Source organism: Lampetra planeri, chromosome 63 (genome assembly GCF_965212315.1).
Source record: "Lampetra planeri chromosome 63, kcLamPlan1.2.h2, whole genome shotgun sequence".
In the NCBI taxonomy this organism is placed as follows: domain Eukaryota; kingdom Metazoa; phylum Chordata; class Hyperoartia; order Petromyzontiformes; family Petromyzontidae; genus Lampetra; species Lampetra planeri.
In genome coordinates this window covers 4702298-4773357 of record NC_136169.1, presented here as the reverse complement: position 1 = coordinate 4773357, position 71060 = coordinate 4702298, and the positions used below count along the sequence as shown (strand labels likewise).

At 50.0% G+C, this 71060-nt stretch overlaps 3 protein-coding genes across 3 annotated transcripts in view; 1 reads left to right on the top strand and 2 right to left on the bottom strand.

Moving 5' to 3' along the window:
* Window positions 1-8952, top strand: part of LOC144736802 (G1/S-specific cyclin-E1-like) — a 14824-nt gene extending 5872 nt beyond the window's left edge. Inside the window, exons 6-12 of the mRNA XM_078619446.1 lie at window positions 974-1109; window positions 1878-2024; window positions 3061-3156; window positions 4158-4292; window positions 5220-5331; window positions 7565-7722; window positions 8595-8952. Coding sequence (XP_078475572.1) covers window positions 974-1109; window positions 1878-2024; window positions 3061-3156; window positions 4158-4292; window positions 5220-5331; window positions 7565-7722; window positions 8595-8693 — 883 coding nt within the window. The 3' untranslated portion in view covers window positions 8694-8952. The remainder of the gene's footprint in view (window positions 1-973; window positions 1110-1877; window positions 2025-3060; window positions 3157-4157; window positions 4293-5219; window positions 5332-7564; window positions 7723-8594) is intronic.
* An 8159-nt stretch (window positions 8953-17111) lies between these two features.
* Window positions 17112-38253, bottom strand: DPY19L3 (dpy-19 like C-mannosyltransferase 3). The gene is made up of 19 exons (XM_078619426.1): window positions 38133-38253; window positions 35966-36127; window positions 34634-34767; window positions 33850-33940; window positions 32923-33044; window positions 31627-31772; window positions 30157-30280; window positions 28905-29039; window positions 27420-27551; window positions 26318-26419; window positions 24963-25036; window positions 24219-24377; window positions 22969-23091; window positions 22292-22400; window positions 21730-21786; window positions 20825-20907; window positions 20092-20224; window positions 18818-18976; window positions 17112-17555 (listed from the first exon to the last, which is right to left on the bottom strand). The coding sequence occupies exons 2-19, from the start codon at window positions 36069-36071 to the stop codon at window positions 17289-17291; spliced, it is 2256 nt and encodes a 751-aa protein (XP_078475552.1). The 5' UTR covers window positions 36072-36127; window positions 38133-38253; the 3' UTR covers window positions 17112-17288.
* A 9081-nt stretch (window positions 38254-47334) lies between these two features.
* LOC144736771 (dipeptidase 1-like) lies at window positions 47335-63593 on the bottom strand. The gene is made up of 10 exons (XM_078619387.1): window positions 63393-63593; window positions 62368-62497; window positions 61545-61677; window positions 56439-56589; window positions 52452-52524; window positions 51444-51620; window positions 50595-50679; window positions 49989-50064; window positions 49366-49501; window positions 47335-47647 (listed from the first exon to the last, which is right to left on the bottom strand). The coding sequence occupies exons 1-10, from the start codon at window positions 63524-63526 to the stop codon at window positions 47453-47455; spliced, it is 1290 nt and encodes a 429-aa protein (XP_078475513.1). The 5' UTR covers window positions 63527-63593; the 3' UTR covers window positions 47335-47452.
* Window positions 63594-71060: the final 7467 nt, after the last annotated feature.

Genomic DNA, 71060 nt, shown 5'->3' with positions numbered 1-71060 from the left:
TTGATCCCAAAAAAAGCAAGAATGGGCGAGATGTTGATTATCTCGACTGGTATACAGGAGCTCGTGGGTTCGATCCCGACCCTGATGCATGCTGTATATTTGGTGTTTGCATGTTCTCCCCGTGGTCACGTGAAATTTTCTCCGGGTCCTCCGGTTTTTCCTTCCGCATTTAGAAACATGTATGTTGAACTTCTTTTGCACCGTACGTAGCCAACAGTGCTAATCTGAGGCACGAAGGAAGGACAACAAACACGAAAAACAGTTGGAAAGAAATGTTTTTCAATATAGATTATTTAAAAGTTCATAGCTTCAGTGGCTTCCTAACATCAGAAGGAAGAGCGTTCCAGATGGCCGCAGAAGCGCATCTGAAAGCGTGCGATGCAGTGACCGTCTTTGTTCGATGGCTATCCAAAAGCAGCTGTGTGGATTGACCGGAGTTCTCATGATGGTTTATGATTCTTGACAAAACATGTGTTTAGAGTATTTCGCTGCTAAAAATGTCCACATGATAAGCCACTTTGTTGAACTATCAGTTGTGGCTAGGTCGCTTTTCATGAGCATGGTTGGCTATGTATGTCGCGAAATGAGTCCAACATACATTCTCCTGAAAAATAGATATACCATACCTGGTAAAATAAAAATAGTTTTAATATTAAGTTATTTTTTCGAAGTGACCTAGCCATAAGTGATAGCTCAACGAATTGGCTTATGTGGAAATGTTCAGCAGCCATATATTCTAAACGCATGTTGTTTCTAAATTTGGAGGGAAAAACCGGAGTACCTGGAGAAAAATCCACGCGACCACGGATAGGGAGAACATGCAAACTCCAAATATGCAGGCATTGTCAGCGTCAGGATCAAACCCACGAAGCATCTGTGTACGAGGCGAGGTAGTTAACATCTCGCCACCGCGGCACCCCAGTACTCGCTTGCACTAACCGTTGGCTGCTACGGTGGCGCCGTTGCATTGCAGCTGGGCCTGCCCCGAGGAGGTGTGGTCGAACCTGCTGCAGAAGGAGCAGTCGCACGAGCGGGACCGCCACTTCCTTGACCGCCACCCGGCCCTGACGGCCAGGATGCGCGCCGTGCTGCTCGACTGGCTCATGGAGGTGAGGGGAATCATCGGAATCGAAATCTTTATTTTGGTCGGGGGGTGGAATCCGATGAACTCTGAAGCTCTTTTTTCAAAGATGTCCAGGATTGGGCTGGTCAGCAAGTTACAATGGCAAACGATACAAAAACACAATAGGAGTACAAAATAGAGAACACGGTAAGCTAGTCACTAAATAGAAATAAATAATAAATACACTCATTATAAAAGTCCCAATTTATAAAGATTGGGAAAGACAGCAAAAACAACAACAAAACAGTCCCAGGCCACACCAAGGCAACACAGTTTCTCGATAAAATGGCACATTGTTTTTATATTTAACTATTGATATTACACAGGTTAAGTTACAATGCAAATGTGACTGCTGTATCCAGCACTGATCTGCTTCAGAAGTCGCCATTGTCGCCACCACGTGGCCACGGGTCGTGGAGGGCTGATGGGGAAAAGGTGAACCTCGTACATAGGATGGAACCTGCGACCGAATCATCCGTGATGTGCCCCATCCCCGTGAGATCTTGGGAGTGAACTCGGGTTGACCCTAGACCAGTGTTCTTCTTTGCAAAGGCCCCGAGCGCGGCCCATGGTGGCCTTTAGTGCGGCCCCAGATGCCCCCCATCATGCTGCTGTCAACCCCAATGGTTTCAAACGTGTGGCGGCCCTCACACTGATGATGTCCTATCGGCGAAAGCGGCCCCCCTCTGAAATTTAGTCAAGAACACTGCGCGAACCGCTCATTGCCCTGCGTTCCTCCACCCGTCCCCCCCAGGTGTGCGAGGTGTACCGCCTGCACCGGGAGACCTTGTACCTGGCGCTGGATTACTTCGACAGGTTCCTTGCGACCCAGACGGATGTCTGCAAGTCTCAGTTGCAGCTCATCGGCATCACCGCACTCTTCATCGCAGCCAAGACGGAGGTGCGTATTTTTATCCAAATAGTTTTGTTTGTTTTTAACACCATTTGCCGAGCACAGGCCCTAAAGGCCCGAACAAAATGTCTGAACTTCCAGCGACAAATAGGATAATCAAAGTTGCAATAATTAAGAGTTAAAACGTTTATTTAATTTTAGCAAGACTATAAGAGCTTGGGAATCGTGATGATGGGAGGGAATTCCAAAGTCTAGCAATGCTGTGGAAGTAATGGAACGTGGTGTTGTGAGCTGCAGTGTGATGGTTCAACACAGCATGGATGAGATGAAACCGTTGCTGGTAGACCGTGTTCAACATGGGTGGAGGAATCATTTAGTGTGGTGTTGTTGTGACCTTCATTATGGTGGCTGAACGAGTAAGTTGTGGTGACCTGCATTATGGTGGGTGAACACTGTACTCGGTTAACTCTTAGTCCTCAGTATGGGGGGGGGTCAACGAGTGAAGTGTACAGGAACAATAGCCATGGTAGCAGTAGCAATAGAAGAGTGATAAGGTGGGAGACTGGCTGCTGGTGAGCGAGTGACTTGGCGTGAATCAGTCGGTAGTCATCCAGACTGTGTTACGTTGAATTCTATAAAATACAGTGAAGTAGGAGCTGGGTGCTTGGCAAGAGTATTCCAACCTCGTCCGAATTTGTGCTTTGGTGTCGGCTCGGACGAGATATGATTCTTCAGATCGCCCACACAATATACAGGGTGGTCCAGATGTCTTGGGACCCCCATTTAATTCTCTAAAACTTAATATTTTTTAAGGCGGGTTTATTTAAAACAGATATGAAAAGGAAAAAAACTAATTTGGGTCAATTAATTGGGGGGTCACAAGACATCTGGACCACCCAGTATTTGATAACCATGATGATGGCGAACAGCACTTGCTCCAGCGGTCTTGTACAGGCTACGTGGGGGTGGGGGCGGATCGCTGCCTTTGTTAGCGACGTCCCTTGTGGTGTCCGATTAGTACGGTTGGCTATGTACGGTGCTCACGAAGTTCAACATACATATGTACATACATACGTGACTGCAGGAGATCTACCCGCCCAAGCTGACGGAATTTGCCTACGTGACGGACGGAGCTTGTACGGAGGAGGACATCGTCGTCATGGAACTCAACATGCTGCAGGTATTGAGACCATGCTCCACATTCTGGCTTACATGACCTCAGTCCCTCATGAGCGTCTGTGATGATGCTATGTGCTCGCAATTGCGCCCAGGGTGGTTAAAGTGCTAAAATAGAATTTTAAAAGTCAAAGTGATTTTCCTGTAAAAAAATTGCATTGGGGAAGGGTAATTTCCCATTTATAGCCCTGTGTGTTGAAATTTTTTCATACCATACGTAGCCAACCGTGCTAATCGGAGGTACGAGGAAGGACACCACACTAAACTCTCCAGGACAACCACTGTTGACTTCACAGCAAAGTAGCTCTCATTTTCTGAGATTATTAAAATATATATTAATCTGTCATGCGATTAATTTCACTCTCGGTAGCAGAGCGAGTCTCAAAGTACTTGCAGACACTAGAGGTCACTTGAAGGAATTGCGGAGGGTTGTTGCAATGCTTTGCGAGAGTTACGCATAGATTATTCAACTTGTGACATGATATAAATAGCACACTCGGGATTACATTTTGGTAGTAAGTGGTAGATGCATTCCTGAAGAATTCCACGTTAAGCGAAAGAGGCGTAAAGCGAAAACAATTTCCCCCAAAATAATGTAATAATAAAGTTTGGCAAGATATGATGTACTATGCACACGCAGTGAGATGGCAGGGAAAATAACTGCGGGTATGCTGCCGTGTTATTATATCATTCCGTGTACTCTATCACTGTACCGCTCAGCCACGCAGCACAAGAAAGTAGTTTGACGTCGACCGCTCAGAAGCCTCGTGATGACGGTGCACGTTCCGCATTATAACGATGCGCGTTCCGCGTTATGACGGAGCGCGTTCCGTTTTATAAAAGGGTATGCCTTTCGTGTTATAACAGACACGTGCGAAGTGTTCCTGAATGGAAGAACCACGCTATATCGCAAACGCGTTATAGTATGAACACCGCGCGTATATATCGAGCACGTAGACAGACGTGTGATTACCTGGCTGCGGCGCGTGCGTGTCCCCCTCGCAGTCGCTCAAGTGGGCCCTGTGCCCCGTGAGCATCATCTCCTGGCTCGGCCTGTACCTGCAGATCGCCTGCCTCAAGAATACTTCCCAAATGTTGCTCCCGCAATACAGCCAGGACACCTTCCTGCAGATCTCCCAGGTGAGAGCGCGCAACACTCTCGCCGTGACGCGTGCTTGAGGTCACAGCGCTGAGCTCTGTTTAGAGGCCCGGGCTTGAATCTGGGGTTCAGCGGTCGCCTGTGACTTGAAGCAAGTTCTTCGGTGTCGTGAACTGGTGGCTCTCAGCCTAGTCATCAAATTTGGGTTTTTACTTAACTTGGATTAATTCCTGCTCCTAGAATTAAGAGATTGCTATTGCCAGCTTGATGTTCAGGTTGTTTTGGCTTTGCAAATTTTAATTGTGGGCTGCCCCACAAAACAACGGTGCAGTGTTCATTGGGGCACAATTCTTGGGTTTCTACCCTGTACACGGACGCCATTTGTAAATACATCTGACCAGTTGCAGTGGTCCTGCATGGTCTGTCCTCTGCTCAATGAAGGCCCCTCTCCTAGCTGTCGCCATATCTCACGGTCCTGCGGTGTAACAATCCCGCTAGTACTAGCACACCAGCCGATTTCATCTCATTCTCCAACATCATCAGACATGTTTTCTTCTCCATCGTTCGTCTCGACCAGTGGCCTTTCATCCCTTCTACCGATGTGCAATATCTACCAGTAACCGCCGGGGTGCTGGCAAGGTCTAAGAAACTAACTCGCCTGGTATACAGGAGTTTGTGGGTTCGATCTTGACCTTGCGCCTGTATATTTGGCGTTTGCGTGTTCCCCCCCCGTGGTCACGTGTGACTTCACCGGGTCCTCTTATTTTTACCTCCACATTTATAAACATGTGTAGAGAATTTGACTGCTAAACAATGTTCACATAAGCCACTTCGTTATGCTATCATTTGTGACCAGGTTGCTTCTGATAAAGAGCTATGTAGCTAAGTGGGCCTCACCTGGTAAAATATTTTTTTTTAAGTTTAAGTACTCATTATTACATTTCCGTGCGTGTATCCGTCCACTACAGCTGCTGGACCTGTGCGTGCTGGACATGGGTTGCCTGGATTTCACATACAGCACCATCGCCGCCTCCGCCCTCTACCACTTCACCTCCCTGGAGCTCGTGTACAGAGTCTCGGGTAAGTGTGGGTCATGGTGCTTCCCCTTGTGAGGAATTCCCTTCCCGTAGACTCCCTGTCCCTGTTCAATGCCTGCCTCAAGACCTTTTTTTTTCTGCATTTGACTGCTTATATACAGGCGACCCCAGCACCTACGACCTAATTGGTTCCTGGACAACGGTCGCAAGTCGAGCCGTTGTAAGTCAAACCCTTATTTCCCATGGGCGCATGTTTTAAATTGGGGTTCCGTTCCTGGAAACCCAGTGCATACTAATACCAAAATTTACTTGAAAATAAATTAAAATAACCCTAAGAAATGTATTGTAACTTAACATAACTTTAAAAAGCATTTTTTCAGTAAAAACAAACACTTATATTTGAACATCCTTAAGTCATTTTCTGCATGTGTGTAGCAAAAGGTGAAAACATTTAAAAATTTGAAAAAACATTACAAAAAAGTGAAGAGCTGCCGGTTAAAGTCCGTATTGAATTCAAGGTCCTCCTTCACATTAAAGGCCCTGAATGATCTCGCATCTCCGTGTATCCGGGAGTTGCTGTGCCCCCCACGTTCCAACAAGAACGGCAGACTGAGATCGACAGACTTAGATCTTCTCTGCATCCCCAGAACGAAGCCCAAGTGCATGGACGATCGGGCCTTGGCTTCAGTGGCACCTGAACTATGCCGAGGGCTGTCACGGAGTTCCGTTTGGTTGGAATCTTCAAGTCTCGCCTAAAAACTCTTTGAGAAGGCATTTAATATTTTAACTTTGCCACGGTGGCGAGATGTGTTCTTCATTGCCTGGGATGCAGGAGGTCGGGGTTTTGATCCTGACCCTGATTTCTGTATATATTCCGAGTTTGCATGTTTTCCCTGTGGTCGCGTGGATTTTTTCTCCAGATCCTCTGGTCTTTTCCTCCCTATTTATAATCATGCGTTTAGATTATTTAGCTGCTGTAAATTTCCACTTGATAAGCCACTGTGTTGAGCTATAATTTGTGGCCAGGTGGCTTCTGAAGAAGCTAAAAGCTCAGTGGGCTTTACCTAGTAAAATATTTTTTATGTGATTTGGGCAGTTTGCCTCCACGAGAAGGAGTTACATTTCCTATGCTTTGCACTCCTATCGTGTTTTTGTATTGTTTGTTTTTGTAACGTTCTGGCCCGCCCCTACAGGACATCTGTGACAAAGAGCTTTATAGCCCATTGGATTCCTCCTGCAATATCAATACTGATTATCCATCCCCCTCCCATTGTCATTGACGTAAAGCACCTGGAGATTTGTAAGCTGTCACATTTAGATGCCACGTAAATGTCCGTGGTATTGTATGGACTCGCATAGACCCTAAAATTCACAGGCCCTCTTTCCACTCCAGGCTCAAAACATTCCTGTCTTCCTCTGCCCAGGACTGAGTGCCTCCTTTTCTTGCTTCAAAATGAAAACAGCTGTTTCTTCTACGATTGATTGTCCTTCACTTATTATTTATTTTTACTTACTATCTACCGTTTTTTGGTTTTTGGTGAGCATGGTTGCACTTAATTTTGGGCGCGGTTGCAAATTTAATCCTCCGATTAGCACAGTTGGCTACATAAGGTGCGAAAGAATTTCAACATACATACACATTTGTACTTTGTTAGCTGTGATGGATTTCTTTTCTCATTTCTGTTGCCCTGTACCCCCTTTGCCAATCCGCTGTAATGCGCACCGATACCCACTTTATTGAGCGTGATATTGGCACGTAAAATCAAGATCGATTGATTGAGCATCAGGACGTGCAGTCCGTGGTGTAGACGCTACGTCAACCCCCGCACTGCGTTGTGTATTTGGACTTGCTGGCGGAACACCGGTGTAGCATAACACACACCGGTCCTCATAAAACAGTCTGAGGATGTCGCTGTTGCCCTCGAGTGAGCTGCACTCTCCATCAAAAGTTGCCTTAGATTTCGCATTTGAACGTGTGACACCATAATCTTTTGATGCCACAGTCCGCCAAGAACTTATCCAGGAAATAAATCGAGGAACCGTCCGGCCTTGGGTACAAGTGAGCCAATCGTCATCAGGCTGGGTGCTATACGGCAACAAACTCGAGCTTCGTGTTGAACCGCTTATAACAACATTTGTCTTCTTACCGTACCACTCCACAAGATTTTCTGACTGCAGTTGGGAATCGTGGGTAAATAAATTTTGTGAAAATGTAGCTTTTTTTTTTTTACCGCTCACCGTTGTACCGCCAATACGTTGATTGATCGTTTGTGCAGGGCTACGATGGGAGCACCTGAGCGAGTGCGTGCGGTGGATGGTCCCCTTCGCCATGGCAGTGCGCGAGGCCGGGCGGGCCCAGCCACGCAGTTTCACGCACATCCCCTCCGATAACTGGCACAACATCCAGACGCACACCAGCGCACTGGCAAACCTGGTGAGTTCCCCCCACCCCTCACCCTTACCCCCCCCTCTCCCCCCACTGCGCTCTCTCCCGGAGCAGATGTGCAGCAAAGTGACGGAATGTTTGAGATGATATGTGATGTATGTTGAACTTCTTTCACACCGTACGTAGCCAACAGTGCTAATCGGAGGGGTGGGGGAATGACATCAAACTCAACAAAAAAAGAAATACAATTATGGAAAATACTTTCTGATGCTAAGAAATTGAAGCGCCTTACAAATGCAAATATTTATCCTTAAATCCGTAACTCTACTTACCAGCAGCAGGTCATCTCACCAGCACCATCTCCATTCCCCTTACCAGCTTCAAGATCATCTCCCCACCAGCCAAAATTCTGATATCATTTGCGACTGATGTTAGTAGCCGTGGCTGGGAGTCGAACTCAGATCCTGGTGCAGAACACTAATCGCTGTTCTGCCACTTGCAAAATCTGACCATACACAGATAAATATTCCCTGTATAGCTTTTACCAAGTTGTTAGGACAAGTGCTGAGGGAGCACCTATAAAGGCTGGCACGGCACATGAGCAGTTGGGTGGCCAGCACCATGCCTGGCCCCCTTTGTATCTCTATTTGTGATATTTAAACATACCTCACCAGGTACTCATTTAAGGCTGAGTTGACCTCGTGGAGGCCCAGGACCGGTTCAGATTATGGTAACTGGTGGTGGCCGTGAGCAGGAATCGAACTCGGGTAGCCGGGTTCGTAGCACAATAACCACGACACTACCACTACACTACCACACCCCTCTTTAGATACACGCACGCACCCATCAACCACTCATCCTCTGCCTGGTGTCATGTTCGACCCTTAACCCCCCCTCCCTGGCGCTGTCCTGTGCTCCAGGACCGGGCCCAGACCCTGCAGGCGGAGCTCCTGCGGCAGAGTCAGGAGTCACCAGTGCCTGCTGGCACCCTGACCCCACCGCACAGCGGGCAGAAGTAAAGGTGGGGGGGTGGGGGATGGGGGGGGAGAGCCCACAATGGCAAGTCACGTGCAGTGCCGTCGACCCTCCGGTGTCGTCACGGATGTCTTGGGTTCTCTACCTCGTGGATATTTTTTCGGGAATCGCTCCTGGATGACAACCGCTGCCGGCAAGACGGCCGCGGATGAGACCAGCAAAGAGAAGTCGAGGGATGGCCGGCCTGCGCTCACCAACTCGGCTGCATCTACGGTGGCCTGCGTGCTTGCGTGAAGTGTGATGCGGGAGGTGGGGGGAGTCGGCAGCGGGGGGGGGTGGTGGGGCACGTCGAAGCGGCTCGAGTAGAAGTGCTGAGTTGCTCATCGCGTTGCCGGAGGAAGTGGCCACCGTGAGGCTTTGCTCAACGCTGAACTGATGCCGATGTTGCTGGCCGCTACCTCCCCCTGCGATTTTACTGAGAATTCAGCTTTTTTTTGGTCAATGGCTTTAACAATGGACTGGGGTACGTATATACGTTGAACTTCTTTTGGGAATGGTGGCATTTGTGGTTTTAAGTAAATTCGAGGACGGAGGAGGAGGGAGAACAAACCCAACTTGCGTGGTGGTGTTAGTGCGACGAGCTCAACTGCAGTGGCTGGTGACCACATTAGAGGTGGCAGCAGCTGCTCTCACTCAACCAGCCCCGACAGGACGGCTCGTAATCATCCCATCTCCTCAAAGAGACATTGCCTGCGGTTGGCTTAATGTTAACTACCTCGCCTGGTATACAGGAGGTTGGTTCGATCCCAACCCTTGACGCCTACTGTATATTTGGAGTTTGAACGTTTCTCTCTCCCCATGGTCGCGTGGCTTTTTCTCCGGGTCCTCTGGTTTTTCCCTCCGCTTTTAGAATTAACACGCGTCGAGAGCAGTGTTCTTAACTAAGTTTCAGAAGGGGGCCACTTTCGCCCATAAGACATCGTCAGTGCGAGGGCCGCCACACATTTTAAACCATTGGGGTTTGACAGCACAATCGGGTGTTTTCACATTTGTGTATTGTCAGGGGCCGCACTAAAGGCCACCAGGGGCCCACAGGCCTTGCAATGAAGAACACTGCTTTAGGATTTGACTGCTATAAATTTTCACGTGCTAAGCCACTTTGTTGGGCTATCATTTTTGGTCAGGTCACTTCTGAAACAGAGCTACATAGCTCTGGGACTTATCTGGTAAAATAAAAAGTTAATATTTCAGTTTTATAAAATTGGAGGGGTGGTGGAGGACGGAGTGACCAACACTAACCCGGGGGCTTCGAACTCAACCGCACAAATGTGAACCCTTTGCAGGAGTTTCCAAATGCATTGCAGTATTGGGGTAGAGACACCCGCTTGAATTAAATGCCTCAATGTTACATACATTGAGAGAACCTAGGGGGACGGTGTGTGTGTGTGCGTGCGTGCGTGCGCACTTGTGTGCTTTTAAATAGATCTACCTAACAGGCCCATTGTGTCTGCCGAGGTGATACAGGATTCCCTCGTTATTCGCGACGAAGGATACGTTCTGTAGACACTCGCGAACAGCAAATTTCTCGGATAATATTGCCCGACGAAAACCTATATTTTTAATGAATTTCCTTAAATACATAAATAAGCTTTTAAAAACATGAAATTAATCATAACACAACAATAAAAATTGGTTATTACAAACATAAAGGAGGTAAATATTAATACTTTATAAACGAACTTACCTTAAATTATGATGATGCCACACATCATCACTTCCCATACTCTCTTATCACTTTACCTCGTCACGTCACTTTCTCTCTCGATGCAGTCGAGTTCCAGACGCGATTCGTGGAAAGCCAAAATCGCAGATAGCAATTTCGTAAATACCGAGGGGATACTCTAATTGACTTTAATCAGCTATTGCCTTTCCTTTGTTGAATTGTTTGCAGTTTGCTTAATGCCACTCCGAGGGTGGACACATGTGCCTTAACATTGTGTATATTTTTTCTGATATATTATAAACGGCTAACATGAGTAATGTTATAAAAGGGTGTGGAGTGGTGGTGCAATCTGGTGAACCTGAGACCTTTCCCTGGCCACTGCTAACGCCAGTGGCAAGTGACATGTGAACTGCTACTGACGTGCCAACTGACTTCAACCCACACTGACTAGTATGGTGAAGTATGGTCACACAACCCCCACGACCGACACGGCGTGGAGTTCTTCATCCGGCAGTGATTGAACCATAACCGTAATAAACGCAAGATATTAAAATAGGTGAACAAATCGTGTACCAAAGTGGCCTTGTCTTTCTGAACCTTGCCACCCACACTAACTGAAAGCAATACTTCATTGCCACAACTCTGGTGTAACCACATCTGTTTAGTATAAATCATCAGCCACGTGCCTTAGAACAGCAATTCCATAGCCAAGCCGCATATGCAAAGTAGTCGACGCACAAATGTGCACTTGAGCTCCTGCTGTGAAGACGGTGAGGTGTTACGTGAAAAGCCAATTGTGTATATGTATGTCTTTTTTTACATTCGTAAAGAATGGTGCAACTGACCGCGCCTTAATTTGCGACCATCTGCGTTCTTGCACAAGTAAAGTATTTCAGATGTGGAAGGACAGCATTAGTTACTTCGTGGGGCATGCTTCACTACAAATGGGGCGAGCGGGTGTGCGGCGTTCCAGGGCTGGCCTCGGTGGGAGGGTGGCGGGGGGGGGGTCACTAGTACATGCCCAGCCTTGTCACACCATCGTCATAACAATATTTGGATGAAGCCAGAATTCACATTGCTCAGTTTGTTTCGGGTTGCTTCTCTATATTTCTGGTTTAAAGGGAGGGAAACACGCGGTCCACGTCTGTTTAAAACTAAACCAGCGACCGTCGACGGGTCGAGGTTTGCATAATCTGCCCAGTGGGTTTTTAATGAGCAGTGTCGCAAAAAAAAACTCCCCCTCGTGGCCACAATTTAAATATCTCCCGTCATAATACATCGGTGGGTGAAATACTAAAGCTTTTATTGTATGGCAGGAGGGAAAAGCAACCGCTTTGAAAAGTGTTAGAGTTGAATTATACGTGTTTTTCCCCAACCAATTCAAGGAAGCAGTAGGACGCTGCATGTTTGCAGCGACACCAGGATGTACAGCTGAGTTTTAGGAAACTTGGTTTCTTTATGGAGAAAGTCAGTGGTGCGATACTTTGTGCACGCAACTGAGTGCACCAAAATGCCATTCCAGTATGGATAAAAAAGTAGGTTCGTCCGAGGGTATTATTTTATTAGCATCTCTCCTTTAGTAAAAGGCGGGCATGATTTCTATCCAAATTGCAGCCGTAAATGGCTGACGCACTCTGCCTAAGTGAAAGCCACTTCATGATTACACACTAATGATGACCCATATATTTAACGTTTCTGAAATGTATGTCCAAAATCGCGGCACTGCTCGGAGATTATTTGAATCACGGAGACTACCACTGGAAGGGAGGCTGTTTGGCTGTGTCGCGAAATACCAATGGATCACCTAACTTATTAAATCTGAAATGTGTGGTTTGTTTTGTGGTTGTTCATTTTAACATGAGGTTTTTGTGCGAGAGATTCCATTCCAGAGCATTGTCGGCTGTTTTATATTTAATTCAATGAAATGCTTTTTTGTGTCAATATATATTTTTTATAGTTCGTGGTGCCGTTGCGAACAACCAACTGGCAAAACGCCTTGCGGCGATTGTGAACTTGAAATGAAGCATGGTGCTAAGTTATATCGGAGTTTGGCTCCTGAGTTTTGCCGATGTACAAACGTGTTCCGTGGAATAGGATTAAAGTTTTTTTTGAACAGGTATGTCAACTTGTACAATTGTTTCCCGCAAAGTGTGTAACGTTCAAAAATAAATGTAAGATGCGTCAAGGCTGGTCTTGATTTTCTTGAGTTACCCCATTCTCTTCATACCGTGGAACCAACCAGTTTATCGCTGGTGTACAGAGCTTTCATTTACTTAGGATTTTATTCGTGTTGTCGTTTATTTCATTCCAGTTGTGCTACCGGTGTCATGTCTTGATAGTGATAATATAATCCACTCAAACTCGAGCAGAACCACTGCTGTGGGCTCAGCAAGTGACCTATTCACACTACACAGTACTCTCCCATGTGCCATGCGAAAAAGAAGTGTAACTTTCTGACCAGTGCCAACTGGACATCTATGAAAATGATCTTCATAGCTCATCGGATTCTTGCAGTCTAAATAAAGATAATGGAGCGCCCCGCTGGAGGGCACCGCAAACCCTTTCCCATCGCGGGGGTTGAGTTCTTGAAAATAGCTGCAATTGGCAAATCTACGATCCGCAGACTTGTCGGATGTAATGTAAATTAATGATACTACAGTGTTCTCCGGTAACGCTGCGTGTTGTTTTCATAACGCGAATTAGTTATACAATGCGATGAATATATTAGGGAACACTTTTGTACAACGAGGATGCGAAGTCAATCTCGCGCGACTGAGTGAACGACACGACGTCGCGCGAGTCGGAATAGGCGGCGTACGGCTGCCTCGGCGTTGCATCGCACCACAAGGCGATGGGATGCTGCTGGATGCTTTTAGACGCTCCTCAGTCTTCGTATGGCCTGCGTTTCGAACCTCCCGTGTTATCGCGGGCTGCTTTAGCCCATATTATAACGCGATTTTTCCATAATGCTGTGTTCTTCAAGAACGCAACTCGCCACATTATAGGGGAACAGGTTTAAACTAAAACGTTGAACTGAACTGTGAACACCAGCAAAGCAGCACGCGTGTGGCACGATATAAAAAAAAAGCAGCACCCCCCACCACCACCAAGGGACTTTTGTCACGGTCACGCTTTATGAAGGACAGTTGACGTAAACAAAATGATGAATTCACCCCTTTTTAAACGTGAATCGCAAATGTAACGGACGTCGTCACGAATGGTCCACGAGAACGCCTCGTGGACGAACAATTAACGAGCAACACTTGGCACATTCTCTCGGGTAAATACACGACGTGCTTGTGTGCGCGTGTGTGTGCGCCTGTGTGTGCGCGCGTGTGTGTGCCTGTGTGTGCGCGCGTGTGTGTGTGCCTGTGTGTGTGCCTGTGTGTGTGTGCCTGTGTGTGTGTGCCTGTGTGTGTGCCTGTGTGTGTGCCTGTGTGTGTGCGCGTGTGTGTGCCTGTGTGTGTGTGCCTGTGTGTGTGCGCGTGTGTGTGTGTGCCTGTGTGTGTGCGCGTGTGTGTGTGCGCGTGTGTGTGTGTGTGCCTGTGTGTGTGTGCCTGTGTGTGTGTGCCTGTGTGTGTGCGCAGCGCGGTCAGCGCGCTGCGTTACGAACCCGGCGACCCGAGTTGGATTCCCTCTAACGGCCAACCGGTGACGAATATTTGAAGTGGTCCTGGGCCTCCCCTAAGTTGACTGTGGTGTGTAAACATTGCCACTTGGGAGAGAAAGGCGGTCTGGCGTGGTGCTGGCCACCCACTCTGGCTCGCTAACAGCACTTGACAGGCTGTTAAGGCTATACGGGGGATCTTTGTTCAATGAAAACAATTACTTGAACATATAATTCGAAGTGCACTTTCAGTTCCTCTTGGATCCTCGGGATTAAGTCGACTGCCAAATAATCATGGAACTCGTTTGACGATTCACATCAAGTGCATATCGTCTCAACACAACACGTGCACTGCACGTACACAAACTCCGCATCGTACATTGTGCAAAAAACACCAGTTCCTGTAGAACCACGTTGTCATCAACTTGTCTCAAGTAACCATTTCTTTTGAAGGACCATTACCTGAAACGCCACCAATTATATACTCTTCCTTTTAAGGGCCATAGTCTTATTGACGACTGTGAGTGTTGTTTTCTGTGCCTGCGCACCGCTGCCAATGCAGCAGTGTCACCAAACCAATTGACAATGGAGCAATTGTGACCGATCCACCATTAGACTGGCCGCAAGCCTTTGCACGTTCAGTGCACATTTCTCCGTGTTGTTGAAACTATAGAATGTTTTCTGGCTTGCAGTAAGTTTTCTGTAATGATGAGGCTTTGTAATCATTTACAGATGTGAGCTAAAATTAAACATTATTTTATCAGGTAAGGCGCACAGCAACCTGGCCATAAATGAAAGCTCAACCAAGTGGCTTACCACGTGGAAATGTATTGCAGCCAAATACTCTAAACGCATGTTTCTAAGTGTGGAGAGAAAATCCGGTGGACCCGGACAAAAATCCCCACGACCACAGGGAGAACATGCAATTATACAGGCGTCAGGGTCGGGGTTGAACCCACAACCTCCTGCATACCAGCCGAGGTAGTTAACATCTCGTCACTGTGGCACCCCACATGTGAAATGCGTGCATGGTTACACTTGTAACCGGTGACAGCCTCTGCTTTCCCTCTATCAGCTTTAGCGTCACAATCCATGGCAGCTGCCTTACTTCATCAAATGATGGGGAATGTTTTTTGTAAGCACTCAGCATGAGACTTGCGAGAAAGGTTTAACTTTTGGCTGAGACTGCCTTATGAGTGAAGCCATGGGACCGTTTAACACGAGGCTTAGAATAATATAGACATTAGCCTGATGCTGCTCTAAGAGAGATATCAACCCCTGGAATGGCGAAATATATTCGGAGGTGTATCTGTGCCAAATTTCAGCTTTCTTTCCTTCATAGAACAAAATTTGATTACTTTAGTCACTCCGGCGAGCAGCTAGAAATCGGAAGGTTGCCCAGTTCAAATCCTGGTTGGGGGTTGACTCAACCCATCATCCTTATGGGGTCGATCAAATCAGTACCACTTTGTAGTGGTAAGTCGTGGTGTCCTATGGATAAAACTCACCCCTGCCTTTGAAATGTGGAATTTCCGCCACTGGTGCAGAGCAGTAAACGGGAAGATAAGCGCCACCTGAATGCTCATTCTTATATGAGCAGACAATCGCTGACTTTATTGCATCACTGAAAGTCACAATTGTGCATGTGTATTCGAAGAGCCATTATTAAAGCCTTGACCTTGGCCGCCCAAATATTGACGGGTGACATCCGATGGTGGCCACTTCTGGGCGGCCAGCTCATCTGCCTGACGTCGGCACAATCCCCAGGACTTCATTTCAGCCAATTCAACAATAAAATATATCACCGCGTGAATGGTAAGCAGGCTACTGACATGCAAACTCCAGTGTAGCGCTAACAACTCGAGCATCACGGAAAATGGACAGTAGCGATTGCGCGTGACATTCGTGCAGATGGTGGGACACCTGCGACTGCTGAACAAATGTGAAAAGAGCTTCATAGCTCATCGGATTTCTCCAGGATAAATAAAGATTCTAATTCTGCGAGGCGTCGGTGAGTCCCAACTTTAAGACAGCGGAAGGGTTTGGGGGATTAAGGGCGGAGGTCTGAAAAGGAGCCCGATTTACAATTGATTCTTATGCTCATACGGCACCGATTTGTGCATTTAAGAATTCAATGGCATAATGAATGCAAGTTACATGCAGAAGGTGGCTATGCGGTAGGCAGAATAGGGGAGTATAGTAATAGGTATTGTTTTACATGAAAAGGTCGCGCTCATCACATAAAGTGCTGGCCACAAATGAACCACGATACCTTGCTGATCTCGTCAAGGAATATAAACCATCATCATCACCATCATCATCCTCGCAGCAGCGGCTGTTGGCTCACCATCGAACAAAGATGGTCACCGCATTGCGCGCTTTCAGATACACTTATGCGGCCGTCTGGAACGCTCTTCCATTATTAGGGAGCCACTGGAACTACGTCCTTTTAAATCTAGATTTAAAACTTCTTTAGAACTGCTTTCTGTGTGTAGTTTGTTGTTATTCCTTCCGCACCTCCGATTTGCACGGTTGGCTACGTACAGTGCGAACGAAACTCAACATACAGTACATACATTCACAGTACTTTTTACTATAATTCACACCTTCACGATGACACACTGACCATCATGGTAAAGTATGGTAATATATAGATGTATAGCTATAATCTATATATAGGTATAGTCTACATGACCTGTATGGTGTGGAAAGGCCTTCATCCAGCAGTGCATTGACAAAGGGCTGTAACATTACACACGCAAACAAAACAACAAAACACTCTTACCTCAAATGGAATGTACGAGACGACAAGAGACGAGCCATGATGGACCGTACAAAAGACAGGACCTCGAATTGTGGAAATGCATTCATCTGTGAGGTGAGTTATTTAAACGTACACTGCCTCATAAACCAGTCACGTTCCCAACTTACCCTGCAGACGCACGGGGTGACGGTGTTGCAAGAGCCAGACGCTCCCTCCCTCCGTGCCTCAAGAAACACAACTCCAGCAGGGCAAATACTCAGCGGGACACGGCCACCGGTGTATTTAACAACCACAACCATGACCGCGGCTGCCACTTCCTAAGACTCGGTCCGGCACGGCTCAACAGATCAACGGGTCCGGCACGGTTCAATAGTTCAACAGTTTAATGGGCCCGGTGCAATCGATCGTTGAACGAGCACGGTTAAACCGTTTAATCAGCGCGGCATGGTTTAGCAGGCACAGGACGATGAAATGGTTTAAGTGTGTCGCACTGAGGCCTGCTTTAACAGTTAAATGGTCGAGTGGGGTCTGGCATGGACGTGTGGTTAGCCGGGAGTCCTGGTCGGGCTCCCGGCGCGATCTGTACGAGCTCCAGTCCCGTCCGGTTGCTCGGCTCGCGAGTCCACGGAGTCCGCTTGGTCTGGCCCCGGCTCCGCAGGGTGCAGAATGCGGTAGACGTGGAAGGTGTTGTTGGAGAAGACGGCGCGGAATTGGCGTGCAAAGGCCGGCGACTGTGCCTTGATCTCGTGGCAGAAGCGGCCGTGCGTCGGCACGGTGAGATCGGCGTCATTGGGGCCTTCTCCCTCCATCACCTGCACGGTCATCCAAGCCCCCCGCCCCGCCACAGATGATACTTCCGGTGACTATCTGGGCTGGCTGGGCCAAAGCGCTAACTGGCCAGTGACAGTTGTAAATATCAGAGCAAATAAAAATGTATGTACATAGCACAATTCGTGCAAAGTGCTTTACAGGACTAAATGTAGGGACTGACACACGGTAAACAATAAGAATGATACATAAAAAAATAACATCACAGTATAATGAACTAAAAGTGTAATTAAACACATAATAAAAGCATCCTAATTAAAATCCAATCTATGTATGTTGAACTTCTTTTGCACCGTACGTAGCCAACCGTGCTAATCTTACTTAATCCAATGATAGGAAATGTTTTTTGTAACTGCTCAGCATGAGACTTAGAGAAATATGTTGAACTTAAAACAATTACTCACTAATTACTCAATTGGGATTATACACAGCAATCATCACCCACGACTGTGAAAATTCGGCAGGACCCTCTTGAAAAACCAGTCATGACGTTCAGGGAGGGGCTCTCGGGGAAACAAGTGGAATCAAAATAACTGTTTTTGACATTTAGTTTGATACAATTTTTAATGATGCAGTGTAGAAGTAGCTGAGACCTTGGGGTCAAATCCGTGCTTTAGCCGAGACACGAGGCGAGTGAGTGCATGCAGATCAGTGTTAGTGTATGCGTCTGGATGTTAGTGCGTACCTGTTAGTGTGTGTGTGCTCGTACACGTGCGTGAGGGTGAGCGGTAGTGGAGTGGTTAGCTCACGGTCAACACTGGTGACAATTATCTAAACCAGTTCTGGGCCACCCCTAGGTCGACTCTGCCTCAAGTGAGTACCTGATGCACTGTGAAAACATCGCCACTGAAAAGGCAAAGCCGGCGCAGGCATGGTGTTGGTCACCCACCCACTCGTGTGGCATGTTGGCCTTCATAGGTGCTCGCTAACAGCACTGGCCCCAAAATCTGTTAAGATTATAGGGGGGACGTTTGCCTCTGTGTGTGTGGGTACGCAGGACGGGAGGGTGGCACCGGTTGTGGCACCAGTGTGGCACCGGCGTAGAACCAGTGTGGCATGGATGTGGCACAGGTGTGACGCGGGCACGGCACCGGCACAGTACCGGCACGGCACCGGGGCGGCACCGGCGTGGCACCGGGGCGGCACCGGGGCGGCACCGGGGCGGCACCGGGGCGGCACCGGGGCGGCACCGGGGCGGCACTGACATAGCAGCAGCGGCGCGAGCGGGCGGCTGGCGCTTGCTCACCTGGCCGTTGGCGACGTCCAGCAGGTCGCGCAAGCGGCAGCCGCGGCCGTGCCGCCGCTCGTAGCAGACGCTGTCCTCCAGCACGACGTAGTGGGCGCCCAGCGAGAGCAGCACCGCGTGCACCTCCGCGGGAGACCTGCGCGCGTACACCTGGTACACCTGGACCTCGGTCGCACACGCAGGACGACAACGGCCGTCGGTCGATACGCTGGGGGCGGGGGCGGTGATGGCACATGTCGCGAAACTCCTTTCCCGTGGGCGTCGAGGAGGCGAAATAGCGGAGCAGAGAGTGGACTTCAATGGGTGACGGAGCGTTCTGGAGTCAGGCGCCTCGTTTGTGGAAGGCCTTGCCCCAGAGCATTAGGGATGCTCCATCAGTCGAGGTTTTTAGGGCTTGTCTGAGAATATATTTTCTGTTGTGTATCCATTTGTGTACGGTTGTTTGCCTCTTAGTTTTAATGTAAAGTTTTATGTCCAGCAGCAAGCCATTTCCGGTACAAACCAAGACATATAAACCGTCATAGTTTTAAGTAAAATGTTTAAGCGACACTTCGTCACACACCTGGGCACACGCTTGACGGTAAACCGGATTGCTGTTGGGCTCAAGCAGGACGAGTCGGCGAGCCGGTGGGTGCGAGTGAGTAAATCTGTATTCTCCCGTTCTGCTCACTGGTAAAAACTGGCTCCACCCCACCAGCTTCTGATTTGTCAATCGTTACACATTCCCACCGCCCCTCCCTGTAGTTCAATGAGCATGTCAGGGTTCATTTCGTGAAGAGAAGTAGTTGCGCAAATATTATTTTCCAAATAGTTTGTCTAAACTAAACGACTAAACAATTTTTTATGTTACCATGTAAGGCCCACTGAGCTATATCTCTCTGTTTTACAATCTACTTGGTCAAAGATGACAGCTCAACAAAGCGGATTATCATCACGTGGAAATTTAGAGCAGCCCAATGACTCTAAACGATGGCCGAACGGACACAAATCACGAAGCAAGGCGATGACTCTGACTGCCGCCCACCAGTGGGGGCAGGTGCATGGTGGGGGGGTCACTGGCGATAGCGCACGAGAGCCACCGTCTCTCCACCGCTGGATAAAGGCCTCCCAATGCTTCCGCCCATCTCCGACGATCCTCCTACGACTCCTGGATGTAATCGCCCCATCTCACGGCCGCACAAGAGCCCATGTAATCCGCTCCATCCCACGTTGCGGTACGTGGCAGGACGTGGGAGGGGGGCGGTGAGAGGAGGCGAGAGGAGGTCTTGGCGCACCTGCCGTGTCCTCTCCCGCAGCGTCTTGTCCTCGTAGTGCGGGTGGTTGGTGAGCACCCGCCCCGTGCACAGCTTCACGCCGGCCATCAGCTGCATGGTGCCCGCAAACACCGCGTCCGGGGGTGTGGCCTGCCTGGTGCCCACACGCACCACCACAGACAAAGAGTACCCGCATAGCCTTCAACACGGTTGTTAAGCAAAGTGCTGCTGTTTACATACCGCACCGGTTACTCATTTAATGCTGAGTTGACCTAGGGAAAGCCCAAGACCGGTTCAGATATTCATCCGTGTTTTTGGTCGTGAACTGGAACCGAACTCGCCACCGACGTTAGCCGTGGCCGGGAACGCGAGCTCAGGTCGCCGCCGGGTTCATAGCGCAGCGTGCTAACCACTGCGCCACCGCTCCCCGCACACATGCATGCGCGTGGAGAGAAAGATCATGAATCATTCGCTCGTTTATTGTTCTTGATGAAAGCCAGCTCGCCCTGGCAAGAGACGTGATGTTGTTTGATGTGTTTTAATCGGTTGATGTCGTATCCTAGTTAAGTAAAAGATACGACTAAATCGATGGGGTCACGCAGCTCTGAACCAGTAATGTCACCATTCCGATGATCGTGTGGCATTCATCAGTTAATTATTAAACGTTTTGACTTCGACAATCCATGTCGATGAAATATCTCAGCGACGATGTCAAGGGTGTCAACATAACAAAGCTTCCCAGCTTCCCACTCACTTGATCCAGTTCATGAGGTCCACGGTGTCGGGGTCGTAAAACTCCCGCAGCTCCCCCATCTCCGTCCTTACCCGGGGCGCCGCCTGCTCTCGCACAGTCGGGCGGCGGGGGGTGGTGGGAGGGAAAGATTCGCCCATGAGAATCGACGATTCGAGTCGCCTACAAACGAAGCCCCATCCTTGTACGTATTCTGACTCAGATGTATGTGCACAGGATGAATGCGATGAGCTATGAAGCTGATTTTTTTACAGATGTACAGTAGGGGCACGGGGTCAGAATGTTATAACAAACACAAAAACACGATAGGAGTGCTAAGTGTAGGAAAGGTGAACAAATAACAAAAAAATATACGAATAAAACTAAACTATTTTTAATCCAAATGCGATCCACCAACCCTTACGCCTTCAAGAGCGCCAGATCACAAGTCGGCTACGCCCGGCTCAGCTCGTTCGTGTGGCTTTCATTGACTTATTTTATATACAGAAACAATTTACGTTCCAACAATAAACACACTGCCCGCGATGTCACCGGTCCTACAGAGCTCATTGTTGGAATTTCAGCGGATTGATCATCTACGTACGTATGTTGGACTTCTTCCGCACCGTACGTAACCAACCGTGCTCATCGGAGGTGCGGGGGAAGGACAACAAACTAAACACAAAAATAAGTTCTGAAGGAATGAGTTTTCAATTCAGATATAAAAGATGTACAGCATTGTGGGATGCTGTTGGCATGAACGATGCGATATAAAATGAAAGTATTATTATTAAAGTACATCGCTCCAGTGGCTTCCTAATATCGGAAGGGAGAGCATTCCAGACGACCACAGAAGCGCGTCTCAATGCGGTAACGATCTTTGTTCGACGGTTATCAAAAAGTCGCCACTGCTGCGCGGATGAACCCACCTGCACAACTGTGTAGAGCAGCAGCAGGGCGGGCACCACGTATCGAGCTTTGCTCAGCTGCTCCGGGACACAGAAGAGTCGACGGTTAGACACCATACCCTCACCTCTGATTAGCGCGGTTGGCTACGTACGGTGCGAAAGAAGTTCAACGTACATACGTCTTGTGCGTTGTGTAAACATCAGCACTGGTGAGACAAAGGAAGCCAGGCACGGTGTTATCCACACCAACCGCCTTGCATGCCATACCAGCCTTCATAGGTGCTCGTTAACAGCACTTGCCTCAGAAACTTGTGTAGGCTACATGGGAGATCTTTGTCTTTGTACACGTGTGTGTGTAAGAACTGGGCGGCGCAGCAAGTTGGCACAGTAGGGGGCACAGCTGGTGCATCTGCCAGTCATCTCAGTCAACCCATGTCACCTGGGTTTGTCCCGTGACCTGTCAGCGAGCCTTCGACACTTCACGAGGCCTCGAAGTAAACGTGGCCTGGCACAGGCGCCGTGAGGTCACCAGCACTTTGTGGCGAATGTCGGGTGTGTTGTTGTTGTTGTTAGAACTGGGCACCTTCTCGGGCGCTTTGCCCAGTGCCTGCGCAGTCGCCGCCCAAAGTCCACCGTCGCTCACGGCGAACGCCGCAAAGACGCACATGTGCGACGTCCAGAGGTACTTCATCCTGCGGCGGGCACAGCGTCCGCCTCGTTAGAACACGGCAGGCGCCGTCGCAGGACCGCGAGAGATGACGATGGCTCAGTGGTGGGGGGGGGGGGGGGGTGCCTTCATCCAGCAGTGGATTGGTCATGGCCAGGGGCTGACAACCTGCGGCTCCAGAGCCACATGCGGCTCATTAAGGGAATGCTTCGTGACGTTACCGACGTGCATTGCGGCCCTTGAAATATCGAGTTCATGTTTCGTTGGTTGCCAACCCCTGGTCATGGCTAATTCTGATCATTGTGAAAGAATGCATCCGATATATTTGTTGTCCTTCCTCCGCACCTCCGATTAGCACGGTTGGTTACGTACAGCACGAAAGAAGTTCTACGTGCGTACACACAACTGTCACCGCCCAGTTCATGCTTTTGCCCGGCCAACCCAGATAGTCGGTGGCAGCGGGATGGAGCCGTGCTCGAAACGGCTACGGCTGCTTTTCCACGAAGCAACGGTGGTACGGCATCACTCTCGCTCGAATAAACGCGGCTCGCGCGCGCACGCCCGTGTCCCGTCGTCTCCCTTCGCCGTCGGACCGCATGGTGGAGAGCGCCAGCAGGAAGAAGAGCAGCGTGTGCGCCAGGTTGTAGAGGAGGTCGGGGCGGAGGAACACGTCCCTCGCGCCCAGCGCCGTGCGCACCTCGCCGCCGCCAGGCCCTCTGCGCGCAGCACCACGCCAGGATTCAGACGAACCGTGCGGACGGTGAACCCCCGCTATGCGCGACTTCTCGATTCGTGAGTTTCGCGTAATAATGAGTTACTAAAATGGAAACTCATTCCCTGTTCACGACCGGCCGCACCCCGGCATCCGCGACCCGTCTGCGTGCCTACAGACCACCGAGGCCGGGGAGGTGCAGAATGTTACTGCATCGGAAACTGCCCGCGAAAATTGGGCACGTCCCCATCGGCTGCCCGCTTCGTCCTCAAGTCTTGTGATTATCCCGCTCTGCACTCGCAAATGTGCATTTTCACTGACAGTCCACTCGCTTATACGCTTCGATATAAACGAGTCGACCTTAAAGTCCATTAAAAAGAAGGCGAATGCAATCAGGGAGAGCGTTGCGCTAAAATGATAACTGTGTATTGTTATCAATCGCACGCTTCTCCCGAGGAGTCATCCTCCTGAATTCATCAACATCACCACCACCTCCATCGTCATCAAAGGTAATTCAAAGGAACATTGTTCTTCACAATTATTTAATTGTTTAATGTTATCATTGTTATTAAACATTCATAATTTCCCCCCATGTTCACTCCTACCAGATACGTAACCTACTTTTTCCCAATGGAATGAGGTTCCTGCATTCGCGAGCGTTTTCAAGAACGTAACCCTTGCGGACAGAGAGGGGGGTTCACTGCATGTGCAGTGACACAGCGCTGACTGCCGTCCTCCAGCGGCAACTGCGGTGGACAATTAGCGCACCCACGCCGTCGAGCATCTACACGGCTGTTCGATTAGCCAAAAGCGAGCACCTATGAAGGCCAGCACGGTACAAGAGGGGGTGGGTGGCCAGCACCACGTCCAAGTGGCTAAGTTTACACACTGCACCAGGTACTCATTTGATGCTGAGTTGACCTAGAGGAGGCCCAGGACCGGTTGAGATAATCGCCACCGGTGTTGGTGGCCATGAACGCGAATCGAACGTGGGTCGCTATGTTCGTAGGGCAGCGCACTGACCAGGCACACGCGCAATCTAGATATAAAAATGCAAGGGGGGGAAGAACAGCCCCAGCCACGTGAACCCTACCCGCGCCCGAGAGCGACTGTCGTGACCGTCACGGGCACCTGAGCTTTCTGAAGACGGCGGCGCCGGCGCCAATCGTGCAGACGGCGAGTGCCAGCGCGTAGACGGGGAACACGGCGGTGCGGGACAGGCGCACGAACGTGTCGAGCGGGAGCCAGCCAAACGCCTCCTCGCACAGGTAAAGCTTCGCATCGAAGTCCCTGTGGGCACGCACAAAGATCCCCCGCGCTCAGCTTTGACGGACTGTTGTAGCAAGTGCTGTTCGTGAGCGTCTATTAAGGGTGGCACGGCACGTGAGGTGGTGGTGTCGCTATCAACGTCATTTGCCACTAAGTGGCAGTACGTATGTATGGTGAACTTATTTTGCAATGTACGTGCGTAGCCAACCGTGCTAATCGGAGGTGCTCATCACAGTGCTTGTGCCAAGATCGATGCGCTTTGAGGCTACGTAAAGTGTTGAAGGCTTTTTGGCAAGAGGTTATGGCGACCGACGAAGGTTGCTTTAGTAACCGAGATCCCCCGTACAGCCTTAACAAACTGTAGTGGCGATGTTTACACGCCGAACCAGGTACTCATTTGAAGCTGAGTCGACCTAGGGGAGGCCCAGAATCGGTTCATATAATCGTCACTGGTGTTGGCCACGAGCGAGATCCAACTCGGGTCGCCGGGTTCGTAGTGCAGTGCACGAACCACTGCACTACGGCACGCACACACAGGCAAAGTTGCATGCCACGGCTACCTCTGTGTGCCTATCTCAGGAATATGCAAAGTGCACTCTGCGTTACCTGGTGTTACCCAGACCGAACTTGGCCTTGAGGAACTTGAAGATGTGCTCGTCTGACTGCAGCTGCAGCAGCACCTGTGGGCCGGGCACACGCGGTGGTGAGATGTGAACTACCTCGCCTGGTGCACAGGAGGTCGTGGGTTCTATCCCGACCTTGACGCCTGTACATGTGGTATTTGTATGTTCTCCCCGTGGTTGCATGGATTTTTCTCTGGGTCCTCCCGTTTTTCCCTCCATACTTAAAATCAACTTGCGATTAAAGTATGTGGCTGTATCAATGTCCACATGCTGATAGCCAGGTCACTTCTGAAGAAGAGTTATATAATTCAGTGGGTCTTAACCTAGTATATATATATAAAAAACATCCACTGCTAGATGAAGGCCTACACAAAGTCGTCACCATCTCTCATGATCTCGTGATTCAATAATCCCTCTCGGTGACCTAGGTCGCTCTTGCAAAATAGACAATATCCTGTTCTATTGAGTAATCGACTAATTAAACGAAATACATCTTTAAACTTTATCTAGCTCCTGCACATGACTTGATGTCATCGCTCTGGCTGTCAGTCGTATTCTGTCCGTTGGCTGTCACTTTGTAGTTTGTCTTAATCACCGCTCGTAGCGGTCGCCATCTCTCAAGAGTCCTGCCATCAGGGTTGGGTGACACTACATTGGTTCGGACAGTATTCACAAATATCCATTCCTACGTGTGAGCAACAAGTAGTTTTTTGTGGAATCTCCACTCGATGGGAAGTTTGCTTCTTGAAGAGGAGTTGTACAATTCATTGGACTTTACTTGGAAAATAAACTTCTCCAATGTGGAACGCCCTTCCCCAGCCATCCGTGCCGGCTACTCGCTGCCCCTGTTAAAGTCCAGACTCAAGAACTTCCTCTTCTTTTCTGCCTATAACCAACTGCATCTTCTCTAGTGTATACATTACTGTCTCCATGGTGCGCATGTATGTTCATGGTACACCCTAAACCGCATCCACCACACAAACCATGGCAGTAGATGCGGATACCTGATGCACAAATGGAAAATGATAAATTATCCTGGAGTAATGTGCTACTGTGGTCATCCAGGACAGACCGTGCAACGTCTAGCGACGCAATGCCCGATCCACAAAAACAAAGGAGACATCGTGGCGAAAGACTCCCCTACTCTCGAAGCAGATATCTGGCTGGACCACATGAATGTGAAATTGTCGTTCTGCGTCTACGTTAGCAGCCGTACGGAAGTATAAGCAGAAGAAGATGGCGGGCACGTCACGCAGTTTCTGTACGGCGCCTCGGCATGCATTTGTATTCAGATTCCAGAGGACCACAGAATCGCTAACCGGACCGTGCCCGTCGTACCTTGGCACCAAAGTTGATGGCCAAGGTGAGAGAGGTGACGATGAGCAGGTGAAGGGCGAGGCCGGAGATCCGTCGCCAGAACCCGCCCATTTCCAGGTCCGGCTGCAAATTGGCAGTAAAAGTTATTTATTTATTTCACTCGTGTACACGGGGAAAGTCTCACTTGAGACTCATGACTTTTTGCAGGAGGGTTCCTGCCAAGTTTTCGAAGTTGGGGGTGATGATTGTTACGTAGATTACAAATTGATAAGCTGTGGTGTCATTTTTCAAACTCGGCAAAATTTGTACCACGGTGCCAACACACAATGGACTACTCTTGTGAATGACATCACGGGGTCTTTAACATCCAATGTGAAGCAGGCGACGCGTATTCCACATTCCACGCATAATAGACCTGCAGCATCAATCAAGACGGCCGCCGCGTTCGATCCCTCGAGAGTATTTTGACCCCTGCAGTATTATTTGAACACCGCTGGCTGTGCTAGTTAACAGCCCCCCCAGCCAGTTAAGCTGATAGTTGTTATCATGTTGGGAGTTAGCCACTTAGTCTTGTACCTACATATAGACACAAGCCAGTGTGAACAAGGTCGCAAGACGCACTCACCCATTATAGTGTTCTGACCCCAGGGGGGCTGGGTGGGGGGGGAGTCATTTTGCTCAGATTATCACGGTTGGCATCTCCAATAAGCACGGTTGGCACCTCCGATTAGCACGGTTGCATTAGCACGGTTCAACGTACATACACAAAATGTGTACCCCAAGGTTCAAAAAATAAAGAGTATTCTGACCCCAGTGAGTTCAAATAATAAATAGTATTCTAACCTCGGTGAGCTTGAACGTGGTGCTTTTAAAAAAAACACAATGCTCTTTCTTCTGATATTAGGAAGCCACTGGAGCTATGCACTTTAAAATCACCGAGATAAACATTTATTTTCTTTAGAACTGCTTGTTGTGTTTTCTTTGTTGTCCTTCTCCCGCACCGCTGAGAACCACAGTTGCCTACGTACGGTGCGAAATAACTTTGCATACGTACATACACAGCCAAAGCTGGGAAACCGCACTTGGATACAACGGAAGTTATGGTCAGCCGACTGTTCGTTACCTGCAGTCGCCTCGCCAGGAAGGTGGCCAGCAGGAAGCTGAGCGTGAGTGAACCAAGGATCATGGGATTGAGGAACTGTAGCAGGCACACGAGCAGCATGGACATCGTCTGGCCCGCAAGCACCCAGTCCACCTGTACCCCGGCGCACGGACAAAGACGAAGATCATCCCCCGATGCCGCAGCACCCTCCTGACAACGAGGCTTGAGACTCGGGGAGCGAGGCCTTCCTGGGGTAGATGATCAATGGCACGCAGGATGCTGCAATTGTAGCACAGTCCACTAACCGCCCCACCTCTGCTCCCCACGATAAATTCGTAAACACACACCCCACACACTTACACACAAATGCAAAAATCCCCACATAGCCTTAACAGACTTTTCGGGTAAGTGCTGTTAGTGAGCAGCACCAGCGAAGGCCGGAACGGCACGAGGGGGTCGGTAGCTGGCACCACACCCGGCCGCCTTTGTCTCCCCAGTGGCGATGTTTACACACCGCACCAGGTACTCAATTTTAGGCTGAGTCGACCTAGGGGAGGAGGCCCAGGACCGGTTCAGATAATCATCACTGGTGTTGGTCGTGAGCGCGGGTCGCTGGGTTCATAAGATAGCGCGCTAACCACTGCACTCCCCCTCCCTAGACACAAAGACAAATACCCCCCGCCGCACAGCCTTAACAGACTTTTAGAGCAAATGCTGTTAGCGATCACCTATGAAGGGACAGACATCTCACTGCTCGTATCGATCAGCGAGTTTCACTTCCCACATCCCAGAGTTTCACTCCCCCATATCCCGTAGCTGAAGATGATGTTGCAAAACGTCACAGAATCCATGCATATGCATGATTCTTCTTCCTTTTTATTTAAACAATACAGCAAGAACAAAGCAAACTCGACCGCTAGGATCGGTTATGGAGGTGATAATTAATGACGTGACAATGATGATGATGATGAAGGTGATAACGATTATGACGATGACCATGATGACCATGGTGATGATGATGGTAATGACGATTATGATGAGGATAACTATGATGGCAATGATGATGTCCATTATGATGACGATGGTGACGATAATGACGATAACGATAATGGTGATGATGACGAAGATGACGGTGATGCTGAAAATGGTGATGAAGACGATGTCCATGATGATGACGATGGTGACGATGGTGACGATGATGACGATAATGGTGAAGATAAACGTATGTACGTTGAACTTCTTTCGCACTGTACATAGCCAATCGTGCTAATCTTAGGTGTGAGGGGAGGACAGTAGATGATTTGAAAGTGCTTAGCTCCAGTGGCTTCATAACATCGGAAGGAAGAGTGTTCCAGACGGCCGCAGAAGCGCATCCGAAAGTGCGCGATGCATTGGCCACCATTGTTCGATGGCCATCCATGATGATGATGACGATGGTGACGATGCTGACGATAACGGTGATGATGGTGATGATGATGGTGATGATGATGATGCGGTTTCACGTGCCTTGCGTGCGGGCGCGAGCTGCAGGCAGCGTAGGCCGTAGAGCGCCAGCGCCTGTATGAGCAGCACGAACTGGTTGAACTGCCACGCCAGGCTAAACACGAAGGTGCTGAGCCACACTGCAGCGAGCACCGGCCTCTGGGCACACAAAGACAAAAACAAAGATCCCCCTCAATAGACTGTTGGGGCAAGTGCTGTTAGCATGTATATATGTATGTAGAACAAGTGCGTAGACATCGCTACTGGGGTGACAAAGGCAGGTGGCCGTGGTGCTGGCCACCCACCTGCCGGCCTTCATACGTGCTCGCTAACGGCACTTGCCCCAACAGTTTATTAAGGCTATACAGGCGATCTTTGTCTTTGTATGTGTGTTGAAGTTCTTTGGCACCGTACGTAGCCCAACGTGCTAATTAATCGGAGCTGCGGGGGGAAGGACAACAAACTAAACACAAAAAGCAGTTCTAACAAAACGAGTTTTCAATTGAGATTTAAAAGTGCATAACTCCAGTGGCTTCTTAATATCAGAAGGAAGAGCATTCCAGATGGCCGCAAAAGCTGATCTGAAAGCACGCGATGCAGTGACCACGGTTCGATGGTAAGCCAAGAGCGAGCACCTATGAAGGACAGCACGGTACACGAGGGGGTGGGTGGCAAGCACCACGCCCACACACAAGTGCGTACACACATATGCACGTATGCACGCACTACTCCAGGTATCAATTTAAGGCCGAGTCGACCTAGGGGAGGCCCAGGACCGTTTCAGATAATCATCACCGGTGTTGGTGCCCATGAGCGGGAATCAATCTCCGGTCGCCGGGTTCGTAGCAAAGCGCGCTAACCACACACGCGCACAAAGACAAACATCTGCCGTGTAACCTTTAACAGACTGTTGGGAAAAGTGCTTTTAGCGAGCAACTCTTAAAGTCGGCGCAGCACACGAAGTGGTGGGAGGCCAGCACCATGCCTGACCACATTTGTCTCCCCAGTGCTGATGTTACCGCACAAAGTACTCATTGGCTGTGAGTGGGAATTAAACTATGGTCATCAGGTGCATAGCACAGTGAATAATGATCTCACAAGAACGACCAATTAAATGTAAACCATTACACACGCGCTTATTAAAATGCTATTCCGAAAGTTCCCTTCCAATCATAGTGTCCAACAATCTCGTTGCAGGACGTCAACATTCCCCACGAGGGTGCATGTCGCCACAGGCCCACCGTCTGCTCAGGGTGGTGCGGTGGCCGCACTTTACCTCCTGCCGGGGCCTGAGGTTGGGCCGCAGATACCAGGTGACGGCGGCCACCTGGCAGGCGAGGAAGGGCAGGGCCCAGTTCTCGCGCAGGGAGATGGTGAACTCCGCCCTGGTCGTGTCCAGCCTGTGGGAGACGAGCCACCACCACCGTCCGCCCCGCCACGCAGCTTTAGTGCCACGGCTTCATAATTTCTCACCGCTGTATAATGTTGATCCACGTTTGTTTTTTGGTTAGGACGCATGGTCTTAAGATTTATGCAAAAATTATCGTCATTAACCCCTCCGCCACGCGACAAGGTTGTCACACTGTCAAAGCTATCGTTCACACGTGTGGCTAATGTATTGATCACATTGATCACCGGTGAGGAGCTTTATTGATTAGAATGTAATCAAAGTATTGGCATGTATCACTAATATCTTCGTAAACGTGAAAATCATGTTGGGTAGTCGAGGGTTCATGGCAAGAATTTTGGCATAAAACGACCAAGTGTCCGAACCAAAAAACCACAATACTTTTTGTTCCCAAAGGTTGCGTTTTAGCCAAATTAAGTTCAGGACAAAACTTAAATGTGTGCGGTCATTGGTGACTTTGCTGGGACCATCAACTCACTACACTTGAGAAGCTGTTTTACTCATCGGTGGCTGAAACCTGGGATTGAAACCAGGCTCTCAGTATTACTGACTCGGTGATCTGATACAATAAAAGCCACCTTAGCAACTCACAGTGGCGAGTTAAGGTACCACGGTGGCGAGTTGTCAACTACCTCGCCTGGTATACAGGAGGTCGTGGGTCCGATCCTGACCCTGACACCTGTACGTGTGCAGTTTGTATGCCTCTCTCCGTGGCCGCGTTGATTTTTCTCCGGGTCCCCCGGTTTTTCACTCCACATTTAGAAACATGCTTTTAGAGTATTTGGCTGAAGCTATACATTTCCACGTGATAAGCCACTTCGTTGAGCTATCATTTGTAGCCAGGTCGCTTCTGAAAAAGAGCGACATTGCTCAGTGGGTCTTACCTGGGAAAATAAAAAAATGGTTAACAGTTAAAGTATATGGCATTAAGTGTAAAAGGCCAGTCAAAGGTGGATGGAAACAGGGGTCAGAACACTGAGCCGGCAGCCACTGCGACCCTGGGTGTGAGTCTGCTCGAGTGTCGCGGCTGCCTGTGATTCAAGCGGATACTCACAGGCGGACGGCTGGATTCACACTCAGGCTCCCGGCGTCACTGGCTCAGTGCTTCACCCTCTGAGCCTCCACCTCGGCCACTCACGTAGCCGGCCCATTTACAAGAATTCTCATCGACCGCGGGGGTTTTTCACGGTCGCGCTGCAATCGCTCTCCCAACGGTGTTTCCAGGGTTTGTACCACGAAGTTTCACTCCACGCTCCTGAGAAGCTCCTTCTTGGTGAAGACAAACAACATTCGGCTGGCACGGCCTGGACGCACGCCGGAGGGGAATCGTTCCCTCACCTGTTGACGGTGAACCACGTGGCGGCCAAAAGGCCCGCCAACCACGTGCCGCTGAGCAACCAGGCGGTGACGTGCAGCGCCACCACGTAGAGGCCTTGCAGCTGGAACACCGCGTGGATGTAGAAGTAGACGGGCTCAAGCCAACCCTGCAGGGGGGGGGGGGGGGCGGTAGCGGCACAACAGAGTAGAGCTCAAGGACGGACCGGTAAGGTCGTGGCAATGGTGACTGTACGAACGCGTGTGTAGATGGACGCACGCGTTAGGTGTGTGTGGCTTTGTCTTGGTCTCGTCATCCTCACAGCAGCGGCTTTTGGCTCACCATCAAACAAAGACGGTCACTGCATCGCGCGCTTTCAAATGCGTTTCTGTGGCCCTCTGAAGCACTCTTCCTTCCGACGATATTATAGATTGAAGACTCATTTCTTTAGAACTGCTTTAGTGTTTAGTTTGTTGTCCTTTCCCTGCACCTCCGATTAGCACGGTTGGCTATGTACAGGGGGAAAGATGTTCAACATAAATAGGTCGACTCAGTCTCAAATAAGTACTTGGTGCGGTGTGTAAACATCGCCACTTGGGGGACAAGTGTGGCTGGGCGTGGTGCTGACCATCCACCCCCTCGTGTGCCATGCCGGCTTTCATAGGTGCTCGCTAATAGCACTTGCCCCAATAGTCAGTTAAGGCTGCACGGGGTATCTTTTCCTTTGTCTTTGTACACAAGAAGAGTCCAATAAACTCATCACCACACCGGTGAACAGCCAATAGCGAGCTGGAATCAACTGAAGCAAGCCGGTAAGCCAGGTCGTTCAAGGGAGCGTCCATTTTGTTTGGGTATTTGATTTGTAAGAGCGCGTGTGAGAACGGACGCACGAGTCTGGCGTTTGTAGGTTACGTGTGAGTACACACCGTTACGATGTAGCCCACGCCCGGCGATTTGATGATTTGTCGCGGTTCGGGGTCAAAATCTTATGCAAGAATCGAAACTGATCTCGTTCTGTTTCATCGTCTCGCTTGTATCCGTCCTCATTCTCTTACTGCTGCAGTTGGTACAATTTTGTTCACTCCATTAGCTTAGTGCAACATTCGAACATCATCGCCGGACGAGGGCCTCCCCACACCTTGGGGTTATTTAACCATACTTCACCATGCTGGCCAGTATGCGTTGGTGAGCATAGATGTACATTACAACAATGGATTTTTCGCTCAACTGCCATCTGCTGCCCACAACAGCAGCCTAAACCGCCGCTTAGCTTGTGAGATCGGACGAGCTGATTTTGTTGACTTGGTCCGAGGCTTTACCTGGAGGGGAAGGGTGCAGTACAGGAGGCCCATGATGACCTCCTGGTAGATGTTCATGCGCTGCAGGAGATTGATGGTCCGTAGCGACTCAGTGCGGTTGTCGTAGACCAGCTCACGAATGCCTGGCAACAACAGCAGCAGCAGCAGCAGCAGCCACGGCCACGGCGCATGATCATCCCACCGCACACGATTGGGTGCCATGGTGGAAGATGTTAACTACCTCGCCTGGTATGCCGGATGTCATGGCTTTGATCCCGATCATGGTTTCACAGTCCCTTGGTTTCACTCATAAGGCAGGCTCAGCCTGAAGTTCAACGTTTCTCGAAATCTCATGCCGAGCGCTTAAATAAAAACATTCCCCAATCATTGGATGGAATAAGGCAGCTGCCTTGGAGAGTGACGCTAAAGCTGATGGAGGGGAAGCAGAGGCTGTCACCGCTTACAAGTGAAACCACGCACGCATTTCACGTCTGGGGTGCCACGGTCACGGGATGTTAACTCGCTCGCCTGGAGGTTGTGGGTTCGACCCCAACCCTGACGCCTGCTGTATATTTGGAGTTTGCATGGACTCCTTGTGGTCACGTGGATTTTTCTCCGCATTTAGAATCAACAACATGAGTTTAGAGTATTTGGCTGCTATACATTTCCACATGACAAGTCACTTCGTTGAGCTATACATACAGATGGGCCAATAAATATGCAGACAAGACAGCCAGACTGACCCACAGAGAGAGATAGAGGGACAGATTATGTTTTGAAATAGACACAGCTAATGTACATATACTCAGCACTGCCAGTTCCTGACCACCTTGCAGGAGTGTTCATTCATCCTGCTTCCAACTCGGCTCCACCCGCTTAGCTTCTGCAATGTGGACGAGCTCACCGGGGGTGGTTTTGGCCACATCGCTCGCCAGGCCACCATCTCACCTTGCAGGAACGAGGGCGCCTGCAGCAGCTGCTTGTAGTAGGAGTAGTAGAGGCCGCATTCTGTCCTGAACGAGATTTCACGCTCCACATCCTGCAGGGAAACCTCTGTGAGCCCCAGGACATCGTGCGGCGCAGCTTGTGCAAGGGTGCCGTACCATTTGCATGGCCAGTGGGGTAAAATGTGGGGACTCCCCACCCACATCTTTCAAAAACGTATGGCCAACGTAGAAGAGAGGGGTTCTCAGGAGATGATCTGAGATGGCATGGTCAGTGAGAACTCGTACTGGTCTGCTGCTGGCACTGGGCTGAGTCCGAGAGCAACCCTAACTGGGTGTGACCTCTCACCGATGCCGCATGCTCATGTCACGTTCACAAAGCTGGAGAGTGCTCAGGGCCTCACATCACACGGCAGCCTCACCAGGCCAAGCGAACTCTCACCAGGCCGGGTGGCACTCTTATACCACACGCCACATGGCTTACTTTCAAAAGGGGCTACGCGTCGCGAGCTCGTGGCTTCAATGCCGCAGTGAGACTCTCGCACTGTGACACCACAACCATTTGTATGTACGTATGTCGAACTACTTTCCCGCCGTACGTAGCTAACCGTGCTAACTGGAGGTGCGATTTTGGGGGGAGGTGAGCCAACGTAGCCTCGTAGCTTATGGAACGTGGGGACGCGAACCCGGATCCTAGAGCTGACCTTGTGCCTGAACTGCACCATTCCTAGACTGGGTTCCCAGCAGTCATGGAATCAAGCAGGGTGAGTAACTGTGAGTGCACCAACCTGAATGTTGGAGAACCAGAGCTCATTCTCGTGCAGCGTGCCCAGGTACTTGGCATGGCACAGCCCTGAAGCGACTCCCACCAGGCAGCCGAGGACGAGCCCCAGCGTCCGCTTTTTCGACACCACCGCCCCATCTGGGTGGGGAGACGCGACAAAGATCCCCCGCATAGCCTTAACAGACCATTGGGTCAAGTACTGTTAGCGAGCACCTATTAAGTCCGGCACAAGTGGGGTGGGTGGCCAGCACCACAGCCAGTGGGCCTTTGTCTCCCCAGCGGTAATATTTATATACCATATCAGACACTCATTTGAGTCGACCTAGGGGAGGCCCAGGAATGGTTCAAAAGTGAATCACCGATATTAGCTGCGAGCATGATTCACACTTGGCTCATCGGGTTAGCATCAGAGTGGATTATTCACCATAAAGGATCCCCTGTTTCACCTTAACAGACTGTAGGTACACGAACTGTTAGCGAGCACCTATGAAGGCCGGCATGGCACACGAGGGAGAGGGTGGCCAGCACCACGCCCAGCCGCATGTGTCTGCCTATCCGCAATGGCAATACACCGCATCAGGTATTGATCTGAGGCTGAGTCGACCGAGGGGAGGCCCAGGACCGGTTCAGATAATCGTTACTGGTGCTAAATACGATACAATCACTCCCACACACAAAGACAAAGATACCCCGTATAGATTTAACAGATTGTTGGGGCAAGTGCTGTAAGCGAGCACCTATGAAGGCCGACAGCACACGGGGTGGTGGGTGGCCAACAGCACTCTCACACTCACTCGCGTACACACGTACATACACACGTACACACACACACGTACATACACACGTACATACACACACGCGTACACACACACGTACGCATGCCCAGAGTGGGGGCGGAAATTTCACAGGGCCTCACGCTCGCAGCGCATCACGCAACGAGACGGCCCCCTCCGGACAAAAGTCCTGGGCTGGCGGCGCATAGCGCGAGGGCTGACACTCACTTTGTCTTCAAAGTCCCCATGGTGACAAAGCCTCACAAAGGAGCCTCTAATCCCAGAGCGGTGGAATTTTTAATTCGCCATCTGCAGTCGCGAGGACAGTCTCAAAACGACCGTTTCTCAGACGCCGTTTTGAAACCACGTCAGGACTACACTTACCCTGTCCGGGCGTTACAAGTACTCCCGACGTCCGGCGACATAAAAGGAAACATTACGGGCAGTGGACGGGGCTGTTGGCACTTTGCCACAGCCGGCCCCGACGGTTTGAGCCACGCTGCCGCCTCTCGTCTCTCCGTCGAGCCTCTCCCGGGTTTCGTTCTCGACGAAGCGGTCCTCACCTCGTTTGTCCATCCCGGTCGGCGGCGCTCCGTGCCGAACGTCATCGTTGTGCCGCCGCCCGTTGCCCTGCTCCCTGTGCGGCTTGCGGTAGCGTAGCTGGCTCATCGCGACGGCAAACGCCGGTAAACGCCGGCAGCGCGCGCGAGAGAGGGAGACGTGCGCTGCGCACGCAAGGAGGGAGGGGGCGGAGCGGGGAGAAGCTGCGTGGTTAACACTGCCTTCCGAGAAATATTTAACATCGGGGTGGCCGGGCGGGTCAGAGGTCGGTGCTGAGCTGGCACTGCTCAGATGCTGGCCTCGAATCCGGGTTTCAGCATCCTGCAATGAAACTGGGTTTTCACATGCAGCGAATTTATGGTTTCATTTCGCACACCAATGACTGCACAAAACCATCGAGCTAAATTTATATCTGCTTTTAAAATTGGCGATACAGCCAGTCCCCGCGTTTATGACCGGTTCAGATAATCATCATCGGTGTTAGCCGTGAGCGGGAATCGAACTCGAGACGCCGGGTTCGTAGCGCAGCGCGCTAACCACTACACTACCCACTTAGGTGCAAACTACCTTGAGGGTGTTTATCATCCATACTTCACCACTATGGTGCATTTGCATTTCTGAACATTCCCAACCTGATAAAGGAAGTCCCTTACATCATGCAAGCAGCTGCCCAATTGCAATTTGCTACAGAGATGATCACAATAACAGACAGAATATCAATTAACCATTGCAATGACAATATTATAGCATTTAACTGTGACAACACTGAAATGATCATCTGCTGGTGAATCTAATACAGAATTATTCAACATGTTTGTTAATAACACTGCGTTAAAATGTATATAACAGTCACAAGAGGGAGCATGGATATAGCTGGGAGACAACACCTCATAAACTATGGGGCCTGATAAATTAAATCATAACAATGTTACACGATTGACATTTCTTTTTACATAATCCACTTAGTGATGCATTTCTTGGTTCAATTCTCATTTCAACAAGATTATAATTAGCATAATTCACTTGGTGCTGATGGCCTGGGCTGAATTCTCATGTCAATAGTATTAATTAATATAATGCACTTAGTGATGCATCACCAAAGAATGTAATATAAGCAATATTACACTTCCTTCCACTGATTGTAACGCTACTTTAAAAAAAGTTATACTCATAGGGACGGTGACGCAGGCCATGAGAATTGCTATTACTAATAAGAAGTTATACAAACTACGAGATTTTCTCCAACATACTGTCACTATAGATATTCCTGGATGCTTGTGCTGTTTAAAAATGATTTTCTTCCAGATTTGAAAAATATTTTTCATTAATCTGGTGGGTTTTCTTGCTTCCTAATAAATTGCTTGTCTTAAAACCCATAAATATCCGCAAATTAACTTAATATGTGGATTTATCGATGAAAGGTTGTATAACCGAATATAAATCATATGTATAGAGTGCTTTCACTCAAAGTTCTTGAGATAGCTGAATGCTGTAGTCAGGGCCTGGGGTAAAGCACTCGATGTTGGCCCCCCAACGCCTTCAAACAAAACCGTATTGCAACTGATACCGTGACATAGAAGTGCGCCCCCCCCCCAAAGCACAGGGCCCGGGGCAGTCGCTTGATTCGCAGTACCCTAGGGACGGCTCTGGGTGTAGTTGGCAAGCACACTGGACTTGCAATCCAGAGGTTGCCTGAGCAATCGTCAGCCTGCCTCCAGCAGTACTATGGGATAAACCACAGTGGGGTAAAGTGTGGGTACTCCCACCTCTGCCAGGTTGCCTGACCAGCCCTGGAAGAGTTGACCAAAATCACCTCTTAGAGGGGCTCTGTAGAGCTGAGCTGAGACTAAGATTCCCCGCACAGCCATAAGAGACTGTTGGGGCAAGTGCTGTTAGCGAGCACCTATGAAGGCCGGCACGGCACACGAGGGGGTGGGAGGCCAGCACCACGCCCCGCCACCTTTGTCTCCCCAGTGACGATGGCTACACATCACACCAGGAACTCATTTGAGGCTGAGTCGACCTAGGGGAGGCCCAGGTCAAATTCAGATATCGGTGTCGGTGGCCGTGAGCGTGAATCGAATTTGGATCGCCGGGTTCGTAGCGCAGCGCGCTAACCGTTGCGCCACCGCTCCCAATCGCCCTCACGACCACACGACCCCCACTCACCCTCGCCCGTCTCAGCAGCGTGGGTGGACACGTCTCAGCGTGGGTGGACACGTCTCAGCGTGGGTGGACACGTCTCAGCGTGGGTGGACACGTCTCAGCGTGGGTGGACACGGCTCAGGCGACACACCGACAGGACCCACGGCAGAGCCCTCCGCTGGCAGGCTCGTAGCAGACTCCCACCAGCTCCCGTCTCACGCCTGGGCACACACTTGGTGAGAACACGGGGGGGGGGGGGGGGGGCAACGGTGAGAGCGCATGAGGGGTGTGGTAAGGGTACGTGAGGGCATGGTAAGGGTATATGAGGGTACGTGAGGGCATGGTGAGAGTATGGTAAGCGTATGTGAGGGCATGGTAAGGGTACGTGAGGGCATGGTAAGGGTATATGAGGGTACGTGAGGGCATGGTGAGGAATGGTGAGGCATTAGCTAAGGGGCCGTCCATAAATGACGTTACACGATTTTTGACGATTTTGACCCCCCCCCCTTCGTCACACGACGTCACAAAAAGTCAAACCCCCCCTCAAATATGACGTCACAAAGCTCTGCCCCCCCCCCCCCCCAAAAATAAAACATGCTTCAAATCGCTTTAAACTGTTGTCATTGTAGTGCGTATTTAATTAGGCGCTGCACTCTGATGTTGTAGGAGAAAACATTTATTACAAAGTCTATTTAATTAAGTAGAACGTGTTGTCTATATTTATTTAAAGTTGCGCATTTTGATGTGACGTCACATTTCTCAAACCCCCCCCATCACACATCGTCACAAATGTCTGACCCCCCCCGCCCCAGGTGCGTGACGTCATTTATGGACGGCCCCTAAGACAGTTCCCAGGGCATGCATAGATAGAGGAGCTTTATGGCACGGTGACGATAAAATACCCATTAAATGCCCTGAAGGCAAGATGGTGTACATACGTGCCCTCGAGGCACAGGGAATTACGCGTCGAATGCCCTCAGAGCAAATTAGACAGCGCACGCCCTCAGAGCTCGGGTCAACTTCAAACGCCTCAGGGCAGTGATCTACCCATCAAACGCCCTCAGGGCAGTGATCTACCCATCAAACGCCCTCAGGGCAGTGATCTACCCATCAAACGCCCTCAGGGCAGTGATCTACCCATCAAACGCCCTCAGGGCAGTGATTTACCCATCAAACGCCCTCAGGGCAGTGATCTACCCATCAAACGCCCTCAGGGCAGTGATCTACCCATCAAACGCCAAGCCACCGTCCGTGCCTTCGCCAATCCACTGCTGGATGATGATGATGGTGGTGGTGGTGCTGGATGATGATGATGGTGGTGCTGGATGATGATGATGGTGGTGGTGGTGGTGGTGCTGGATGATGATGATGATGGTGGTGGTGGTGGTGCTGGATGATGATGATGGTGGTGGTGGTGGTGCTGGATGATGATGATGATGGTGGTGGTGGTGCTGGATGATGATGGTGGTGGTGGTGGTGGTGCTGGATGATGATGATGGTGGTGGTGGTGCTGGATGATGATGATGGTGGTGGTGGTGGATGATGGTGGTGGTGGTGGTGGTGGATGATGGTGGTGCTGGATGATGATGATGGTGGTGGTGGTGGTGCTGGATGATGATGATGATGGTGGTGCTGGATGATGATGATGGTGGTGGTGGTGGATGATGATGATGGTGGTGCTGGATGATGATGATGGTGGTGGTGGTGGTGCTGGATGATGATGATGGTGGTGGTGGTGGATGATGGTGGTGGTGGTGGTGGATGATGGTGGTGCTGGATGATGATGATGGTGGTGGTGGTGGTGGTGGTGCTGGATGATGATGATGATGGTGGTGCTGGATGATGATGATGGTGGTGGTGGTGGATGATGATGATGATGGTGGTGCTGGATGATGATGGTGGTGCTGGATGATGATGGTGGTGCTGGATGATGATGATGATGGTGGTGCTGGATGATGATGATGGTGGTGGTGGATGATGATGATGGTGGTGCTGGATGATGATGATGGTGGTGCTGGATGATGATGATGGTGGTGGTGGTGGTGGTGCTGGATGATGATGATGGTGGTGCTGGATGATGATGATGGTGGTGGTGGTGGATGATGGTGGTGGTGCTGGATGATGATGATGATGGTGCTGGATGATGATGGTGGTGCTGGATGATGATGATGGTGGTGGATGATGGTGGTGGTGCTGGATGATGATGATGATGATGGTGCTGGATGATGATGGTGGTGCTGGATGATGATGGTGGTGCTGGATGATGATGGTGGTGGATGATGGTGGTGGTGCTGGATGATGATGATGGTGGTGGTGGTGGTGGAGCAGGTGGTGGTGGTGGTGGTGGTGCTGGATGATGATGGTGGTGCTGGATGATGATGGTGGTGCTGGATGATGATGGTGGTGGTGGTGGTGGTGGAGCAGGTGGTGGTGGTGGTGCTGGATGATGATGATGGTGGTGGTGCTGGATGATGATGATGGTGGTGGTGCTGGATGATGATGATGGTGGTGGTGGAGCAGGTGGTGGTGCTGGATGATGATGATGGTGGTGATGCTGGATGATGATGATGGTGGTGGTGCTGGATGATGATGATGGTGGTGGTGGAGCAGGTGGTGGTGGTGGTGCTGGATGATGATGATGGTGGTGGTGCTGGATGATGATGATGGTGGTGGTGGAGCAGGTGGTGGTGGTGGTCTCCCCCACACGCGGCCACCCGAGTGCCATTCCCGCTCACGGCAACCGACGATTGTCAGAATCGGTCCTGGGCCTCCCCTAGGTCGACTCAGCCTCCGTTGAGTCCCTGGTGCGCGGTGCTTGTACGGCGCCACTGGGTGAGACGAAGGCGGCCGGGCGCGGTGTTGGCCACACAAAGGCATCTTTGTTGCTGGTCATACTTCACCACCACCACCACGCGCTGGGGCAGTGCGGGTTGGTGCAGCCCAGTCTGGACTCGAACTGGTGCCGGGATTGCTCAGCAGTGCTCTGCCGTGCTGCGACTACGACCGCCACTGCTGCCGCACTCCGAATTAAATGCCCTCACGCCCAGCTGGATATTTAAATCCCATTAAATGCCCTCGGGGCACGGTAACAACGCGTTAGATTTTCATCAGGGCATCGGATGCATTGGGCCAATGCCTCCCCCATCCATCCACCCACCCCCGTCGCGTTCAATGCTACTACTGCGCCAAATGCAAACACTCAACAAACACTCAACAGCCTCACCGCCTATCTCATTCCTCCGTCATCAGTGGTCGTGGTCGTTGTTGATGTTGCTGATGGATGGCGGCTGCTGCTGCTGATGATGTTGGAGGGACGCCGCTAGCACGCAGGGAGCTTCTTCCTCTCGGTGTGCGGGGCACAAACAGCGGCATCAACAACATGAGCAGCAGCAGGCGACGGTGAACAGCGATTGGCTATGTTGGGTGACGTGCGGTGGAGTGTGTGCGTGCGTATGACAATGCGTGTGTCTGTGTGTGTGACAGTGTGCGTGTGTATGAGAGTGAGTGCGTGTGTGTGTGACAATGAGTGTGTGTGTGACATTGAATTTGTGTGTTTGACAATGCGTGCGTGTGTGTGACAGTGAGTGTGTGTGACAGTGAGTGTGTGTGTGTGAGAGTGAGTGTGTGTGAGAGTGAGTGTGACAGTGAGTGTGTGTGTGTGACAGTGAGTGTGTGTGTGTGATAGTGAGTGTGTGTGTGTGTGACAGTGAGTGTGTGTGTGTGATAGTGAGTGTGTGTGTGTGATAGTGAGTGTGTGTGTGTGTGACAGTGAGTGTGTGTGTGTGACAGTGAGTGTGTGTGTGTGATAGTGAGTGTGTGTGTTTGACAATGCGTGCGTGTGTGACAGTGAGTGTGTGTGTGTGACAGTGTGTGTGTGTGACAGTGAGTGTGTGTGTGACAGTGAGTGTGTGTGTGTGACAGAAAGTGTGTGTGTGTGCTTTATTGACCTGGTCAAGGCCTATGATACCATCAGTAGGACTGGGCTCTGGGTTGTTCTTCGTGCTTTCGGAGTCCCTGACCCTCTGCTCACGATCATTAAGGACCTTCATGATGGTGAGCGGGCCCGGGTAAAACTCTTTGGCCGGGAGTCGGAGCCTTTCCCTGTACACCTTGGGGTGCGACAGGGATGTCCTCTGGCTCCCACATTATTTAACATCTATTTCGACTGCGTAGTTCGTGAAGCCTTCAATAGCTGTACCGGGGGAATTTCCATTTGGTACAGATATAATGGGAGGCTGATCGACGCCCGGGTGCGATCAAGGGATGGCTCCCTATTGGTCAACCACGTTATGTATGCCGATGATTTGGTAATAGCTGCTCATTCAGAAGAGGAGTTGGAGACGCTGCTGCTGAGACTGGAGCATGCCACTAAGAGGTGGGGCCTTACCATCACCCCACCAAAACTAAGCACCTGCCTGGGTATTTTGTACCATCGGACACTCCACCCCCACAACTCCCAATTGGTGATGGGGCAGTTGTGGAGAGAGTGGAGAGTTTCCCATACCTGGGCAGTGTGCTTATGACCGGCTCCAGTTTATCAGCAGAGGTCTCACTCCGAATCAGTCGAGCGGCAATATCTTTTCATCGGTTGCGTAACGCTGTGTGGAAGCTACCTGGTCTGTCGCTCCGCACGAAGCTTCAGGTCTTCTCGGCCACGGTCATTCCCTCCCTTCTCTACGCTTGCGAAACGTGGACCCCCCTAGTGGAGCATCTTCGCCGGTTGGAAACATTTAGGCTGGCCTGCCTACGATCCATCCTGGGTTTAACCAGGCTGAATTGTGTGAGGAGCTCACAAGTCCTTGAAAGATCTGGGCAAGGTCCCATCAGTGAGCTCCTCCGGCAGGCAAGGCTGCGTTGGCTGGGTCATGTAGCCCGCATGCCCAGCCACCGCATGCCTAAACAGCCTTTGTTCGGCCGGATCGAGGGGGCTGAACGGGCGCGGCACGGGCTAGAGAGGAGATGGAGTGATGTGGTACAGGAGGACGTGGAGCTGAGTGGACTTGCCGATGACTGGTACCAGCGGTGTCAAGATCGGCCTCTGTGGAGGAGGCTCGTGAAGGACGTTACTGGGCAGTTGGAGGCAGTCGCCCTCCAACAACAACGGAGGGCGGAGGAGCGACGCTCACAACAACGAGCGGAGCGCCGGGTGGCTAAAGCACAGCAAGTTGGTGCAGTAGGGGGCACAGGTGGTGCATCAGCCAGTCATCTCGGTCATCTCGGTCAGTCGACCCGTGGCACCTGGGTCTGCCCCGTGACCTCCTGCCAGCGGGCGTTCGACACTTCACGTGGCCTCAAGGTGCACATGGCCTGGCACAAGCGTCGTGGTGACGTCACCGCCACTTAGTGGCGAATGGCGGTTGTTGTTGTTGTTGTGTGTGTGTGAGAGTGAGTGTGTGTGCAACGAGTGTGTGTGTGTGTGTATGACAATCCGTGTGTCTGAGTGACAATGAGCGTGTCTGTGTCTTCTGTGAAAACGAACCTGGGTCTGTTCGGTGACCTACCAAAGTGCACCTAGCATGGCACAAGCGTCGCGGTGACGTCATCGCCACTGAGTGAGTGGTGAATGGAGGTTGTTGTGGGGAGCGGTGGTGTAGCGGTTAGCGCGCTACGCGTCGAACGCCGCTCACGGCCACCAACACCAGTGACGATTACACGATGTAACACAATTTTTGTTCCTGGGTAGTAAGTGTTATTTCCTAATTGCTTATATCTAAAAAGTATTAAAAAATGGCTGTTATTCCCCACAAACTTTGCTTTTGTGACCAGGACAGTGATATTTAGAAATGTGCCTATTTTCAATGATAAAACGGGCGAATTTGTATCTTTTCGTTCACATAAAGTCAGAAAAAACAACATATGAATCAAAATGAACATGTATTTATACTAAAGTAATACAAAAATGACTACACCAGATTTAGAAGTGAGTGGTTTTTCGAGATTTACGATTATACTGTAAATCACTTTCACGAATCAGTCCCCAAATGTAGTCTCCTATCATGTTCTCGTCACACTGTCCTTGGTAGCGGCGTTCAAAGTCCAGTATATCCTGGTGGAAGCGCTCGCCTTGCTCCTCCGAGTACGCTCCCATGTTCTCCTTGAATTTATCAAGATGAGCATCAAGGATATGAACTTTGAGGGACATCCTACAGCCCATTGTGCCGTAGTTTTTCACCAGAGTCTCAACCAGCTCCACATAATTTTCGACCTTGTGATTGCCCAGGAAGCCACGAACCACTGCGACAAAGCTGTCCCAAGACGCTTTCTCCTTACTAGTGAGCTTCTTGGGGAATTCATTGCACTCCAGGATCTTCTTTATCTGTGGTGCGACGAAGACGCCGGCTTTGACCTTTGCCTCAGACAGCTTAGGGAAGAAGTCTTGAAGGTACTTGAAGGCTGCCGACTCCTTATCTACAGCTCTGACAAATTGTTTCACAAGGCCCAATTTGATGTGCAGTGGTGGCATCCGCACCTTCTGGGGGTCAACCAGTGGCTCCCACTTGACGTTGTTCCTCCCCACAGAGAACTCGGTCTGCTGTGGCCAGTCCCGCTTGTGGTAGTGCACCTTGGTGTCCCTGCTGTCCCAAAGGCAAAGATAGCTGGGAAACTTGGTAAAACCGCCTTGGAGACCCATCAGGAATGCCGCCATTTTGAAGTCTCCGAAGACCTCCCAGCCGTACTCATCATACTTCAAGGCGTCCAGCAAAGTCTTGTGATGCTGTTGTAATCCTCTTTGAGGTGCACCGAGTGAGCCAGGGGAAGAGACGGGTACTTGTTACCATTATGGAGCAACACGGCTTTGAGGCTCCTGGATGAGCTGTCAATGAAGAGGCGCCACTCATTCTGGTTACAGGCGATTCCGATTGCCTCGAACAGACTGGTCACATTGTGGCAGAAGCAGAGCCCATCTTGACGGGTGAAGAAGCTGCAAAAAGGTTGGTGACGCTTCCTCTGATCTGCGACTTGCACACTTTCATCCAACAAGTTCCACTGCTTGAGCCTAGACGTCAAAAGCTCAGCATTGGACTTGGCGAGACCAAGATATCTGATCAAGCCATTGAGGTATTTTTGGTTGGGGTAGTATGGGTTTCTCTCCTCAGCTCCACCTCTGAAACTGTCATCTGGATCTACGTCTTCCTCACTCTCTGACTTTCTGCTTTCTTCTAAAGACGGCTGCTCTCCCTGTCCAGAGGAGTGGGTACAGGGAGCTCATGGCAGTGTGGCACCGGGGCGATGGACGAAGGAAGGTCCGGATACGTGATAGCAGGTGCATTCTAACCAGTCCGACGTTTGGAAGGGTTCACCATGCAGAAGTAGCAGTTGCTTGAGTGGTCAGTGGGTTCCTGCCACATTCTTGGGATAGCGAACTTCATGGCTCTCTTTTCCCCTCTACCATCCTACAAAAATACATTTATTTCATCCATGACTAATGTGTAAGAGATTCTCGCAACATTTTTCATATATGATATCTTTTTTCAATAACATTGAAAATTGTAAAACATTGAAAAATAATTTTTGTACAATAAAAAAAATTGTAAGAAATTTTGTTTACATAAAATTTCGAGCAACAATTGTCCGTTTTCCCTTCCGGAGTTTTTGTTGCATTGCTCGCAGGTGAAATGAGGTGCCCAGGGTTTGTCTTGATCCCCGACAGACATGCCGAAATGTGCCTTGTAGGCTTCACACATCTTAGCAGATGCTTCCACAGAGTACTTTTTCGTTCTTGTCTTGATAAATTAGCCACAGACATAGCAAAATGCGTCTGCCAGATGCTTGCAGCCTCTTGATGTCATCTCAGAAAAATGCAGATATGTATCCACTTAGGCAGCTGGAACTAAACTGAACTGGTGGGCTTAAGGTCCGTGTATTTATGCTACTACTTATATTACTGGAAAGTTCTAGAATGTTCTAGAAGGTACTCCAAGTTTACTCAGCACTGAATCTATCTGTAATGTTCTGGAAAATAGGTGCATTTAAAAATATCAGTGTCCTGGTCACAAAAGCAAAGTTTGTGGGGAATAATAGCCATTCTCTGTACTTTTGCGGCATAAGCAATTAGGAAATAACACTTGCTACTCAGGAACAAAAAAAGCATTTGTTACACAGTGTAATTATCTTAACCGGTCCTGGGCCTCCCCTAAGCCAACTCAGTTTCAAATGAGTAATTGGTGTGGTGTGTAAACATGGTCACGAGGGAGACAAAGGCGGCCGGACGTGGTGCTGGCCACCCACCCCAATGTGTGTTGTGCCGGCCTTCATAGGTGCTCGCTAACAGCACTTGCCCCAAAAGAATGTTAGGGCTATACGGGGGGGGTCTTTGTCTTTATGTATATATGATAATAGCGATAAGGGACAACATATATAAGCGACGTTTTGGGCAATGGCTCTTCATAGCTTGCTCCTTCTTAATAGTTATGAATAGGTATGATAAAGGGCCATTGCCCGAAACGTCCCATCCAACCTTATTGACGAATTCGGACGTTTATTTTCCTTCCCAAATTTAGACAGCAGATGGCGGCATTGCGTCGCGTAAAGCTGGCCCATATTGACACTCGAAATGTCTCGCGACAGAAGGCAACTTGCATCGCAGCTGGACCCAAAGAGTTGATCAACGTAGAAGTAAGGAAAAAAGGTTGCAGCATAGAAGAAGACAAGCCGATGATGCAGGTAGCGATGAGAAGGGAAGTGGCACTACTTGGACACAGATGTAGGATGATGGACAACAACAGGAGTTTAAACAGTGTGTTGTGAATGTTTCATGCCAACTTTCCAGGCACCAGGGTTTGTTTAATTCAGAGAGTGACACGGCAAGGGACATTCTCGTCGATTTGCCCTGTGTTTGCCCTCGGGTGGGCAGCGAGTCGATGGTGTTTTGCCATGGGTCCTCCCTTGCTTTTCAGAAATTCCCTGGGTCACTCCTTGCATTATCATTAAGTTTTACATGCTTATCCCAGACCGCATGGCGTAATAGTAATTGTTAATGAAAATATACAATATAGTGATGTTAAACCTTTTTACCTGAGCTACATCATCATATAACATTATATCAAGTTAACGTTTACTACCATGATGTTTGAAAATATTCCGATGAGGTGGTGGTCAATCCAATTTTATAACTTTTCCAAGCGAAGGCTTGTGGATAATGAACCTCCAGGTATCTTTGTGGGAGAGCGAGGCAGCAGGGGGTGCTTCTATGTGTTGTCTCAAGGAAGGAGTTCACAGGCATCCGTTACTGCGTGTTCTTTAATGCGCTAAATCCAGACCAAAATAACGATTACATTCAAAATAGGAAATATCACTCTTAATATTTCATTTTGGAAAAGGGCTGCTCCACTCCGCCACCCTCTTCACTGGAGCAGCAGCAGCAGCAGAACGGGGACCACGGTGCAGACGAAGTGGCCAATCGCGATGTTTCCTCGTCCGTCTAACGCCTCCTCCTCCTGCTGCTCAGCGACGCCGTGGTCTGTGCGACAGTCGTTTCGCACCTCGCCCTGCGGAATGTTGGTTTCGTCCGGCCTCGACATATGTAAGAGATCCCGCACCTGCAGGACGGTCGAGAGCACCGTGACCACGCAGCGCACCCACGCAGCGTAGCCATGCAGCACGACCACACGCAGCACCCCACGCAGTGTAGCCATGCAGCACGACCACGCAGCGCACCCACGCAGTGTAGCCATGCAGCACGACCACGCAGCACCCCACGCAGCGTAACCATGCAGCACGACCACGCAGCACCCCACGCAGTGTAGCCATGCAGCACGACCACGCAGCGCACCCACGCAGTGTTGCCACGCAGTGTAGCCATGCAGCACGACCACACGCAGCACCCCACGCAGCGTAGCCATGCAGCACGACCACGCAGCGCACCCCACGCAGTGTAGCCACGCAGCACGACCACATGCAGCACCCCACGCAGTGTAGCCACGCAGCACGACCACACGCAGCACCCCACGCAGTGTAGCCATGCAGCACGACCACGCAGCGCACCCCACGCAGTGTAGCCACGCAGCACGACCACATGCAGCACCCCACGCAGTGTAGCCACGCAGCACGACCACGCAGCGCACCCCACGCAGTGTAGCCATGCAGCACGACCACGCAGCGCACCCCACGCAGTGTAGCCATGCAGCACGACCACATGCAGCACCCCACGCAGTGTTGCCACGCAGTGTAGCCATGCAGCACGACCACACAAAGCACCCACGCAGTGTTGCCACTGCCGCCCCCTGCCAAACAGCTGCTGAGCGCAATCCCGATGGCCAAAAACGCCAAGCGAGCAGAAACAAACAGCACCATATAAGTTTTGATAGACAAGTTAGCACGTAATCTTGTATTGAGCCTGGTTATGTAGTGGCACTACAGTTACAACCCTGATGTGGCAACCTGAACTTGAACTGAAGCCGCTGCACCCAACGCATCGCACAGCACTTTCAGATGCGGTTCTGCGGCCGTCTGGAACGCTCTCCCTTCCGATATTAGCAAGCCACTGGAGCTGTGCACTTTTAAATCATCTAGATTGACAAACGTATTTCTTTAGGACTGCTTTTTGTGTTTAATTCGATGTCCTTCCCCTGCACCTTCGATTAGAGGTTCAACATCTTCTTATTTTTCTTCCGTCTGGCTGATGTCGAGGCAGAGCAACAACCACAATGCGACATTCAGGTGGTCTCGAGCCAGATCAGCGCGTCAGGAGGAGTGGAGTGAATCGCCGTGATGTCTCCTCCGTATTTGTGGATCGGGCATTGCGTCGCTAGACGTTGTACGGTCTGTTCTGGATGACCACAGTCGCACATTACTCCTGGAGAGTTTTACATTTTCCATTTGTGCATCAGGGATCCGCATCTACTGCCATCGTTTGTGCGGTGGTCAAGGTTTTTTTTAGTTTTTTTAGGGTTTTTTAGGTTTTTTTTGGGGGGGGGGGGTTTGAGGTGGACGACGAGTTCAACGTAGGTACATATGTGATACAGCGACCGTTGAGACGGGATCAACCCCTGTGCCAACTGGCGCCACCACCGCCGCCACTGCCACTACCACCGGCACCACCACCGCCACCACCGCCACCACCACTGCACCACTGCCATCACCGCCACCGCCGCCGCCGCCGCCACCGCCACCGCCACCGCCACCACCACCACCGCCGCTACCTCCACCACCACCACCACCGCCATCACCGCCACCACCACCGCCATCACCGCCACCGCCATCACCGCCACCACCACCACAGCCACCGTGTGGCCTCCAGACGACGGCGCCTTCTCACCTCCTCGGCCTTGGCTAACACGCGCAGTATGTTCTCCCCCAGCACCTTGGAGACGTCGCTGTCTGCCCAGCCTCTCCGGAGCAGTTCGGCGATGAGCTGCGGGTACTTGGAGACGTCCTCCAGCCCCTCCGTGCCCCTGCACCACGCCACGCGGCCGGGGGCCACGTTGAGCCAACAGGGTCAGGCCTCCAATTTTCCATTTCAACTAAACGATGACGCCTGCTGCTGTATAGTTGGAGTTTGCGTGTCTCTCTCCCCGTGGGGGTCATGTGGATTTTTCTCTGGGTCCTTCTGTTTTTTCCCCTCCACATTTAGAATCAACATCACGCGTTTAGAGTGTTTGGCTCCTGTTTTAAATTTCCATGCAATAAGCCACTTCGTTGATCTATCAGTTGTGGCCAGGTCACTTCTGAAAAATATCTAGATAGCTCAGAGGGTCTTACATGGATAAAATACAAATAGTACACTGTTTATTATTAGTTATGCAATACAACGTGGGCTTCCGTGCTCCGACCAAATATATTTAAACTGATAAACCACCCACCCATTCATAAGTGCTACTCGTTAACAGCACTTGCCCCAACAGTCTTTTAAGGCTATAAAGGTGATCTTTGTCTTTTTACCCATCGTAGCCGTCAAAATCACTCCCAATGCCGATGTGATCCACTCCGATGTGCTTTTTGATGTGCTCCATGTGGCCTGTGGGCGGAGAGGAATGTGCACAATTATTCTGTGAGCGTCGGAAATGAAAAACAGACAAGAACTGACATTTGGGTTGTTTTGCGTTGAAAGTAGAATAAAAACACATTTTTTTTATGGAACCAGGTAAGCTCCATCAAGCTGTATAGCTCTTTTTCAGAAGCAACCTGGCCACAACTGATAGCTCAACGAAGTGGCTTATTGCATGGAAATTTCAAGCAGGAGTCAAATACTCTAAACGCGTGATGTTGATTCTAAATGGCGATGGAAAATCCACGTGACCACGGGGAAAACATGCAAACTCCATAAATACAGGTGTCACGGTCGGGATCAAACCCACGAACTCCTGTATACGAGGTGAGGTAGTTAACATCTCCTAGCCACGGGGACGATGATGGCGTTGCAAACATTTCAGCGCCTGGCGTTTATAAATAAGCCAGAGAGGTAGCGTGGATAATGAAGAATTGCAAAATGCACTTTCCACCATGGGGCATGAGGATAATTAAATATCCGTGGTCACTGCTACTCACCAACCACTTCGGAGAGCGTGGCGGTGTCCTTGCACGAGACGAAGTTGGGGTAAAAGTTGACCATGATGATCCCACCGTTGATTTTCTGCGAACATGGTCAGCAATTGAGAACCGTGGCTCTCAACACAAACTCGCAGCCGTGAGCGCCAGGAGCGCTTTCAAGCTTTCCAGCAGCGAAGGTTGAGGGCGTCCATGCATTAGCCTCGGGGGTCGGCAATCTCTGTGCCCTGGAGCCGCATGCGGCTCTTTAAGGGCCGCTTCGTGACGTTATGCACGTTCATTTTGTTGCTCTTGAAATATTGAGTTTATTTACCAAATCCAAAACAATTCTTGGATATTCTCGTTATTTCGGTCGTTGACCCCTGCATTAACCCCGTCGTGTTCTTCTGTCTGTAACGCGGGTGGGGGGGGGGGGGGTTGCAGGATAATTCTCGTCGAGGCAACCCTGCAACTTGACAAGCAACGTTCTGAGTGTAAACCTGTGTTGATATTAGGGACTCGCCCAAGAGGAAACTGGCCACAGGGTTTGCCTTTTAATTTTGGCGATGAGAACCAACGCTTCAGGGGTCAAGGAGCGACTTTAACCCTTTCCCGTTCCGATGACGTACATGTAAGTGATGACGTACGACAACATTTTAATATACAGAGGACCGCAGATCTTGGGGAGGGGGGGAGGTTGGATTTGGTGCCGGCTCACCGCCTGGCTATCCTTTCCCGCTCGTTTGTGGTTCCTCGTAAAACCAATTGGAGAGCGAGCGAACGAACCGCGCGGCGGCCACGCGTTATGAGTCAGAACTCGTCATCGCTATCGAGTGCACGCAGGGAGCGTTGGTGCCCCCCCCTCCTCACCAGCTTCTGGAGGACTTCGTCGTCCACGTTGCGCCCGTGCCCGCACACCGCGTGGGCGTTGGAGTGGCTGAAGATGATGGGCGCCGCGGTGACGGCGAGCGCGCGTATGGCCGTGGCGCGAGACGTGTGTGACAGGTCCACCAGCATGCCCAGCCGGTTCATCTCCAGCACCACTTCCTGCGGGGGCGGCCACGGCCAGACAGAGACCATTACGCAGTCATCATCACCGCCATCATCGTTGTTGTTATCCGCGCCTTCGGTTAGCACGGTTGGCTACGTACAGTGCGAAAGGAGTTACACGCATATTGTCAACATCGTCATTGTCATCGTTGTCGTCGGCAGTAGCAGCGGCGTCATAATCATTATCGCCATCATCATGGTTATCGTCTATACCATGGGTGGCCAATCTGTAGCAGAGCCAGAGCCACGTGTAGATATGTGTAGTGTAGAGATGTGTAGTGTATAGTGTAGTGTATAGATGTGTAGTGTATAGTGTAGTGTATAGATGTGTAGTGTAGAGAAGTGTAGTGTATAGATGTGTAGTGTATAGTGTAGTGTATAGATGTGTAGTGTATAGTGTAGTGTTTAGATGTGTAGTGTAGAGAAGTGTAGTGTATAGATGTGTAGTGTATAGTGTAGTGTATAGATGTGTAGTGTATAGTGTAGTGTATAGATGTGTAGTGTAGAGATGTGTAGTGTAGAGATGTGTAGTGTATAGATGTGTAGTGTATAGTGTAGTGTATAGTGTAGTGAAGAGATGTGTAGTGTATAGATGATGTTGACAGTTTTCGGCACAGCATGGGAGACATCCATTAAACTTTGCTACTGTGACAGCGCGTTCTACGTTATGTCCCTTCGATAGAGCCGCTTGTGGTGGATTAAAGAGCGGCACGGAGCTCGGGAGACGCCAGTTGGCCACCGCTGAATTCTATATCGTCAACATCGTTATCGTAATCAGCATTGTCATCATCGTCGCCAAGGTTACATAAATCCGCTAACCCCTCGTACCTTCCCAAAATTGGTGAGGCCGTCGAACGATGTCGGTTCTTCCTTCCCACCATCCACCCGCCACGACTCGGACCTGGGGCACACCGCACGTGCACAGTGGAACTAAACTAGAAACAACTTTAAATATTTTTTATTTTGCCAGGTAAGGCCCACTGAGCTATGTAGATTTTTTTCAGAAGCGACCTGCCCAACGAAGTGGCTTATCACGTGACATTTGATAGCAGCAGACATATAATCTAAATGCATGTTTCTAAATGTGTAGGAAAAAAACCAGAGGACACGGAGAATAATTCACGCAACCACGGGGAGTACATGCAAACGCAAATATACAACGAGTCAGGGTCGGGATCGAGCCCACAACCTCCTGCTCACCAAGCGGCGGGAGAGATAATATCTCGCCACCACGGGCCGTGCCGGGCAGTTTCGGCTCGTCTCTCGTTGTTCGGGTGTGCTTGGTGGGGAGGGGTCTTGACGACACAGATTTGACCAGGTAATTGACGTGGCCTAACCCAAAAATCAATGATTGAACCTAACCCCTCTTTGCAGGCCGGCGCTGCAGACACCTTGTGCTGCAGAGGGACAGCTGCCATTGGGGGGGGGGGGGGGGGTGCCCTTTGCTAGATTGTAGCAAGGCGAAGGAATGGTTGGGACAAGATGTGATGCATTAGCACTCGTTAATTGGCTGAACACATCTTGATGTGTAGAGGACTGCAGAGCTTGGACAATTGTTGGTAGCGCCGTGTCTTCGCCGCCCGGCGGCTGCTGCTGTATTGCCGCTCGTCTCTGGTTTCTCTACGATCTTGAGAGATGCAGTTTGCTACACAAAGGACGCTCGCACTGTTTATACAGTATATATATAAAACGTTTCTTGGCAAGAATTTTGGCACGAAACTAGCACGTGGCCTTGACGAAAAACATAAAGGGTCAAACCTTTGACCTTCAAATTGTAAATGTTGTGGATGTACTCTCCAACACACCGGTGGGCTGAAGTCGTCACTGTTTGGGGTTTTGTTTACGTGACAAATCCCTTACTAATTGTCGGATGGTGGAGAGTTTCGACACATTTATAGTTACGCGATCTAACCCAAATACCTTTATTATGAAGTCAACATGATTACTCACACCAAATGGTACATTCCATTCTGGCGTACGGCAATGTGGCTCAGGAGCTCGAGGCCAGTATCGAGGTCCGCTTGCCGCGACGAGAAGGCTTCAGGAGAGAGTTTGTGTCGTTCTGCTATTTTAGAGGTGGGAGTCGGTGGAGGGACTCACGGCTGCACCTGTTACGTGTTTTCATGTCGCATTAAACGCAACGAATACCATCATCTTGGCTAAATATACATCATTAAATAGAAAAGTATATGAAAGCCTACAGTCAGAAGTTATTATTGTACTAAGACGTCTGAGCTCTTGAGGCTTTAGAGCAGGGGTCCTCAAACTTTTTAAACAGGGGGCCAGTTCACTGTCCTTCAGACCGTTGGAGGGCCGGACTATAGTTAAAAAAAACTATGAACAAATTCCTATGCACACTGCATGCATATATCTTATTTTGAAGTGAAGAAACAAAACGGGAACAAATACAATATTTAAAATGAAGAACAAGTAAAGTTAAATCAACAAACTTGCCAGTATTTCAATGAGAACTATGAGCCTGCTTTTGGCTAATGAGATGGTCAATGTCCGGTTCCATATTTGTCACTGCTAGTCGTAACAAGTGATGCAAGTGTGCATCCGTTAGTCTCGATCTGGTTGGAGATTTCAAATGTTTCATTCTGGAAAAAGTTTGTTCACAGACATAAGCGCTGCCAAAGATGGTTGCCATTTTGAGTGCATGGTTCCTGAGATGAGGATATGTCTCAGAGGGGAGAAATGCATAGAAATTATGAAGGCTGCTTGACTTGAATGCGTCTTTCAGAGAGTCACAATTCTGCAGTTCAGCCAGTTCCATTTGGTAAATTGTATCCACATTTTCAATGTCAATAGAAAATGGGTTACGGAAAAGCTGTATGTCCTGTTCATGGAGATGAAGCTCTTTAAATCTAAATTGGAACTCCTTTTGCAATTTTTCCAGTGAATCCACACATGTTTTGTTTGGGAATGCAACCAATGGTTTTTCCGCTAACAGATTTTGAGTTGTGGGGAGATGGCAGAAGTTTTCCTCCTTCACTTGTTTGATGAGGAGGCCTAATTTTACTTCAAATGCTTTGACATGTGATTGCATATCACAGATGAGCTTCCCCTTTCCTTGAAGTTGCACATTTAAACTGTTGAGTAGCTCTGTTACATCTGTCAGAAAGGCAAGGTGCCATTTCCATTCTGCATCATTGAGCTCTGGTACTTCTTTGTTTTTTGAAAACAGAAAAGCTGTCATCTGTGGAAGTAAGTCATAGAAACGTTTCAAAACTCTCCCTCGACTTAGCCAACGGACTTCTGTGTGGTACATAACATCTTCATAGTCAACATTTAGCTCAGACAGAAATTCCTGAAATTGTCTGTGGTTTAGTGCATGAGCTCTAATGAAGTTAACAGAGTCCCACTTCAGTGATTTACTACACAGCGCTTGTTGGTGGATGAGGCAGTGTATGGCTATTGTATGAGAATGGTTATGTTTGTCCATCTCTTGGTTAATGCGAGCAATTACTCCTTTCTTAGACCCCACCATGCTAGGAGCACCATCAGTTGTCACACTCGCTAGTTTAGCCCAGTTCAGCTCCAAACCATTCACAGTTTGGCAAACCTTTTCATAGATATCCTCTCCTGTAGTTGTTCCTTTGATGCTTTGCAGTGCAGCAAGCTCTTCTGTGACTTTGAAATAGTCATTCGTCCCACGAATAAAAAATTAGAAGTTGTGCAGAATCACGAACATCATTGCTTTCGTCGAGTGCTAAGGAAACATAGAAAAGTTTTTTTGTGGAGTTTTGCAAATGCTGATGGAAATTGTCTCCCATTTCTTCAATCCTCCGTGTAATTGTAGGTCCTGAAAGACTCACTGTACTAAATAAATCGGCCTTCTCTGGACACATCTCTTTGGCAACAGAAAGAAGGCATTATTTAACAAATTCTCCCTCCACGAATGGTCTGCCAGTGCACGCTATTAGCTTGGCAACTTGAAAACTTGCTCGCAGTGATGAAATATTTAGCTGCTTCTGCTTCACAAAAGTATTTTGCTGAGTTGTTAATGTATTTTTCAGTTTTAATATTTTATCTTTTCTCACTTCTCCGACCAAACAATCATATTTATCTTTATGTTGAGTTTCATAGTGTCGACGTAAATTGTATTCTTTGAACACAGACACTATATTCTGGCATATCAGACACACAGCTCTTTCCTTGTACTGCATGAAAAAGTAATCATAAGTCCACTGTTTTTTGAATATCCTACACTCCGAGTAAATTTTTCTCTTTCTTGACATCATTGTTTCCTAGGGAGTCAAAATTGCTATTAGTAAAATACCAATATATATACAGCGCTACAAAAACAATATACCAGCAATAACTTTGCCCACACAGAGACATACAGACTGCACTGCCCATCAATGCAGTCTGATTGGGGGAACTCCGCTTTTACCCCAGGCTCACACTAGTGCGGGTGCCATTAAAAAGTTAATTACACCTGCAGTTTTGTTCACAGATCGCAGCCCAATGAGTGCTCACCAGCGCAGCCCAATTAGTGACCATGGGCCGGATAAATGCCCTCGGTGGGCCGCATGTGGCCCGCGGGCCGTAGTTTGAGGACCCCTGCTTTAGAGCAAGCGTCCTGGACATGGACATAAGAATCGTTCTCATTTGCGTGCGTACGTGCGACTCAGCCTCAAATGAGCACCTGGTGCGGTGTGTAAACATCGCCACTGGGGAGACAAAGGCGGCCGGGCGTGGTGCTGGCCACCCACCCCCTCGTGTGCCGTCCCAGCGTTCATAGGTGCTACTCGCTAACAGACCTTGCCACAACAGTCTGTTGAGGCTACACGGGGGATCTTTGTGGCTTACCAGGGCGTGTTGCAGTTGTGCGTGAGCGTCATGTAGCGTACGCCCAGCGAGTAGAACATCCGCAGCACGGCCAGGCTGCTGTCCACTCCATGGGCGCCCTCCAGGCCGATGAGGCTCGCCACCTTCTTGCTGGAGAACGCCTCACGCAGCTCTGATCCCGCGGGGCGAGAGGGGGGGGGGGCACGCGGTTCGTCCGCTTCTTGAGTATAATCACGATTTCGATTTAAAGCTTTCACGATGTTTTGTTTTACCAGGTAAGGCCCACTGAGCTGTGGAGCTCTTTTTCAGAAGCGAGCTGGCCATCACGAATGATAGCCCAACCAAGCGACTAATCATCACCATCATCATCACGTGGAAATGTATAGCAGTGGCCAAAGACTCTAAACGCGTGGTGACGTTGATTCTAAATGTGGAGGGGAAAAAGCGGAGGACCCGGAGAAAAATGCTCGCGACCACGGGGTGACACCGCAAATTCCAAATATACAGCATGTGTTAAGAGTCGGGATCGGACCCATGACCTCCTGTATACCAGGCGAGGTAGTTAACATCTCGCCACCATATTGCAGAGAAGCTGAAAAAGAGCTTTACAGCTCAGTGCGCTTTACCTGGTAAAATAAAAACAAGTTTAGATTACTTTTAAAATTTGCACCGGTTCTGGGCCTTCCTTAGGATGACTCAACATTAAATAAGTACCTGGTGTGATCTGCAAAGCATCAGCACTGGGGAGACAAAGGTGGCAGGACGCGGCTTGGGCCACCCACACCTTCGTATGCCATTTTGGCCTCGATAGGTGCTCGCTAACAGCACTTGTCCCAAACCAACAGCACTTGCCCCAACAGTGTGTTAAAGGCTGTACGGGGGATCTTTGTCTGTCTGTGTGGTCTGTGTGGTAAGTCTGTGTCAACACTTGCCATGGACTCATGCAAGTGCATGGGGAAGTGGTGGCGCAGTGGTTAGCACACCGGACTACGACACTGCGGATCTGAGTTCATGACAGCGTTCAATAATAAACCATTTCGGATCTTAACTGATTGTGTTCACGTTTACGGTGACTTTCAGACCGCAGTCCACTCACTGGCATTGACTATATATCTTTTATTCTCCGCAGGGAATGGATTCTTTGCTCCGCTGCAAGTTTAAAATTCCTTCCCCTCTATTACTGCTAACCCTACTCCCTCCCTTTGATGCTGCTAATCCTGCATACTGCATAATGCACGGGCATAATATGACTTTGAAACCCCCCCATCTCCTACGCATTCCACAAGTAGTGACTAATCCCATATCTGCATTTCCCATAAATATGCTAAATTCCTCTTGATATGCAAATTCCTTTGTCAAGGCGCTCTTCCCCCTCCAACCCAGCCTAAATATACGCTGCCAAGCTTGGTGGTGCCCATTCAGACGCTGTCTTCCCGACAGACCTGTTCTTCACCTGAGGACGGCTGCTTGCGTTGTGGCCGAAACGTCGTGAGAATTATTTTATTATGTTTTATTTGTATTATTTTATTATTTCCCTTCTACGTGACTTTACCGAAAGAACCAAGAAGATGAATCCCTGCAGTCACGAAAGTTTTAAATCGAAATTCCAGATATATTTCGATGGGAAAGAGTTTCTTGGAAACTGACCACCAATCTTTGCTCCAAATAGACCGGGCTAGACTGGAGAATAATAGTGACGGGATGAGTCGTGGCCCTCCAGCCATATCACGTGAGGGTATTGAAGGGCTGTGACAATGTAGGAGCAGATTTCTTGAGCCGAGGTGAGCCATGGGGAGTGTGTGGACTCGAGGAAGTAGCTCCCCAGTGTACCACGTGTGGCGAGAGCCAGTGGAGCATTGACTCCCCAAGGGGGGTGACGTCACATTGCACCAATACGTATCAAGGTAGAACACAATGGAGGGTGGGGTCCACCTGTAATAGGGAAAGCTGCTGATGGAAATTAGAGACACCTGCAACAAACAGTGTCAATCACCATTAGTGCAGCGCTGTTTTATAAATAGGGACCCCCCCCCACACACATACAACAACAACCGCCATTCGCCACTAAGTGGCGGTGACGTCACCACGACGCTTGTGCCAGGCCATGTGCACCTTGAGGCCACGTGAAGTGTCGTACGCCCGCTGGCAGGAGGTCGCGGGGCAGACCCAGCAGGTGCCACGGGTCGACTGACCGAGATGACCGAGTGACACACATCCCCCCCCCCACACACATCCCCCCCCCCCCAAACACACCCCCCCCACACACCCCCACACACACCCCCCCACCCCCACACAGCGGTGTGTGGCTGGAGTTCGACCCCAGCTCTATCTGCTCGCGAGCTGCAGGCAGCAGGGAACAGGAGCGGTCCCCGCAAACCTCCTCCAAGCGCCCAGCTGTAAGTAGCAGCTCGACAGGACTTCAGTGGTTTAGTGGGGACATTAAAGTCGATCTATTGCCACAATGCCCCAGGGCTTTGGTGTCGCAGTCCCTGTGAGTGTCAGTGGACACCGGGTGGGGGAGCAGGCACGGGCAGGGGAGGCTGCCTCTGACGCCGCCTGCTGTGACGAGCTGGGGCGGCCAGGGGCCGGCAGGGGCCCGACTCTCCACCTCCTCCTACTCGGAGCACGCGGCAGGCCGGGGTTGGCCCAGGGCGAGTGACGACGTCTCGCGTCGCCTGCAAGTCGGCTGCCTTGTGAACGTGTCGCCCAGCAGTGGGCGGTGAACGCCAGCTCAGGCTAAACGTGCCCTAAGGGGGGGGGGGTTGTTTGTATGGGGACGCGTAGCCTCAGGTGTGGGCGGTGAACGCCAGCTCGGGCTGAACGTGCCCTAAGGGGGGGGGGGGGTGTTTGTGTGGGGACGTGTAGCCTCAGGTGTGGGGACAAAGGCGTCGTCCTGGGGTGTGTCGTGCAAGGCTGTAACCTGTCAGCACCCCGCGTGGTGCAGATGCACGCGTTGGTGTGGAAGCGGGCAGGAGCAGCTTGTCGAACAATGAAAGACGGACCAACCCTCTGACATCGCCTCGGATGTGATGATATCCATTACTCTCATTAGACTCGACCCACACGATACACGAGCGTGACTTGGCTGACCACAAATATAACAGTGGCGGCAGTAAAGGTGAGTCTTGAAGCGGGCTAGAACCCAAAGAGCCACAGCACCGTACGAAGCCAACCTTGTTAATCGGAGGTGCGGGGAAAGGACAACAAAATAAACACAGAAAGCACTTCTAAATAAACGAGTTATCAAGCTCCATTGGTATCCCAATATCGGAAGGAAGAGCCATTCCAGATGGCCTCAGAGACGCATCTGAAAGTGCGCGATGCAGTGACCGTCTGTTCGATAGCCACTGCAGCAAGGTTCTAATCACAGACAACTCGGTCTGTGTGAGTCTCGGTGGATCTGTGTTAGTCTCTGTGTGAGTCTGTGTCTCTGTGTGAGTCTATGTGTCTCTGTGTGAGTATCGTTGTCTACGTGTCTGTCTCTGTGTGAGTGAGTCTGTCTGTCTCTGTGTGAGTGAGTCTGTCTGCCTCTGTGTGAGTCTCTTTGGCTCTGTGTGAGTGGCTCTGTGTGAGTCTGTGTCTCTGTGTGAGTCTGTCTCTCTGTGTGAGTCTATTTGTCTGTGTGAGTCTATGTGTCTCTGTGTGAGTCTATTTCTCTGTGTGAGTCTATGTGTCTCTGTGTGAGTCTATGGTTCTCTGTGTGAGTCTATGTGTCTCTGTGTGAGTCTATGGTTCTCTGTGTGAGTCTATGGTTCTCTGTGTGAGTCTATGTGTCTCTGTGTGAGTCTATGTGTCTCTGTGTGAGTCTGAGTCTGGCTCTGTGTGAGTCTCTGTGTGAGTCTCTGTGTGAGTCTCTGTGTGAGTCTCTGTGTGAGTCTGGCTCTGTGTGAGTCTATTTCTCTGTGTGAGTCTGAGTCTGGCTCTGTGTGAGTCTTTCTTTGTGTGAGTCTATTTCTCTGTGTGAGTCTGTGTCTCTGTGTGAGTCTGTCTCTCTGTGTGAGTCTATTTGTCTGTGTGAGTCTATGTGTCTCTGTGTGAGTTTATGTGTCTCTGTGTGAGTCTATTTCTCTGTGTGAGTCTGTGTCTCTGTGTGAGTCTATGGTTCTCTGTGTGAGTCTATTTCTCTGTGTGAGTCTATGTGTCTCTGTGTGAGTCTATGGTTCTCTGTGTGAGTCTATGTGTCTCTGTGTGAGTCTATGTGTCTCTGTGTGAGTATGTGTCTCTGTGTGAGTCTGAGTCTGTCTCTGTGTGAGTCTCTGTGTGAGTCTCTGTGTGAGTCTGTCTCTGTGTGAGTCTGTCTCTGTGTGAGTCTATTTCTCTGTGTGAGTCTGAGTCTGGCTCTGTGTGAGTCTTTCTTTGTGTGAGTCTATTTCTCTGTGTGAGTCTGTCTGGCTCTGTGTGAGTCTATGTGTCTCTGTGTGAGTCTGAGTCCGGCTCTGTGTGAGTCTCTGTGTGAGTCTGTCTCTGTGTGAGTCGATTTCTCTGTGTGAGTCGATTTCTCTGTGTGAGTCTGTGGGCCTCTATGCGGGTGTCCGGACTGAGACCAACGTCTCACTGCACTTGAGTCCTCGGTTTAATCATTGCGGCAGTTCCACAAATTAGAAAACGTAAAACTTTCAAAATCACCCCACTCATATGTACGGGACATAATTTTAAAGCTATAAAATTGTAATTTGATTAAAATTAAATAAAGACTTGTTTGTAGAGTATAAAAACATTCACAGTTGTTTCCAGCTCAAACGGGCACGATACTAATCTAATTTCAGAGCCAGTGGTGGAAATTCCACATTCCTATGGCCGGGACGAGCTTATCAACCAGCGATGATAAGACAACCACTTGCTAAACACAGGACAACCACTGTCGACTTCCCCACAAAGTGGTACTTATTTTATCGACTTCAGAGGGAGGGATGATGATGACGAGCTGATGCATGTGTATCGATTTGGCTCGGCCAGAATCGGTAGAGGAGGTGACGAAGGTGATCGTGACTGAGTAGGTACCGGTAGAGGAGGTGACGAAGGTGAGCGTGACTGAGTAGGTACCGGTAGAGGAGGTGACGAAGGTGAGCGTGACTGAGTAGGTACCGGTAGAGGAGGTGACGAAGGTGAGCGTGTCTGAGTAGGTACCGGTAGACGAGGTGACGAGGGTGAGCGTGTCCGCGTACTCCTTCACCATCCTGTGGACGATGTCGATCTGCTCCAGGGAGTAGCGGACGGCGTCCCGCCCGGCCGTGTCACACGGCGTGTACACGGCCCAGAACTGCTCCGACGGGTGGACAAAGACAACGACGAATTGCGGCTTGTTTTCTCAGGAAAGCCTCACCAATTCTCATGGTGACAATTTTTTTAGTAAAATAGTAAACTATGAAACAATTTTTGTTTTACCAGGTAAGGCCCACTAAGCTACGTAGTTCTTTGTCAGAAGCGACCTGGATATCACGAATGATCGCTCAACGAAGTGGCTTATCACGTGGTGCTGGCCACCCACCCCCTCGTGTGCCGTGCTGGCCTTCATAGGTGCTCGCTAACAGCACTTACCCCAAGTCTGGTAAGGCTATACGGGGGATCTTTGTAGTGGTATTGGTGCTGGTGGTCGTGGTAGCGGTGGCGGTGATGCTGGCGGTGATCGTTGTGGCGGTGGTGGTGTTGGCGGTTGTGGTTGAGGGCGGTGATCATAGTGATGCTGGTGGTCGTGGTAGCGGTGGTGGTGATGCTAGTGTTGGCGGTTGTGGTGGTGGTGCTGACTGTTGTGGTGCTGGCGGTGTTGATGGTTGTGGTGGTGTTGGCGGTGATGGTGGTGTTGGTGGTGGCGGTGGTGGCGGTGGTGTTGGCGGTGGTGGTGGTGTTGTTGGCGGTGGTGTTGGCGGTGGTGTTGGCGGTGGTGTTGGTGGTGTTGGCGGTGGTGGTGGTGGTGTTGGTGTTTGTGGTGTTTGGTGGGTTGCATTGGCACCTGCCCACCGACACGCCCGGCACGCAGGCGGCTCATGCTGGTGTGAGTGGTGGTGATGTTGTTCAGGTTCACGTTGTCGTAGATCTCGTTCTTGTACACGTCCCTGAGGCGCCACGGCAAGTCGTTGTGTCTGCGGGGAACAGCAACCCCCCACGCAGCCAAGACTCAGGGTACCGGGACAAGGTGCAGCTCTGCAATTTGCTTGGCGACGCCACTGTTGGCAGAAGAGTCCTTTACTCGAGGGGGGGGGGGGGGGGGGGGGGAGCCCCTCTGAAGGATACTTGGCCTCTTCTTCCATGCTGGCCAGGTGTCTTGGTGGTAGTCCCGTCACTCTTCCTACCACACGCGAACTGCCGATCAACTGCCCGTGTTCCTAATCGATCACTGGTTTTGGAGGTCAGCAGCCAGTGATGGATTCCAGTAGAATGTTTTACCGCATTGAGTGCACCGACAGCCCTCCGATTTCAGCTCTGCTGGGCACTGTTGGCTACGTACGGTGCGAAAGAAGTACGACATAAATACAAAGGTGCAGCGCTGCAATTGCTTGGCTCACGCCACTGCTGATGGAATGGCCTCCGCTGTTGGGAGCTGTAGAGAATGTGGTCTACTCTTCGACGCTCACGAGATGTCTCACTTTACCCCACATTCGCGCGATGCCGATTGGCGAACTGCGGTGAGCCCATTTACACCGCTGGGCCGACAGAGGCAGGTGGGAGGGATTTACGAACTTCTGCCTCCATCGTTTCAATGGGAAGTTTTGCATCGTTGGTTTCATTTCCCCATAAATGATATAATGATCAAGTTTGGCGAGATACGATGTCCCACGATGTACGCGCAGTGAGATGGCGGGACAAATACCAGTGAGTACCATATGATAGTACAGCAATATGAGAAGACATTTCCCGATTTTGAGCAAAGGATCGTGAGGATCTCGCTCCCTCCACTCGGCCCACGACGGAGGCGGTGGCTCGCCGCTGCGTCCCACGCACCCCCCCCCCCCGACTCACCCCCCCCCCCCGACTCACCCGTCTATGAGCGGCACCTTCGCCATCAGTGCGACCGCTCTGTCGAGGTACACATCACCGCTGACCGTCAGGGGCACCCGGGCGAGGCTCAAGACCCCCCACAGGGCCGCCACGACACTCAGGAGACCGGCCATCAGGGTCCGCTCCGGCTACTGGTCAGAGTGTGAGAATAACGCCACATCAGAAGCGAGGGTTGATGCGGTGTCATGATATTGTGTGGGTGGGTTTTTTTGTTTCCTCCCCCCCCTCGTCGGTCAAAGTTAAACGAAACGATTTAGCAATCGTTGCAAAAGTGGCAAAGTCCGCGCTTGTGAATGTCTTGAGCGTGCGCGAGGCGGGGGTGTAGCAGGCACGCTCGCCGGAAAGGGGGAACGGAGACCCCCCCCCCCCTTGACCTCGAAACGACCGGCCGATGAAACCTCCTCACTTAGACCCTTGGGGCGCCGCGATGGCTTGAGATGTTAACTACCTCGCCTGGTATACAGGAGGTCGTCGGTTCGATCATGACCCCTGAAAATGCCTGATATTTGGAGTTTGTGTCTCTCTGCTCGTGATTGCGTGGATTTTTCTCCGGGTCGTCAGGTTTTTCCCTCCACATTTAGAATCAACGTGAGTTTAGAGTATATGGCGATAAGCCACTTCGTTGGGCTATCAATTGTGGCTTTTGTGGTGGCCACGCGTCCGCCGCTTGCTGCCGAGGTTCAAGGTTTCGAATCCAGCAGCTGCCCTGGATACTGCTATGGTGGTGGCGGTCCAGTGTATCATCTATAACACATTCCTGCGGAGGGAGTTGGTAGGAACGTTGGGTTGCTCGGTCAATGGCCAGGGTCAACGGCGGCATGGTGCATTCCACAAATATGCCCGACTGAGGGCGGGCATAAGCCGGCGTGAGTAGGTTAAACGTTGCGTTTTATAAGGGCACCACGGGGTGACCAGCCCCTCCCCACCCAGCCCCTCCCCACCCTCCTCACCCAGCCCCTCCCCACCCTCCTCACCCAGCCCCTCCCTGCACGATGGACGGACGGACACAATAATCTCCTGTGGGCTGGTGGAAGCAGTGGGTTCCTACCAGTAATACTCTATAGCTCGGGTGAGCAGCTACAATGTTGCACAACGACCACGCACCACGATATTGTATCTGGTCACCCCCAGCTGTAAATGTCCTGACTGTGCGTCGTTGTTGTTGTGCTGTTCGCCTTTTGGCGGCGTCTGGTCCAACACTGTTTGAGACTAGGCTATAAAGAAAGCTGTTTCTTGTGTAGATCAATCAGTTCCAAAGACGATGCATCATACTACCAGAGCATTTATTTTGTTTGCATGTTCACCACAAGTATATGTGGTTAATGCAGACATGATTCCTTGCCAAAGGTTTCTGTTTTAACATCTTAACACAACTGTTTTATTGCCCGAAAGGGAAACCTCTTCTTATATTTTGATACTGGCAGGGGAGGTCTCATGATACTACTGACAATTGTATGTAAGGTGTGTAGACATACATGCCTACAAAATATTTATATTTTTGAGGGGGTGGGGGGGGATTATTGTAAACCTGTTGGATCAACTTTTTACCCCCACACTTTGGGGAGGAGGGGTGTCCACTTTCTATAACTTGTATGATTCAAGCCTTCTGAAAGGCTCTCATAATTTAGTTGACTGACAAATAGACAAGCGGACACACGTAACGCCGGGCTTTTATCATAGATTTAGCTACGGGTATCTTTCTTTTAGCAGGTAAGGCCCACGGAGCTCTTATACAAGTGGCTTATAACCACGTGAAAATGTATAGCAGAAAAATACTCTAAATGTGTGCCGTCGATTCTAAATGTGGAGGGAAAAACCGGAGGACCCGGAGAAAAATCCATGTGACCACGGGGAGAGAGAGACACGCAAACTCCAAATATACAACAGCAGCAGGCGTCAGGGTTGGGATCAAACCAACGACCTCCTGCGTACCAGGCGAGGTAGTTAACATCTCACAGCCACCGCGGCGTACCCCGTATGACTTGGTTCGCTTTTTAAAAAAAAGTTCTCCCTTGGAAATGTTCATCGGGGCGCGCCACTGATGTTCACATCAACGTAAACATGCTTATTCACCTATTTCACTTCGCCTCCAGCAATGTTTTTTTTCACCTATCGCGCTATCGGCGTCTTTGTCACGGGACGACAAATCCCATTAGGATATCTTTCGGGGCCGTTGCATCAGCCCCCCTCCCCCCCCGCTTATTCGAGAACAGCCCACGGCGAGGGGAGAGATGCGACGTAGCTTATGGTGCGACTCTAATCCGTTCAACTTTGGACAGCTGTACTGGAACTCCGACCCCTTGGATTTTGTACGTTTTACCAACGTAACCAGCACCTACCCACACACCGCTTACCCCCGATGGTATCTGAACTCGGATCGTGTCTTCTCTCCCCGTCTCAAGATAATTTGGTGACGCCGCCACTGCTGCTACGGCTGAGTTGGGCGGTGGTGCAGAGACACAACTACACTCCGAGCGCATTCGTCAAAAACACCGTGGCCTTAAGGTAAAAGCAGGTCATGGGCGACGTTTCCAGCAATGGCCCCTTTTCACAGCTCTTGGAGAAGCCAAGGTACCATTTGCGTCAACATCTTCTGCTCGGAGCGTCGAGGCGCCTCTCTCGCTTGTCTGTCCTCTGAAAAAGGGGCCAATGTCCAAAAATGTTGCCTGGTTATATGCACACCCATTTCAAACCTTTTAAAAACAGTCTGCCTCAGCAGCAGATCATGATTTCCCACCTGATGACGGACGTTGGTGTTGCGCCCGAAACATCGTGGTTTATTTTATTTTATACCCTACGTGACTTTGCCGAAAGAACTAAAGTGTTATGCATTTTCTTTCATATTACTACTCAACTATTTTAGTTTTAGCAGGTAAGGCCCACTGAGCTATAATACTCTTTTTTAGAAGCTACCTGGTTATCACAAATTATAGTCCAATGAAGTGGGTTATCATGTGGAAATTTATAGCAGCCAAATATTCTAAACGTGTGTGAAGGGAAAACCTGAGGACCCGAACAAACAAGCAAACTACAAATATACAGCAGGCATCAGGGTCGCGATCAAACCCATGACCTGTATACCAGGTGAGGTAGTTAACATCTCATCACCATGGCGGCCCAGTATTATTGACTGCTATTGACAGTGTTATATAAGGTGGTGTTCTTGACGAATGTGTTCAGATTATTTTATATCTTAAGGGAGGGTTCTTGCCTATACATTCTGGTGATTCACCGGCATTCAAGCAAGCCTGGCTGTTGATGAGCCACTCTTATTTCGAAGCCGGTTCACTGCTTGTTTTGAATCAATGCTGCACTCCCAGAAGGCCGTGCGGCTGATGGGTTGCGTTATAAGGGCCTGTATAGTATTTTGTATTTGAAGAGGCGTATTGTCCGTGCATCAAGTACGTTACCCTCCAAGTTACCTTTATAAACGAAACGGATCGGCAGATAGTGCCTTGTGTTGAGGTGTGCTCGTTTTCTAAATAAACACTTTAGGAGATGCTCTTTCCCATGCTCCTTGCTTCAGGGAAATGCTCATCAACTCGGCAGTCAAACATTCATGTTGAAGTCTCAGAGCTGGAATTCAGGCAAAATGTTTGTTTTACAATTTGATTGGTTTGTAAATCAGTTTATTAGGGTAAGGCCCTGTGAACTTCGAAGCTCTCTTTCAATGGAGACCTTCCCAAAGCGGCAAGAGGTTACATGGGAAGGGGGGAGGGTTTACAGGGGCTGTGTGGAACAGCTGGTGTGATGGTGGAACAGCTGGTGTGATGGTAGCCAGCATGCTACAAGGGAAGGGAGGGTTTACAGGGGCTGTGTGGAACAGCTGGTGTGATGGTGGAACAGCTGGTGTGATGGTGGAACAGCTGGCGTGATGGTAGCCAGCACGCTACATGGGAAGGGAGGGTTTACAGGCGCTGTGTGGAACAGCTGGTGTGATGGTGGAACAGATTTCAAAGCCGTTGATTTCTGTTTGCTTTCATTTTTTTTGCTCTTGAAAATTGAGTGCGTTGGTGCGCGTTGTTCCGTTTCTAGCCCTGCAGAGCAAGTGGTGGCAATTCCATATTCGTATGGTAGCGTTGAGGCTATCAGTATGACAGTCACTGTTGGATTAGCACCACAGAGCGGTGCTTGTGGTGTTGTATCGACACCGGAGGATAATGATGATGAGGCTCAACCCCTATCCAACTCGGATTTGACCTCGCGACCTTCCTCTTGCGAGCAGCTTGCTGTGCGGCTAAAACCACCTGGCCATGTGCTAAAAAAAACGTTGTGTTCCATTAAATAATTATTGTAAAATTTCTGGGAAAGTTATTTAAAACGAAATGAAAAAACAAACCTTACACGTCGTCATTCTTATTCTTCAAAAATATGTTCGGAAATAAAAATAATAAAAATTCGAATGTGTTTTCAAACCTCTGTTAATATCATCTTTGTTTATATCCCCCCTCCCCTCCCCCGATATATACCATTCTTAGCCTCAACCCAACTTTGAGTAAAAAAAAAAGTTTTAGAAAAATGTAGTACAGTAAAAGTTGGCATTGCAAAACACAAAAAATGTGTGGGTTACAAAGCACGTGTTACATTCTTCTGAAGACTTGGTGGCCAAATTATTGCCTCTGGCAAATCGCAAACTCGTGTTTTCTACGGCTGAAAAAAACAAATCTATATGTGCGCAAGAAGCAGAGATCAGAGAAATCCTGTTTCGAGTGTTTGGATGCATGTATGCATGTACACAGCCAACCGTGCTAGATTGGAGGCACGGGGGTTGGACAACAAACTAAACACAACGTAGTTCTTAAGAAATGAGTTTTCAATCTCGACTTAAAAGTGCATATCTCCAGTGGCTTCCTAATATGGGAAGTAAGAGCGTTCCAGACGGCCGCAGAAGTGCATCTGGAGAGTGTAGTGTGATGCGGTGACCGTCTTTGTTGGACGGTTCACCATAACCATCAAGTGGCTTCTGTACTTGGGCTCAGTCAACCAGCCGGCCCTTCTGCAATTCACGAAGACCTCACCTGTCCACCTTGACTTGATTAGCAAGCGCAGAATACCACACTCGAACTCATTTGACACTCTGGCCCACGCCGGCTCGGTGATGGCACTACGGTCATTCGCGGTTGCGCCACCGCTCCCCCGACAGTGATGCGGCCCCCAACAGAAGCAGACCTCGTTTGTGCGAGCTAACGAGGGCATCCCGTGTGCTATCACCGTGGTCAGGACGTTGTGTACAGCGGTCAGAGGCACTTGCTTTGTTTTGCATTGCACACAGGATGCTGTGGAAGCCGCCCGTTGGTGGTTTGTGTGCTCATCGCTCCACGTTGACAAATGGCCAGTCCCTCACCACAGTAACCACCAACTTGGCCATCTCTCATTCCCGGGAGGTGAGACTCCTTCTTGGGCTGTGGCACATGCCAGCATGATTGCCATGTTTTTCCGCCAACTCCTGTGAAATCAACAGTGAGTTGCGTCCTTTTGTAGAGGGTCGCTCCCGTCACAGGAACGTGGAATTTTCACCCCCGACTCAGACAAGTCACCACCTCAATGCTTAGACTTTTGACTCGTCCTGAAAGGCACTACACTGTTATTGTATTTACTGTTGTTGTTGCGATTGTTTACCCAGGAAGGGCTTGCTGAGCCTCGTGACTCTTTCCAGGAGGGTCCTGTCAAGTATTGTTTTCTTGCAGGAGGGCAGGGGCCGGCAACTTGCGGCTCGGTGGGCTTTGCCTGGTAAGATAAAAATTACGTAGTTTGTTTATTTTTAAGTGATTTGCTTAACTTTCCTATACTTTGCACTCCTGTTGTGTTTTTGCATTGTTGTTGTAACGTTATTACTTGCCCCTACTGGACATATTTGATGAAGAGCTTCATAGCTCATCGGATTTCTCCAGAAACACATTCTGATTATGTATTCGCATGCATTGGGGTTCTTGAAATATTTTTTTTCTATCGAATTCGAAAAAAAAATCTCTTTGGGTTGTTTTGGTGGCCGGCCCGTGCAGTAGGGGGTGGACGCTTGCCCATTTCTACTCCGATGTTGTTGTTGTTGATACGGGAATTGACTTGCGAGTCAACACAGACGACAGGTTCGTTGAAAAGGGAGTAATTGTGTCCCACGCGTGCGTGTCCCGTAGCCACACAGATGTTCCACCAGGGACAATTATGACGGCAACAACAAGAAACCATAATGGGTTCTCCGAAAGCTGTGGTCTACAATGGGGACGCTTCATTTGAGTCGCTGTGGGGAGCGCCTGGGGAGGGAGGCTTGGCGCGGTCACGGCAGCAGACGTGGTCGCGCTATCAGACGTCGTGTGTTGTTTGTCAGCGAGGAGGAATGTGGGCCTCGTCTGGTGCTGCAGTTGCACCCTCTGGGAAGCAGCGCTCTGAAAACAGGGATTGGTGGATCTCACGTTTACTGAATCGCTGTTGATTTTGGGGTCAAGCCGCAGGACTGATCTGAGCAGTCCTCACAAGTGTATGTAGCAGTGGACGCTGTGTCTACTGATTAACTTGGTTGTACTGCATGCAACGTTTGTAGAACTTCTTTGGCACCGTACGTAGCCAACCGTGCTACTCGGAGGTGCGGATTACTCTTCAACTTGCCGGCCAGTCATCTGAAACGTTCTTGACTGGTGCGTCCAAACGCTTGTACACGGGACGGTTTAATCCAATTGGCTGTTGTCGGGTTGGTGGAGGGTTTCACAGATCATTACATGGCCTCACCAGAAAATCTATTGCGAATCATGATATTCGCTAAGAAAACCTACGCGTTCAAAATTTCGATGTACATTTTTTGTCATTTATCGCCAAATGTAATCGTGAACGGCGCTGTCGGCGTCGCGTCATCACGAGATGGAGAATCCATTCGTGTCCCTCGCGGAGCGGTGCCCGCGGAAGCGGACATCACAGAACTGCATCTGAGATCCCTTCGTCCAGTGAGCTGTGGTCTGCACAGTCGAGGGCAGCTTTAGAAGTCGCAGTGCCGAGTGTCACCCAAGCCCCTCCGTGACGCAGTGCTGCGCCGATTTCCTCCTCCCACACGACGCCAAATGCTCACAAACCCTCTCCCGTTCCGAGACGTCTCCAAGTTGCAGGGTGTGGGATGTCCCGTTCACCACCCAATCTCGGAATGCGCGAACGGCTCGGCGTGAATTTTATTTGGAGAGGCGTAGCGCCGTTGTTTTTAAAGACATTGTGACTCACCGCAGAGAACCGTAGCGGCACGACCGCACTTTACGATAGCTGGCGCTAAACTGTGCTACACACCGTCTTGCGTGGCCTTGTGGGAGCCTCGGTATGTCTTCCAGAATCAGAATATTTACTTGTACTAGATGCATCAGTTGAGCTGCAAAGCTCTTTTTCACAAATGTCCAGTATCACAGATCCCCGACTTGAAGACGTACCAATAAAGTTATTGCATTTTAGTTTATCTTACGATTCCGTTCGTATGACGCACACGTACGTCATCGGTAATGACGGGTGCCGTGCGTGTACATCATTGGAACGGAATTACGTGTGTGCGTGTATGTTGAACTTCTTTCGCACCCTACGTAGTCAACCGTACTAATCGGAAGTGTGGGGGGGGAAGGACAACAAACTAAACACAAAAGCAATTCTAAAGAAATTATTTTTCAATCCAGATTTAAA

Excerpts from the sequence above, each read along its gene's own strand:
- DPY19L3 (XM_078619426.1), bottom strand. The coding sequence starts at position 36,071 with ATGAGCCAGCTACGCTACCGCAAGCCGCACAGGGAGCAGGGCAACGGG. Across the intron at positions 31,773-32,922 it reads ACTGCACCCTTCCCCTCCAG|GGTTGGCTTGAGCCCGTCTA; the intron begins GTAAAGCCTCGG and ends CCCCCCCTGCAG. Across the intron at positions 25,037-26,317 it reads CCATCAACTTTGGTGCCAAG|GTGCTGCTGCAGCTGCAGTC; the intron begins GTACGACGGGCA and ends CCCGGCCCACAG.
- LOC144736771 (XM_078619387.1), bottom strand. The coding sequence starts at position 63,526 with ATGGCCGGTCTCCTGAGTGTCGTGGCGGCCCTGTGGGGGGTCTTGAGC. Across the intron at positions 61,678-62,367 it reads CCGGGCGTGTCGGTGGGCAG|TTCTGGGCCGTGTACACGCC; the intron begins GTGCCAATGCAA and ends CCGTCGGAGCAG. Across the intron at positions 50,065-50,594 it reads CACGCTCTCCGAAGTGGTTG|GCCACATGGAGCACATCAAA; the intron begins GTGAGTAGCAGT and ends CTCCGCCCACAG.